The sequence below is a fragment of the Aedes aegypti genome, chromosome 3 (assembly GCF_002204515.2).
Source record: "Aedes aegypti strain LVP_AGWG chromosome 3, AaegL5.0 Primary Assembly, whole genome shotgun sequence".
NCBI classification, from domain to species: domain Eukaryota; kingdom Metazoa; phylum Arthropoda; class Insecta; order Diptera; family Culicidae; genus Aedes; species Aedes aegypti.
The window spans coordinates 25,413,047-25,485,135 of record NC_035109.1 but is presented as its reverse complement, the minus strand read 5'-3'; the positions used below and the strand labels follow the sequence as shown (position 1 = coordinate 25,485,135).

The following is a 72,089-nucleotide window of genomic DNA, read 5'->3' as shown; positions in this document are numbered from 1 at the left end:
TGTATGGAAATCCATAAATTGGCACAGAATTCTTGTAAGTCGAAAATTAATGCTTTTCCCCTATGAAAAATGGAAAGTCAACATTTAAACTCCTCCATGAGTTTGCTCCGTATCATGCAAACGCTTGTTCGTTAAAAACAACATCAGAATAGCTTACAGCTTAGATAAAAAAAAACTCAAAATTGTTGAATTTTACTGAGAAATTAAGGAAAATCTTCGAGTTTATCTTCAAAGCTTGTAGCGGTAACTCTAGGGTAAACATATTTCGGCATAGTTTGGCGAAATTACAAATTAAATCCATCTAGGAATGATTTAATGAGTCGGACCATTTCATCCCATCGGACCATGTACCCCTTCTCAGTACATTCGAACGCAAGGGAACAGAACGGAGTGAAAATAAATCAGTTTTGTATCTCATCATCCATCCACCCCACCATTGAATACGCGGATTTCCCCTCCGAGCTCTGCCCTGCCCCTCCTGGATGCTGTCACACGTGGATGAATGAAAAAGGCGAAGGGGCAATAGGAAACCCGATGGGAGAGCATTTGGTCGTTGGCCTTTCCTCGATAACTTCCGTGGGATAAGTTTGTGCTCTTTTTTTTCGCTACAAGATTGTTCCGCTCGACTTTCGGGGGATGGCAGGCTATTTTTGGGTGGAATCTGATTTTTGGATCTAGGTTAACCTCGGACACCGTAGCGATGCTTATGCTTCCCGTAGAAAATTGATGCTTAACGGTTGGTATTTAGAAGGGAAATAGTTAGTTAGATGCTGAGTAGTTCGATCTTAATGCGGAAAGGTGAAGGAAATGGTCCGTTAAAACAACAAGATTTCTTAAAAAATCATAATTTGTATGCAAGAATGGTAATTCAAAACGTTGGATTTATTACAAACTTCACAATAACTTCTTCGATAGGTCAGACACCCTTAGCGTAAGATGAACCTTCAGAAATCATGCATTTAACATCTATGTGGCAATGTTTGGTACCATAGATCCACTGTTGGCACCAAACCGGCACTGAAAATAACCTCGAGCCTTTTCGGAAATTTTTCCATGACACATGGAAATAAAACATTAGTCTTGCTTTTCCAAACAAAACTGTTGAGAAAGATCTTCCCGTCGATTACAAAAAATAAGTTCTCATTTTAATTTTGATTATTTGGAATGGACAAAATACTAGTAAAAGATAAATTTCCCCAATTTCCCTTTTGATCTTTTCAGGTGATCTATAGTAACTAATCGTCCGGTCGTCGCGTGGTTGGCCGCCGCCATACGAAATACAACAGCGGGGATACTAAAGTGTTGAGAGACTTTTCATGACAACCTTGAACATACAGTCGACTCTCCACATCTCGATGTTCTACATATCGATATCTCTCTCTATGTCGATAATTTGTTCATGATTCTCCATATCTCGATATCCTCCTTATCTCGATGTGATTTTCATTCCCGATTTTCTCTCCGTATGCCGATATGAGCCTCTGTTCGTGCCATAAATCCTTTTGTTCTTTTGACTTTTACTGTGCGCCGTGTGTTGGTGCTGTCTCGCTCTCTCTCACGGGCAATTTGAAAACAGGGCGCACAGTAAAAGTCAAACGTTTTATAGCATGCATAGGCTCATGCCCTTTATCAAAGGTTACTAGACTAGATTTAAGAGATTGGAAACAATTTCCAAAGACGAAATGACGTTTGTCTGTTTTCAATTTTCCTAGTGGCGGAGTGATTTTCAATACACAATTTTCATACTATGACGATTTTCTGAAAGATTTTTTTGCAGAATTGTTGTAGAAATTGCAGCAAAATATTTGATGGAGTTTCTGCGCGCTGATTTTTTTTTTTTTTTCAAGTATCTTCAGTTTCGCCTTAAAACCTATGCGATTAATCATCTTCGGGGCACTTCGGAGCAAAAATAAACAAATTCACAGATTTTTTGCTGTTGTCAAGAAAGCGTTGAGGAGCTCAGGCCAACCTACCCACTTGGTTGTAAAAGCAAGCAGTTTGCTCTATTTTTGTCAATAAACTGATTTTAAAAAGATGTAAATATAAGCGTTTTTTATATTTTGTGTGTTTTTTATATAAGTGTCTATTTCAAATAAATAAAAATTGAATGGTGTTTGTATGTCACGAAATGGCTTACGAACGGGTTAACGGATTTGAATGATTATTTCTCCGTTTTGTTCTTCAAGGGTTCCAACGTATTTGTGTGTATATAAATCCTAGGATATTCACCGGGAAAGTCGGAAAAACGAGAGTGAACGGAACTGTCATATTTTGTATGGGACGGTCTATAGCGTATTCATCAGTCTACTTGATGGCAAGACGAAGTTTACCGGGACTACTAGTTTCAAATAAAAATGGTCTTTAAAGTCCCTTTTTCCTTATTCTGCTGCAATGAATCCTGATGCTAAATAGCACCGGCTCCAAAGAAACCTTCAGAGGCCATAACAGGTTCAACAGGCTTTTCAAGAATTGCGTCTCAGACTCCTCCAGAAAAAGCTTCAGGAATTATCATGGTAATTTTATTTGGAATACCTTCAGGGTCGCCTACAGGGATTTCTCCAGAAATTCGTCTAGAATTTGCTCCAAAAAACACTTGAGAATTTCAAAGCTACTACATTCTGTGATTTCTCAGGTATTACTTTTTTTCAAAACTCTCCTAGAATTTGTTCCAGATATTTTTTTTTCACTGATCCTTCAATTGAATTCTCCAGTTGTTGCTCAAGGAGATCTTTCCAATATTACTACAGAATGTCTTTCGAAGAAAGAAATTCCAGACTTTTTGCGGAATACTATCTCGAAATTCGATTTTATTTTTCGATTATCTTAGCAAATTATCTAGGAAATATTTTTAAACTTTCTTAAGAGTTCAGGAGATTTTTTTACAGATCCTTGTTCATAAAGGCTGATTTTAAAACCAGCAGAAGTTTTATCAGAGGTTACTTTTGGATTTCCTGTAGAAATACCTTGGAATTTCCCTGGAGACATTCCTGGAAAAATTCATGAAAAAACTTTCAAGACTTACTTGAGAAAATATCAAAGAATTAATAGAGGAATTTCTATAGAAATCTTAAACGGAATCTCTGGAGCGATTGCTGAAGGAAGTTACATAAATCCTGAGAGACAATTTTATAGGAAATTTTTAGCAATTTCTGGAGAAATTACTGATTGAATTTAAAAAGACGTTTTGACGGGGAATCTTGGAGGATGTCCAAAGGACATCGATGGATTAATCACTGGATGAAATTTGGGAGAAGTAAGGACTATCTTGAAAAATTCTCAAAGAATATTTGGATCATGATTGGAGAAATTCGGTTTCATTGGTTATACTTGGGAAAATCAAAGTTGAATTCTTTTGTGTACCCTAAATAAAATTTTTGGAGTAATTTCCTAGTGAAATTCGAGAAGAAATTCCTTGGGAAATAATCACTAAACGAACACCTTTAGAAATTTCTGGAGGAATATCTGATCATTTGGACAAATACTTTAATAAGTTTCTGATGAGATTTCTCGAGAAAAGCGTGTAAAAATACATTCAGAAATACTTGTCGGGGAAAAAATGCTTAGTTTTTGGAGAAATGTCCCCTCTGTTTCTATAAAAAAAAAACTCCTAACTCCTATCTCCTCTAATTTCCTATTATGGAAGCAAATCGTTACTAGCCCTGGAAAGACGAAAAACTTCCTTTATCTTGTGGTAACGACTGGCGTGGAAATTATGAGAGTAGAGGCATCAGTGACGAAAATCTTGTTTGAGAAAATCTACGTTGAAGTTTTTTCAGCAATTTTTCTTTCTACACAAATTGTATGGGAGTCAAAAAACAATATTCATTCTATAGATATTCTCCGTTTAAGCCAACTCTGATCCATGTCTGTGTGCTATCCATAACTGTGGAGTGACTGTATTTTAAGAATTATGTTATTTTTCCTGTTGAGTGCAAAAATTGTCTAAAATTTCAACTCAAGTTCATTCAAAACCCATAAAAATGTCACTTAAACCCCTCTACGTTTTAGCCCCTTAAATATAGTAACTTTCAATTTCCAGCCTATGATTCCATAGGGATAAAGTTTTTCATAGTTTCACTGTGCACAAAATATTTGTCAGTGTTTGTCCTACCCTTGGTTTCGAACGTGGACGCGCCTCTGATTATGGCCAATCCCAGCCGAACTTCTAGTTGATTCTTTGTGCATTTTCAATTGATATGTGTAGTCAGTCTAAGCTGCGCTAAGCTAAGCTCTATTACTCAAGTTAGGCATCATGCACAAATTATGAAAGGAGAAAATAATTTTCCTAGAGCAACATTTTTTGCTATATTTTTTTTAATAAGGATAGGTTCTTGTGTGCGAGCTACGTAATGAGAGGGGAGGAAGTTCGGAGAAATGCTACTTATACAGTCGCCTCTCCACATCTCGATATCGAAGGGACCATCGAGATACGGAGAGATCGAGACATAGAACAAATTTTTAATGAACACTAGATTGAAAATCACTCCGTTACCAGGAAAATAATAAACAAGCAGACGTCATCTCGCGTTATGAAATTATTTTGAACCACTAACATCTAGTCTAGTCACCTATGATTATGAGTCATATCGACATACGGAGAGAAAATTTAGAACATAAAATCAACAGGAGCACATCGAGATATGGACATATCGAGAAAAGGAGGATATCGAGTTATGGAGAAAGGAAATGTATGCAGACTGAAGGGACCGAAGAAATCATCGACATAGGGAGAGATATCGAGATATAGAACATCGAGAAGTGGAGAGTCGACTGTAGTTACATAAGGGGAGGGGGTCAAAAATCTCGTTTTTTAGCGTTACGTATTTTGTGTACCATGCCTTATCAATCGAAGTCTACCCTAACGGCACCCGCACTCGCTATACTTCCATATTCTGTATACGGGTGGCTACAAGAAGGAAGTTAATTCCTCTTCATTTTGCACAGTTACTTCCAACATAACGGTAGGAGTGGTTCCCTATTGCTTTTGTGCCTTCCGACTCTCATGACGTCGTCATTCATCGAGCATCGCACCTAGGCTAACTGCTCACGGGATGAGATGGGATAACCTTGCGAGATTTAGATCAAAATTGCGCTTCGCCCAAACACGGGAAGAAAGCTTACCAAACTGATGTCCCAGTTCTGCGCATCGTCTTCCTTTCGATGCTGAGCTCACGCCCACCAAGGGGGCTTTGTGTCAGGGGAAAAGGCTAGGTTATGAAATAAAATCGAAACAGGGAGAACGCAGGGAAGAGCGGTGATTGACCACCAGTGCGCGCCGGTACTTGGCTTTCTGGAAATTACACTAGATCCATTTTTTCCTGCATCCGTCCGTTTGTTCGTTAGCGCTTGGTCAGCCCGGTCAATCTCATAGCAGCAGAGTCTAGGCACAGACAAACAGACGTAACACTTGGTATGAATTTCTATAAAATCCATCGTCCAGTTCACATCACCATTATCACCATTAGTTTGCAAGAAATACTGTTTGTGTAAAAAGACCTGTAGATGGCGGTCAATGAAAATGTCATCAGTGTTACGTCTGTTTGTCTGTGGTCTAGGTCTATCCATTTCCTTTGCTCCTCGCTTAATTTCACGTGGTGAATGCGGTTAGGTGTAATTTGGTACACCAAGAAGCCCTGGTTCCCATCGGACATGTAGCCCCACAGTCATAGTCGATAGACTAGACCCCGGTCGGTCCCCCTTGTTTTCCCTTGCTCCACATTGGCTGTCGTCGTCGTCGTTTCCGAAAGGAGGAAAGGCACAACACCGCTCGCCGGACGACACGAATACGACTCTGAAGATGTTGTGAGCGCTCTGGACGGATCTAATTTGTCAGTTAGTTCGCCTTTTCCCGCGTGCATTTGATTTTTTGAAGCTTTGCAATGTTCCTTTTCTTGCTCTGTGGGTCTGTGGAGTCTCTAGTGATCTCGGCGGTGGAATTAATGACGATCATGATGGGAGTTTGATTCCGAATTGTGGTTAAATAAGCGCGGGAAGAGTTGGTCCAGGGGAGGTAGGGGATGAAGAATGTACCGGATGGCCGCGGTCATTGATCAATGATCAGTGTTCTCCGTGCGATGGAATACCGATGATCTATTTTTGATCGATAAGATATTGATGCTTTGATCAATAGGTTTTAACCCTTTCTACTCCAACATATTTGTTTTGCTTAACAAATTACTTGATTCGTGATAACTGGCTGACTGACTGACTCACTGAATGATTTAAAGAATTGTCAAAACAATTTTACGCAGGTATATGATCTTTCATAATGATGGTCACACACTTGCTCTAAATAACGCTACTATTAAGTAGCATTCGGCGATAATGATTTTACAACAACAATTATACATGCCTACAATTTGTTCAAAGTGTTACGTCTATTCATTTGAAAAAAAAAATGAAATATATATCCTACATGTACTGTTCATCCTGAAATCAAACTCTTCATCATCAGAACCATCCAAAACCCAGGCACTGTCTTACCCTTACTGATCCATCTACCGTATATTCCCCTCGTCGTCTTATAGCGTTGAACTCTTAATTAAATTAACATGCCCCCTTCACTCACAAATTGTAAACGCGGCCCTCCATCGTGGCCACTTTCTGCCGCCGTCCACTCAGCGAAGGAAGGAAACCCATCCGCGCAGTTGTTTATGTCTTTTGAACATTTGATCATTCAGGCTCCTCAACCCGGGGACCCCGAACCTGATTTGCCTTTCATCGACCGAGTGATGGTCGAGTATCGCGTCCTGTGATTATGACCACTTCCTTTCCAATCGTGCGAGGACTAGAGCTATAAAAATATACAACTTCAACCCAAACTGTCGTTCTCCATCGATGGGGGTATTTCCGGAGAGGATCGGACTTCTTATGTTTTTTTTATCGATGAACTGCGCCTTTATAATTTGATTTCACTTCTTCCCTGATATCCCAATCCCACAGCATCCGATGAAGAAGGCAGCGAAATCATCTCGAGAGGAGACCCGTTCTTACGCTCTTTTTTGCTTCTAATTGATGATCACAACAAGGTTGCTATAAGCCAGTGGTTTTCAACCGGGCGAATTCCCACCTAAGGAAGAATGTGACCAGTCACCATAAACTTGTTTTGTTGTCAATTATTCAAGTACTCCACAATTTTACATTTTTTTGCCAACTGAGGTATACATACAAATAAATATCACGGGTTTTGTTCTCTCTCTTCAAGATGATAAATGTGTAGACGGGGTTGGTGGTCTAAAGGCTACCGCTTCTGCTTCATAAGCAGAAGGTCATGGGTTCATTCCCAGGCCCGTCCCTTACCCTCGTTGTTGTATCTTTCACTTGCTTCTATCTACCACTCTTAATATATCACAGTTGATCTATTACAGTTCATAGCATTTGCTAGAACCCGAGACGGACTGAAATAAAACGTTTCCCTACGCTTCCATTCTTCCATCATTATAACACGCCTTTCCTTACGCCTGATACATAGGCAGTCTGCTAACCAAACCAGCAAGCCTCTCTGCCATAAAAATTACCCCACCCCTTTCAACCTTCACGCATGAACTGGCGTAGACGCGTCTACCGTGGGAGCCAGTTGAATGCATCGTCAACTCCTTCCCCTTCCCCTCATTGGTCTGTCTTGGAGTTAAATGAAAGTATAACCGACTTGGTTGATGGTCTAACGATAACTGAGAGTTTATTTCGAATTAACTTATAAATATCGCACTTGCACATGGGCCTACTTCAACACTCCTCCTTAAAATGTCCGCTCACTACTGTTTAAGAAGGGTGACTGATTACGGGGGTATTCTTCCGGAGGGTAGCTTGAAAAAGAACAACTTGTGTTCAGATTAACTTCACGATCAGAACTGATCTTACGATCTCTTTATTGACATCAGAACAGCTAGCAAGTAGCTGGCAGTGTTGCGCGTAACGCTTTCTTTTCTTAACATGATTGCTGAATATGCATATGCACGTATAAATGTTTTCAGTAAAATGGTATTTCAATATACAATAGTCCTTTCCCCTTTGGAAAGTTTGAAGGAAATACAATTCTAGTGATATAATCTTGGATTTAATAATATTCGAATTCACTGTCTAATCTCGATCTCTTAATTCTACTTGAACGTCTCGGTAGGCCAGTAAGCTCTGCCGGTTCGATATGTTTTCTTTTCCTGGTTCTTCTTGTTGTACTAACTTCTGTTGCATCGTCACTCAGATCAGGTAACTGCCTGAAAGTAATCTCGTCGTTCTCGATGGGCATTCTGGGATTCTGGGATTCTGGGACATCAGTCGGAAGTTGCCGACCAGTCTGGACCACAGGCATCGACGTCCTGTTCTGGTCAGATGCTCCACGTCCATTCTTAACGACTCGAATCTGCGTTGGATGGGCGGTTGTTGTTGCCCCGCTTCCAACCATGATCTGTAAAAGATTTTTCAAAAGTCTTTTTAGGAATGATGCTTTTATCCATTTTTCATGCATGTGTGGAACGTTGTGCTTGTACCACAGTATATTATATTATTATTGTATATTAGTATGATTTGAAACAGTTACAGACTCAACATCGGGGGTTTTTGGTACCAGCATCTGCCTATAGTGTTTCTTTGGGTTAACCAAATCGATCAACATCTTTGGAGTATAAGCAAAAACCTTTTCAGAAGGAAAACTGCCTTCCATCGTCAAATTGTTATTTCTATAGTTAAATAAAAAAAGATTTATCTGGTCTTCCAAACTCAATTTTAGCATTTCTGGTTCTAGTAGGAATTTCTTAAGCACGTCCTTCACCGTTCTTACGAGTCTTTCCGCCTGGCCATTACTAGCAGGAAGGAAACTTTTAAACGAAAACGAGTTAAAAGGAGGACCATTGTCCGACACTACAACGTCTGGCAATCCAAAACGAGCGAAATATTCAATAAGTTTCGTTAAAACTTCTGAACATTTAGTACCTTTGTTCATCACTTCTACCTCCACCCATTTAGAGAAACTATCTACCAATAACAAGAAAGTGTGATGCTCAAAATAAAAAAATCTATATGAATCCTACTAAAAAGTCTTGAAGTGGGTGTCCATTTCGTAGTAATATTTTGATTCGGGACGCTTGCCATACTTGAACAGACATCACAAGCAGCAGCAAATTCTTCAATATGTGCGTTTATTCCAAACCAGTATACCGATCTTCTAGCCAATCTATTCATTTTGACGACGCCTGCATGGTTACTGTGTAAAAGTTTCAAAATCCTGTTTTGTAGCACCTGTGGTATGACAACCCTATCTTGAAACAACAAGCACTCATTGATAATCTCTAAATCATGCTGACTTGCAAAAATAATTGCAAAACGTTTAGGTATCGTTTTTGGCCAACCCTGGCACATGAAATTCATAATTTCTTGTAGAAACGAATCTTGTTTTGTCTCTTTCGCAATAAGCAGAAAATCAATGGGCAAGGTATCTCCAAAATCAACACTTTTTACAAACTCTTGGTCATATTCAATTGGCACCGCCTCTTCTAATGGAAACCGCGAACAAAAATCCGCATTCCCCGTTTTTGTAGACGGTCTGTTCTGTATTTCAAAATCATATATGGATAATTCTAATATATATCGTTGAATTCTTGTTACAAATATTGAATGTTTGCCCTCTTTACCAAAAATCCCCACCAACGGTTTGTGGTCGGTAGAGACAGTAAATTTTTGTCCATATAAATATTTATGAAATTTTTTTATAGTGCATACGAGCGCAAGGGCCTCTAAATGTAAAATAGGGTATTTTTTCTGTGCTGCATTCAACGAAATGGATGTGAACCATATCGGTTTCTCAATTTCATCAACAACATGAGCAATCACCCCACCTAAACCATAGCCAGAAGCATCTGTGACTACAATGATTAGTTTTTCTGGATCATAAAACTCCAAAAAGTCAGTTTCTAGCAACAAGTTTTTAGAATTTTTAAAAGCTTCATCACAATTACTATCCCACTCCCATTTAACGTTGTTCTTCAACAAATTATACAGATAATATAATTTAGAAGATAAATTGGGGATAAATTTGTTATAGTAATTGATAAGGCCCAAATATGACTTGAGATCTGTGACATTTGTAGGAATCTTAGCTTCCCTTATTGTTGCAATTTTGCTAGAACATGGTGTTAGGCCCTTTCCACTGATTATATGACCAAGATATTCCAATTCAGTCACAAAGAATTTGCATTTGTCCCAATTTATTTTGATATTTACTTTAGACAACCTATTCAAAACGATAAAAAGTTTTTCTTTACAGTTCTCAACATCTTTTCCTGCAATCAATACATCGTCCAAATAGACGCAAACGTTTTCAATACCATGTAATACTTGATCCATAATTTGCTGGAAAATAGATGCACTAGAGGAAGCCCCCTGTGGCAATCTATTATAGGTAAACAGTCCTTTAATTGTGTTAATTATCATTAACTTTCTTGATCGTTTGGATAATGAGAGCTGGGTATAAGCGCCCTCTAAATCCAATGCACAAAAACAGTACATCCAGCCAAGTTAGCGAAAAGATCTTAAGGAACAGGTAATGGGTAAGTGTTTGGAATAATGAACTTATTAATAGAAACCTTGCAGTCAATTACAAGCCTTATATCATTATTTTTCTTCGTGACTACAATTATAGGCGAAGCCCACTCACTGGTTTGAATAGGGATTATAACTTTTTCCGCTTCAAACTTGTCCAAATATCCTAAAACTTTTTTCCTCAAACGGTAGGGAACGTCATACGCTTTTTTAAAAATTGGAACGTCACTTTTCAAAACCAAATCTGCCTCATAATGTTTTATGGGTGTAGACAAATTCTTAACAAAAGCGTCAGAAAATTTTCTTTTAACTTCGTCAATTAGTGCGTCGGATTGATTTTCTAAAATATTGTTAACTTGATCAGAATTTCCAAAAAAATGTCTCCAGTTGGGAAAGAATTCATCCAACCACGGTCTACCAAGCAATGGGATGAACTGGTAATCGCAATCCAGCACCAAAATATTTAATTTTGTCTTTCTACCATTGTACTCAACATTAACTTCGACTTTACCTGACACTTTCAATTTAGACCCATTTATCACAATTAGCTGTTTGGAGCTGTTAGATAGAGCAAGGTTGAATTTTGAAGCAAACATATGTTTTCCCATTACAGATACAGAAGAACCACTGTCTATCTCCATCTGTATGGGAATTTCCTCAATGAGAACATTTAACAAACAGGGATCACTAATCTTATTGATAGAACCAACATGCATACATTGTAATTCACCTGAATCATCGTCGTCCGAATCCCAATTCCCGGTTCTCAGCATGGTCAGTCGCTCCGTCAAACTATCTGTTTCGTTGGCAACTGCCTGAGCGTTGATGTGGTTGACACCTTCGTTCCGATCATTTTTCAATTTGTAACACTTCCTTCGCACGTGTCCATAGCGCCGACAGAAATCGCAATAACGTTGATCTAATGGCCATTGTCCTTCGTCCTTCCGAAATCGGTTATAAGATGGACCAGCGGATGAATCACGATATCTGGAATGCTGCGACTTGAAGTGTACACGTGAACTATGCGGGCGATCTTCTGCCGGTCGAACACCTAGCCGGCTTTTTACAGGACCACGGAAACCTTGGGATACTTCCCTCATCCTTTGGATAACTGCTCCTCTACCACCAGTCAGTGGGTTCCTAGTATTCAACGAAGCCACCAAGCCAACATGTCAAAGCCTTTGTATGAGCCGCCGCCATTTCCCAAGTCGCGATAATCTTTTCGGCTTGATCCAGGGTCAATTTTGTGCTATCTTCCGTGAAAATACGATGTTTGAGTGACCCATCAGCCAGACCAACGAGAATACGGTCAAGTATAAGGCGGTTCTTTTGGTCACCGAATTCACAGTGTTCCGCAAGAAGCTTTAAAGAAAAAATAAAGTCACTCGCTGACTCGCCAGCTTGCTGAACTTTGGTACTAAAATTGTATCTCTGGAGCAAGACAGAATCCGTCGTGTCCAGGATTTCTTTGAGCTTCTGGGTAAGTACCTCATAGGTCACTTCCTCTAACAGCGCTTCCGTAGGATAAATTTTCTCGGCTACGCTGAATAAATAGTCGCCTCCCAAGAGGAACATCTGGTCCTTCCTTTGACCATCGTCGACCTTATTAACTTGGAAGTGAAAAGCAAGTTGCCGTATCCACGTAGCGAAAGACTGTCCCTTATGGTAGGGTTCAATGTTGGGTGTCACCACATAAGATGACATATTAGCCAATATCTACACGAAACACAGATAATAAATTTATGAATGGATGCACAACAATAATTGGCAATTGTTCGTTGAACAGTGCAATTTTTTTTCTAGTCGAAAATTTAATCTAATATTTTTTTATCCCTATTTTTTGAGCAAAAAAAAACTCAAAATGGAAGAGGCACAATTTATGCAACTCCGTTGCAACCACAAGGTTAAAATGTCAAATGTTTCAAAACTCACCTGAACAGATTATCCCCCAAACCAAGATGCTAAGAAGGCACCAGAAATCCACCGGATGAAACGTAGTAGATCCTTAACGGCAAGGGCAAGGTCCGCCGCAAGATGTTACGATGTATAACCTCTCAAAAATAAAGGAAAAAGACACTCTTAATAACTGATATTTAACTCTTCAATATATTTAAAAGAATTCATAGTAAGCAGAAACGTAGTCCTACTCCAAATTCTCAGTTCTAATAAACTATTCTTTTTTTCACAATGAAACGACGCCACGCCACCAACGAACGCAAATGGCGTTCCAATTAACAAAGGCGCTTTATTTCCTTTTGTTACCACCGAAAAACCACGCCAACTGTTCACCTTCAAACAATAGCTGCGGTTTCACCACTTTTTCCGTTATTACCTTCTACCTTGAACCGGATTGTCACCAGCTAATTTTCGCTGCCTACTCTAGCTCGTTCTTCGGAAAGGGAAAATCCGTTCTTCGAAATGGTCGTGCCAGACTCCACCGCTTCCAAATTCTCTCGTCGCCACTAAAATGTCCGCTCACTACTGTTTAAGAAGGGTGACTGATTACGGGGGTATTCTTCCGGAGGGTAACTTGAAAAAGAACAACTTGTGTTCAGATTAACTTCACGATCAGAACTGATCTTTCGATCTCTTTATTGACATCAGAACAGCTAGCAAGTAGCTGGCAGTGTTGCGCGTAACGCTTTTTTTTAACATGATTGCTGAATATGCATATGCACGTATAAATGTTTTCAGTCAAATGTTATTTCAATGTACAATACTCCTCAATGACGATATTCTGCAGGCCGATCTCCTCCCGCATCTTCCTCAGTTTGATCCGGCTCAAGGATTTTGTTAGCACGTCCGCCAACATATCCTCAGTCGGACAAAACTTCACTTCAACGAATCCAGACGTAGCCACATCCCGGACGAAGTTGTACCTGGTATCGATGTGCTTTGTCCGTCTGGTCCCACCTTCGTCGCTCAGCATACTGATGCAACTTTGGTTGTCCTCGTGGATGGTCACGGGGTTTGGATGTCCAAGCCAAATCCTCGCATCAGCTTTAGTTACCATAACAACTCCTTGCTGGCTTCGGCAAGTGCGACATATTCCGCTTCGGTGGAAGACAAAGTCACACACTCCTGTCCAACTAATGGTTCCTTCTCCAAGTTTGAATAAAAATCCGGAATTGGACTTCCGGTCGGTCCAATCGCTTTCCGTCGGTTTGCTGACTTTACGCCCAAGAATGAACGCTGTTATTGCCAGATCAGGCCGCGTGCAAACGGCAACGTAGAGTAAACATCCCACCAGGCTCTTGTACTTTTCGGTGGTGGTCATTTTCTTCTCTTCCTTTTGCTCTGCGGTGACGTATCCTGGATCCATCGGAATTGGTGATGGTTTCGCTTGCTCCATTTCGAATTTGAAAAGCATTCTTTCGATGTAGCTTTCTTGACTGAGAAGAAAACTTCCATCCTCTTGCCGCTCGATGTGAATGCCAAGGTAATTTTTCACATTACCCAGACAACTAATTTTGAAATTTCTTTCCAGGTGCTTTCGTACTCGCTCATACTCCCTGTCCTCCTTGGTGACGATCAGCATGTCATCCACGTAGAGTAGGATGAACGATGGTCCATCTGTCTTCGTGGAAAGGCAGTTGTCGGCTTCCGTGGCTTCATATCCCAACTCCTTCAAAACATCGGTGATAGTCCGGTTCCAGACCCTTCCAGTTTGGCATCCTGAGTAATAATGAAAAATAATTTTTAATTCTTACTGAATAGAGTACCCGAGAAAAAAACATCTTCTTCTTTCTGGCGTTACGTCCCAACTGGGACAAAGCCTGCTTCTCAGATTAGTGTTCTTATGAGCACTTCCACAGTTATTAACTGAGAGCTTTCTTTGCCGATTGACCATTTTTGCATGTGTATATCGTGTGGCAGGTACGAAGATACTTCTATGCCCGAGAAAATTTACCTAGAACCTTTACGAAAAGATCCTCGACCAGTGGGATTCGAACCCACGACCCTCAGCATGGTCATGCTGAATTGCTGCGCGTTTACCGCTACGGCTATCTGGGCCCGAGAAAAAAACATCTTTTGGAAAAAAAAATTTAGGGCGATCATTACTTCATCAAAGTTTTAGATCTTTTTGTTTTCAACAACTTTGCTGAACATACTTGATATTTTTGACATTGTTTTCACGGTGATATTTTTTAATTTTATCAATTTTACCATAAATATCAGTTTTTTGACCAATTTTATGATTAATGTGCAATTTAAGAACATAACATGTTCTACAACATTTTATATATTACAAAAATACACAACTTTGCCGAATATACCAAAGCTGTGAAATAATCACATGAGATGATATTGAAATTATGGTTAAATTTATATAATTTTTGATCAGTTTTTCTAGGCAAGTATCTCTTGATTCGGCACTTTTCTTCAGCCATATTTGGTATGCTTTGATGCCTTATTAATTAATTAAATTGCATTGCATATTGTTTATCATATAAAATATGTACGTATATCGCCTCCCTTTTTTGTATGTACAAGGCCTTTTCGCGACATCTTATACATGAAAATTTGCACATTAAAGCATCGCGTAACGAAAAAAGTAATTTCTTTTGGTAGTGTCATTCTCAAAACACACCAAGCCGTTCCCATAGGGGACGTTAGCCACAAAGAAGGACGTTTCAAGTACAGTCAACTCTCCCTTACTCGATATTGAAGGGACCATCGAGTTAGGGAGGTATCGAGTTACAGAACACAAAACCAATGCAACTGCGATCCAAGGGACCATCGAGTTAGCCATGAAAACCAACTTTTACTATGGTTCTCTTACTCGATATCGAGATACGAAATATCGAGTAAGGGAGAGTTAACTGTAATATTGTTTCATATGGTATGCTCCCTTCAACATCTAATCCAATTTCTCTCGCCGTTCCCTTACAGCACCTATCCATCTAGTATTCATTGCTCTCTTCTAGACCTGTGCACCACCGCGCCACGCCGCCGCCGCCGATCATTTTCACGTCACGCCGACGCCGAATGAGGCATCGGCGGCGCGCCATACGCCGATCAGCACTTCGCCGCCGATTTTGTATTTTCACGCCGATAAATAATTCGGCTCGTAGAATTTGGTAATTTTATTTAAAAAAAAAAGCTTAACAAAATAATTCAATGTTGGTTACGGAATTCCTATAGAGATTCTTACAGAAATTCATCAAGGAATTAATCAATGAATTCCTCTATGTATTTCTTTGGAAACTTCAGGAATTTAACTATCAACTCCATCTTGAAACCTTCCAGAGATTCTTCAGGGATTTATCCTGGAATACATACACGGATTTCTCCTTGAACCCCTTCAGAGTTTCCTGTACGAATTCCTTCAGATTTTACATTAGCATTCTTATAAGACCAGCAATTATTCTAAGAATGCTTACACAGATTCCATCAGCAAGCTTTCAACGAATCTCAAAAATATCCTCGATATAATTCAATTGACTTTTTTTTACAGGAGTTACTCCAAGACACTACTCAAGAATCTCTAAAGGAGGATTATCAAATATTTCTCAAATAATTGAAGCAAATATATGCCCAGGAATTATTGCCAAAGAAGTTTTTTCAATGTTTTCTCTCATATGCTTGTTTTAGGGAATCCTCCTAAATAATTTCACAGATATTTCTAAGATTCCTCTGGCGTTTCTTATAGAACTGATTTAAAATTTCTTACTGAATGAATTTTTCTAAATATTCTCTCAGAAATTACTTCAGAGATTTACCCTACAATCTTTTTTTGAAAACAATAGTGTTATAAGGGGCGATCCATTAATTACGTAAGACAATTTTGGCGGTTTTTAGACCCCCCCTCCCCCCATGGTAAGATTTTTTGTATGAAAATTGAAAATAATTTGCATGGCGCGTAAGAAATCTCATACCCCCCCCCCCCCCCTCCCCCCATAAACCCTTACCTAATTAATGGATGACCCCTAACAAATAATGCAGGGGTTTCTTAAAAAAAAAATTGTAGGAATTCTTCTATAAACCCACAAAAAAAGGACCCTTACGGGATTTTTTTTATATATTTCTGTACTAATTCCTCCAATTATATGATTAAGAAGCACTTCAGAAATTCCGTTGGTAATAACTTCGAACGTTGTTATACGGATTTATTGAGAAATTATTACAAAGATGTCTTCAAGATTTCTGCCAGCAGTCTGGAATTTCTTAAAGGATTACATGGATATAGGATACCTACATTTCTCAATCGCATTTGTGAGTAGGTAATCCATTGAGAATCACTCTGAACATTCTCAATCAAATTTCCTAGAGTTTCAACCAGTAATTTTCACATGGATTTTCTTCATCGACTTCTGCCGAAATACCACCGAAGATACTTCTTCGATTTTATCCATCAAATGTTCATTCAAAAATTTTTTCAAGGAAAATAATTTAGAGCTTGTTCTAGGATTCTAGGACTATCTAGTAAATTTTACTAGCTTTTCCTTTGCTAATTTCAACAAGAATTCTTTCAAAAAATTTCATAACGGTTTAAAAAAAAAATTGATTTTTGTATGGTGGCTATGTAAATTTCTATGAGCGCACCTGTATTTTCAATGTAATTTTTTAATGGATTAACAAAATAAATCAGTAAAAATTGCTGAAGAAAGTAATTCTACAAACACAGCGCTTGTTTTCCATCAGAAAAATGTAACAATAGTGGTTTCACAAGTTAAAAATACCACTTTTTTAATAAACCCAAACATATTATTTTATGCACATTTTTATCGTTCTATCCGAGCGGTTGAATGATAGATATCTATACTTGTTATTGACTTGACTTCTTACATTGAACTAGGAATTCTGTTAATATAGAAAATAATAACAATTTTCTTATGAAATAACATGATAACCAAGTCAATAACTGGTTAAATTTTTCATTATAGTTAGAGTTTCGGTTATTTTTCATAGTATGTATACTGTAATAATATAGTATTATGAGTGCTTTGAGAAGGCTCAAACTGTCCGATTAGTTTTTCTCGCGCTCGGAGTGTTTTTTCGGTTGGCTTCGTTTGCTTGAGTAGGGCTTTGCGAAGGCCCAAGCTGTCCGATTCAGGTTTCGCGCGCTTTGAGTGTTTTTTTTTCAGTTAGCACTTCATTCGCACGCCATCGGAGTGATTATGTATCCCTGCTTATGCGTGTTGACGCTGAGATTGTGACTGGTCAGTCAAGGATGGATTACCAACTGGTGAGCTCATTTCATGCTTGTTATAACACATTTGTACCATGACATGTATTTTTATGTATTTGTTGAACGACCTATGGATGGTTCGACACTTAAAGTGTTGATGTAATCGCTTATTCATGTTTTATAAAATTTCGAGATTCAAAGCTGTGAATAGTTCGATGTTCAAGATGTCGACGCATTGATAGATAGCTTTTTAAACAGAGGTTACATGAATCGCATCACTTACCAAGGTGAATCCTGATCATGTAGCTTTTGAGATGTCACACTAACGTTCCTTCTCTTCCCCGATGACCGTAAGGACGTGGCCGGCGCCGTTTTTGACATTACTGATTCCAGAGTCCTCGAAAATCGACATTGAAGATGGTATGCTACTCCCAAGCTACATCTCCTGTTTCCCTATACAATTTCGATTATTCTGGTCAATCACGGAGTAGCAACTACGAATTGTACGGTCATCAATGCCTATGCTTATGTATTAATATAGTATTATTTTAATCGGCGAAAATGTATTGTGTTTGATGGAAAAGTTGTGTGCTAATTGGAGTTCCACGCACTACAGATATTCCTCTTAGAGCTCCTGTTCAAGAGCTACACCAAGAACTACTTAAACCATTTTCTAGGGATTCTTCACTATAATTTTTTAGGTAATAAGGTACCGTGGGGTAAGTGGATACAGAAAAATTAATAGTTAACTTCATTGTTATGTACAGCAAACGTGAATAATGTAATTCAAACTTTTTTTCTGTGGATAACAAATGAGGGACTATTATTCTTCAAATCGTCATTTATTTCGATTTTGCTTATTGTTATGTATTGCGTATGAGGGGTCTACCCCGTTTGGCATAATGCCATTTGGCATAATGCCGTTTGGCATACAGTCGTTTGGCATAAAGTCATTTGGCATAATAGTCGTTTGGCATAACAGTCGTTTGGCATAATAGTCGTTTGGCATAATGGTCGTTAGGCATAATTTGAAAAAGGAAGATACTGCAGTGGTACAGTAATATGCCGTACCATAAGATACGTCATAAAATTCCATGTTCCTTTTTTTTCAAATGACATGGAATAACTTAGGCGTTGGATATATTTTTGTTTAAAATGCGCCATAATATCCCGGACTTAATGACCCCGGAAGTCATGTATGATGCAATTCTAAAAGAGCTTTATTGGATATTGGTTTTCTTGAAAAATGATGATTAGAAGTATGTCCTATCACTAACTGACAACGGAATGTACGATCGTGAGCAGTTTATGCACACCCCTTGGCTTAATGGAAGGAATTTGATCAAATTCAATGTTTTTCACAATTATGCCAAACGGCTATTATGCCAAATGGCGATTATGCCAAACGATCGTTATGCCAAATGGCATTATGCCAAACAGCTATTATGCCAAACGACTGTATGCCAAACGGCATTATGCCATACGGCATTATGCCATACGGCATTATGCCAAACGGGGTAGACCCAGTATGAGGGACATAAAAATTTGCGCCAAATTATCCACTTGCCCCTCCATGGTATGGTACACAGTTTTTTGATAAATCACACACATTTTTTTACCAAATATTCTTGTGATTTCCTTTCTGGCTCGTCGAGTATTTTTGTTGGTTTCCAATTATTTTCTCAAGGATTCGTCCAGGAACTTTCACCCTCATTCTTGTTTACGGCGGATCTAACTTTCGATCGAATCCTATTCGTATGAATCCATTGCCCATCTGATTTTGATGGCGTAAACGAGAATGCGAAAGGGCTTTCGATCGAAAGCGCATTCGTACGTAAACAAGAATAGGGGTGTTTATTCAGATTTTGTCCGAAAACTAATGATAATGAATAATTATTTCAAATATATTCGGTTAGTATCCTACCAGGGGATATACCGTTTTGACTCATATTCCGAACACTTAAGGCCAACAGTGACTTCAAATGCATCTGATTGGCATGAATTGGCTGAAATTTGTGTAAATTTTAATTTCTTCGCAAAGTCTAACTGTTAGCTGTTGGGTGTACCAAAAATTATGTTGATTTAACTAGTTTTAGTATTGTTTTTACGTGAAAGTATGGAACAACACTTTGATTCAAATGCCGAACACTATGTTTATTCTGTCTCATATTCCGAACACCTTGATTCAAATTCCGAACAGCACGAATAAATGGGAACCAAATGACTAATTACTTTGAGCAAAATAGACCGATATGCCGATAAACAAATTCAAAAAATCAAAATAAAACAGCCAAAGGGTTAACCAGAAACACGGTTTTAAGGCAAATAGACGTTCAAATTAACACTTCAGTCGTCGCGCTGTTGTATTTTGTACAACACTAGTGAAAAAGCTCGCTTTTAGTTCACGACAGCAGCGTGGTGGTTCTGACGGTGGCAAACCGCGCGACGACTGGAAGGTTAAAAACTGAACACCAATGGTTTGCCTGAGGCACCGTTCAAATTTGCGGGGGTAAACGGTATATAAATAATTGATCATTTTCAGGGTAGTAGAACATATATAGTATGATGTAACGAGTTTTACGATATGATTTTTTTTTCAGGAAATCATTTAGGGGAGATCCAAATATGACGTCCATCATTTTTCGGGATTTCTCTTCCCCCCTTCCCCTCTGTCGCGCTTTTTCCAATACCTAATACATGCACTGTCACACTTTCGTAGACCCCCTCCCGTACCCTAACTGATGGACGTCATTTTTGGATGCCCCCTTATTGGAACGTTCAGTTGAAATGTAGATATTAGGATATTAGTGTATTTTTTTAGAAGAAAGAGTTTAATTTACCAGAAGTTCTACCACAAGTTTGCTAGGGTTTCTATATTTTGCTTGTTTTGAGTAATATCACTTATATATTCGGCCAGAATTATTAAGTAAAAAGTTGAATCTCCAATCCATTATCTTTTTTATCATTTTTTGTAATCAAGTCTTATTCTGGACATATGACTGTTACAATAAACATTTCCAATAATTACAGCTGTTCTCTACTTTCGAAATTTAATATGTACATGGGATATATCCATATAGAACATATTCTCATTTCTAGTATATTTTATGACCAATATTTGTAGTTTTGAAGTCAGTTTTAGAACACTTTTTGGTCACTATGTTGATCATTTTGGTAACTAAAGTCACTACTATAACTACTATTCCAGGGGATAATTTTTAATGAGAATTCCAGGATAAACACAGTGCAAACTGGTAAAGGGAGTTCTCAGAGGAAACTCATAAAAATACAATGTTGAATCTTTGAAAAGTTCGTGGAAGAATCATAAGGGATACTTCCCGTTCCTTGGAAGAATTCTTGAAAAAGTTTTTACTAGATTAGACAAAAAATAAATATTTTCCGTAGGAAAAATTGAAATTGCCAAACATCACTGATGTTCAACGATATGATGCAAAGTCACAAACAAAAAAAATAATACAAATCAATACAAACTACGGAATTTGTGAAAATCGTGATTATTGAGGCCGACATTACTTCTGCAAAACAATAATTTGTTAGGGTCCGAAAAAAAATCCTTGATATTAAATTTTAGAAAAATATAACTGATTTGAAGAGAAGAGAATGAGGGTTATAAAAATTTCAAAAGGGGACACGAGAAAAGGAAATAGTAGTTTACGGAACAAGTTGCAGAAAGATGATTTTTACAGCACGAGTCGTAAATTTATCCTACGAGGCTTGCCGAGTAGGATAATTACGACTCGTGCTGTAAAAATCATCTTTCTGCAACGAGTTACGTACAACATTTTTTGCAATTTCGTAAAAGACCACTTGAGGGTATCAACAATTATATCAGAATGCATTCACCATTATTTTACAATTTCAGAAAAAAATGTTGTGTTATGATTCATTACGCAACTCAAAACAGTTACGTAATGAGAAAGCGTTACGTAATGAATCATTACAGCACTGGTTTCAGTTGGGTAATGGCTATTCCCGCACTGCATACTTCAGTGCAGGAAAGTAGGCCGTTTCATGACAGATTGGCGTGATGAAAAACAGCCTATTACCATGCCCATACAGTTACGGATCACCCACAGTGACGGATCACTTTGGCGTTCAACATCGGATAACTCGCTCAAAACATAAACGTTGACGTAAAACATATTTTTCCCATGTTATACTATTTGTCTTCTACCATTTGTAATGTTGAGCACAACATTCAACCGCTAAATAACGGTGTTTTTGGCAAATGTTTAGTTGGTACCACACAGCTATCATTATATGGTCGTTTTCTGTAAGAAGTGCCGTCAGCATTCATAAGCTCCCACAGGTGGTAAAATTCAAATGTTATAGCATGTTTTATGCTCGTTCGCTTCGATTTAGTATGAATTCATCTTTGGAAAACCTTTTTTTTCTTGAATTTTTATTCAAAATACCGAATATTAGCACTTCTAACTAGTGATCCATAATATGGACCAGGAAAAGATTGTTTACCACGGTTATGGATCACTTCCAAAGAATGTAGATTTCTGCTATTTTATGCATTGGATTCGACATTTTTAGACAACAGCACTAAGGATAAAACTAATAAAACATCAAGGCTTGTAAATTTCAAATTTTAGCAGACAAAAATGGGTGGAAAACTTGGTGTGGAGCGGAAACAGTTCATGTCTCAGTTACTACAATGCAGTAGCACAAAAAAAGGGCATTTTACCCTTGTTTCCAGCTCTAACACTGCTATTTTTTGCAGTAATATATGACACATTGTTAACTTTCGCCATACCATGCAATACAGATGCATTGAGTTGAAAATATCTTGATTTTGCGCACTGATCCGTAATATGTCACAATTTGATCCATAATATGAAAATTGATCCATAATATGGTTTTCAGGAACCGACACAATTTTTATTTTTTTTTGCAATCCTATGTAAATATTACACTCAAAACAGTTTACTAACCGAAGTTCCAATTTGAAACGATTCGATTCGTGCTTTTAAATTACAATTTTACGTTTTCCATGTCGTTTTATTGAATTTTACAGGTTGGACTCCACACTATTTGATCCATAACTGTGGGGTCATGGTACGATGAGATATTGCAAAAATATTGAAAACCACTGCTATAAGCGCATGAACCGTTCGTCGTTGACCGTTTGGATGCTGCGCTCAGTGGTGGCTTCCTGTCCCACTCGACAGGATGCCCTCTTGACACTGTCATTTCCTTCGACGCCACTGCGGGCAGATCACCCGCTAGTTGATGTCATTGGTTTTTTGGTCTTTTCCTACACTGAAAGGAACATCACTCGCCAACATCGCGTCCGTTCGGTGTCGGTATTGGGAGAAATGCCATCACTTCACCATCCTAAGAAGGAAGCCGGCCGAATGTGAAATTGAATTTGCATTCACACGCGGTGTGATTTTGTCTTTTGTTTCGGCCGAGGGACGTCAGAAGCCGTTGGACCGGATCATTAATTACAAATTTATTGCGACGATCAGTTTGGCGGTTACTGGACTCGCATCGCAGCAGTTACTTTTCCGAGCAGGGTACCCTTGTAAGTCGTTAAAGGCTCCTCCGTTCTCCGATTCCTTTCGAAGCCGAAAGAGAAAAAGAAACTTTCGAACAGGAATAAGGCAATAATAAAAATGATGTGTAAATTGGATTTTAACACGAATTCAACGGTTCACCGATGTTGTTAAGATTTTTGATACAAATCGATTCCATTTCATGGATCACTAGTTCAATTCATACAGGCCATAGTTACAATAAAGGTAATTACATTAAAACCTCGTTCTACGAACCCTTTCCAAATTACATAATGAATAGATACTGCCTTAGTTGAATACCTTAACTTGCATACATTTTAAGCTGATCTGGATCCACAAAAATTAATAATGCTTAGAACACTGTTTCATTCCAAGACAGACTCCAAAATGCAAAATCTTTATTTTAGAAATTAAATTCCTTTGTTTTGAAATTGAGGTTTCAGTGTATTTAGTTCACGGTATACTACAGTTAACTCTCCCTCACTCGATATTCCGTATCTCGATATCGAGTTAGAGAACCATAGTAAAAGTTGGTTTTCATGGCTAACTCGATGGTCCCTTGGATCGCAGTTGCATTGGATTTGTGTTCTGTAACTCTATACCTCCCTAACTCGATGGTCCCTTCAATATCGAGTAAGGGAGAGATGACTGTATATTAAAAAGGTGATATATTCCGAAAACTGACAGCTATTTGACGACGTCATTCCTATCCACCTCGAATAAATGTGTGAAAAATGATCTAGTTGTCCGGAAGATATATGGTACGATAGGAGTGACGTCACATGTTTACAATCAAACTTGATATTTACATCAGCAGAGCCTGCCTTGTTAATTTTTATGCCGTGAGTTCATAGTATAAAGTGTTGTTTAGTTCAAGCAGGTCCGTCCGACTCGGGCTCAGATTGGGTACCACTTCTAGTACTGCATTTGGTCCCTCGGTAGTGCAAAGAGTACCCAAGTTTGACAGATCGCAGTACACTTTTCACGGCACTCTAGATTACCTTATGAGCCATAATTTTTTGGGCAATTGCAAGGGACATGGAGGTCTTCAATGTGTCTTTGGTTCAAGCATGCTTTGCTGCTGGAAAGGAATCGCTGAAGAAATTTCTCGTCGATTCCTCGCAGAAATTTTCTACAGCGATTCCCGTTTAAACTGACATTTCTTTTCAACTGCGTACTGCGATCAGAAAAAAAAAACGCTTACTTGATCGATTCCTTGCAGGAATGGATCTTTGAAAGTAGTTTTTATCAGTGCTCACCGCATCAAAACAAAGGCGCCACCGTATATGGAATTTAACATTGTGACAGCATTGCTGTTCTGTCAAACACACAAGGCTACGGTGGCGCTATCTATGCTTCCCATAGCGGCCGTTTTGGTTATTTCAATGATCCATTTCCCATGCATCAAGATAGGCCAAGAAATTACTTGGCAGCAGCGAATCAGGCTTCATAGTATAAAGTGTAGTGTGCTTCATGACCGTGCGGTTAGTGTTACAAAGCATTTAGCCGCATCGAGTCGAGGAGTGTGGGTTCGATTCCCGCTTCAGTCCGGAAAACTTTTCGTCTTGAACGTATTCCAACTAGCGATGGGCGATTTTGAATCGATGTTCCGAACATCAATTTTTCCGTTTCGATTAATCAATTTTTTGAATCGATGTTAGGATCACTCAAAATCGAGTGAATCGATTCTTCATAAGATTTTTTGTTTCGATTCAAAAGTATGAAATTGATTAGAATTTTTCAATGAGTTGATGAATCTTAAACCTAGTTTTGAAGTATTGAATGTTTAATTTTCAATTTCAAACGTTATTTGATTGATGGTTTTAAATGATCGAATACAAGTTTTATTTTTAAAGCTTTTATTGTAAATTTTCATATGAGCTTGAAAATCGAATCGATTAAAATGTTTCGATTGAATCGGTGAATCGATTCGACATATCGAATTTGAATCGATTCAGCAACATCGATGTTCTGGTTGAATTTGCCCAACGCTAATTTCGACTGGGCGATGCAAGCTAGTCCGTTGTCTAGTGTGGTGCTTCACAGTTAAAAATATGTTGTAAATTCAAGTTTATTTTCATGCACATATTTGGAGCATAAAGAAAAACCTAAATTTCAACGACCAATCCATTATTTTTCAATCGAATTCACTTTAAATTTACACGATCATGTAATATTCAACCATTATTAGTTGAAAATTAAATGTTTATTCATTTAAATTTACATGATGCTGTAACAACACACGAATTTGATTTATTTTTACAGTAGACTTCAGCTTACATCACATTGAAAATTAAATATTTTTTTCTGTGTTCCTTCAAAGGACATAATCGTCCACTGGAAGCATTAACGTGTCGGTGTCTTTAAGTGTACTTGACTGTATTTGATAAAATAAGGGGATCAAGTGTTTCCAAACTAAGGAATAGATTTTTTTTTTTGAAAAACCTGTAAAGCTCGCCCTTTTTCTTAGAAGACTCAAAGACAATCCCTTCATTCATTTTGCAACGTCATCCTGTTCCCCATATTAAATTAGCCACCAACCAGTTGAGCAGGCGAACCCGCAAACGGACCGTCGTCGGTAAAAGCAAATAAATAAATGAATACAATTCTCGTAATAGCCCACAATTAAAGTCCCGGTCGAGAGCGAAAGGAACTCCTCGCGGTACGGATCAAGATGACCTCGACCGATTAGCGGCACTTCAACAGCTCGGGGAGGTCGCTGCGTGAGATCACATTACCTACTGGCTGGCTGTGGAGTGTGCGGTCTTCATTCGACGACGAACTCAACTCATCGTCATAAGACTCGAAGACAACAACGACCGACCTGTGAAAGTAAAGAACCGTCGAAGAAATGGAGGAACCCATATGAGCGCAATTATGAATCGTGATTTTAATGAGCTCACCATCAGTTTCGCTGCTAATGCGCACAAGCAGATGATAAGCAATTTGCATCCTCTTCTGATAGTTACGTTCTACTGCGGGATTAAGCCAAGCGATTGCTATCTTTATGTCCTCCATGCTCAATGTAGATCTCTAGCTCCTTCGAGAGTGGTTAGTAGGCACTCGATATGTGATTTGATTGAGCCGTGATTTTGTTGTTTATTATAAATGTTTTCTGCTTATTCACTTACTTACTTACTTTTTTGGTAACCGTAAAACGGAACAACTTTCATAGTTTTCTATTGAACAATTATGCATGCTGTTTCAAAGAATTATAATTTATATTTTTAAAACAAGTACTGGCATCCTAGCTATTGATTGCAGTTGATATATTTCCAAAAGATTTGTTTAAGCTAAGTATGCTGTTCAGCTCAAGAAAAGTAAAAATTTCTGCGAAAAGAAATGGTCAAGAAATTTGCTACAGTGAGTCCCATTTGAATTGACATTTCTTTTCAACTGCGTATTGCGATCAAAGAAAAATGCTTTTCTTGAGCATTTATTGCAAGAAATTTCCCACGCATCGAGATAGGCGATTACTTTTCTGTTAAAGTGCATACTTCCCATTAGAATGGATGTATATTATTTCAAATAATGGAAAATCGGTTTTCTGTTTTGGGACTACTTTGATAAAGAAGTATAAATCGAACAAAATTGAATGAATTACCGTAATCCGGGGTAATATTGATCATTTTTTTGAATATTCCTTAAATATTTCGTTTAAAAATGCAAATGTTGCAAATTTTATATTTTTAAAACAAGTACTGCCACCCATAGCTCATGACTATATACTGTGTTTTGTTTTTGAAAAGATTTAAGTATGTTTAAAAAAATGTTTTAAGCGATTTTTTTAATTAGCTGATATGGGGTAACATTGATCACCTATGTAAACAACGTTCGGTAATATTGAAAATGTCGTCACTTACTTAAATCATGGCCCCTGAAGCCGAATATGAAGGCCGAACGCTTACAAGTCATTTACTTTTTGAGTTATCTGAAATTTAAAATTACCTCGAACCACGGAATACGCCTAAAGGTAGGCAATTTCCTAAGGGAATTCTATATTCTTAACAGTAATTTGTTAATGTTGTCTAATTGAGCATACTTATGAAAGATTATTTATTTTGATTTCGGAATCGTTTTTAGCGATGAGATTTTTAATAGGAACCGCATTTTCCTTGCTCATATCGTTTGCAGAACTTATGTAAAACATGAATCTTTGGTAGGGTCATCCTTACCCATTGAAATCATTGTTTCGAAAAGTTGACAAATTTACTCATAAGGTAAACGCAATTTCCGAAAAAATCTTCACTTTCTTTAGCTTATGGATATAAGAAAAAGAAGCACCATTCATGATTTGGAAATGTTCCATCAATAAATGATGATACGAACTTTTTACGAGATGAGTCATTCCGATCAATGTTACCCCGCTGATCAATGATACCCCGGATTACGGTACGTAGAATTTATAGGGCATTGCATATCTCTAGGCGTTTAACGTTATATGGAAATTTCTGACTTAGATTACAAAAATGGTCCCAGTTTGTGAAAATGCTTTTCGCTAAGAGATTTGAGACTATATTGAAGTTCTATGATAACTAGGCTGTCAAAGATAAGTGACCAACTATTCAAAAATACATCAAATAGTGATCGTAGAACAGATTGCACTATGGGCCAGGGACGTAATCTGGCGGGACAAAATTAATAACTCGGTAACGGAGCGTTTCCGGTATTTGGTGTCTTCGGCAAATTTTTTGTAACAACGAGGACCATCTACTGACATAAACGGCGCCACAAGCTAACTTTTTACTGTGACGTTCTAGGGACTTGACATGTTCGACGAAGTTGTTTATTTTGATAAAATAAACAACTCTCTCAAAGACGTCAAATTTCAACAGCCTTCTTTTATTGGCAAAATTAAAGAAAATTAGTGAAAAAACGATTTTTTCACCGAATTTGACATTTTTTCTAAGAACCATATCATATAATATTTTTAGCTGATAAATATATAACAAACGCAAGCTCTGGTGGAAATATTTTAATAATACGACGCATAAAAAATTAGAAATTACTAAAAAACTTGAAAAATAGAGCAATTTTTGAACCTTAATATCTCCAAAAGCGCAAAATTTCGAAGGGTCGAATTTTCAGGCATCATAGAACAATACTTGATGAAACGGATGTCAAAAGTCCAGAGAGGTATATTTTGGTGTTTTTGAGATATTGTATTTTTTACAATGATCATATTGCTCCAATACAGTTAATTCCCATGAGGAATCTGAAGGGACGATCGACTTCAAGAAATAACGAGTCGTGGAACAAAAACTTTCAGAAAACTGTTTAAAAAAGCCATCATAGTAGCCATGAAATTCAGTTTAAGAGCAGTTCCTTGAGTTGATATCGAGTAATGTAGATGAAAGTGTAGATTAAAACTGGGTACCGTTTTCACTTATATTCCGAACACTTAAGGCCATCAGTGACTTCAAATGCATCTGATAGGCATAAATTAGCTGATTTTCGTTAAAACTTCAATTGCTTTACAAAGCCCTACTGTTAGCTGTTAGAATTGCTGATAAAATTGTTTATTTAAACTTGTTTAGTATTGTTTTTACGTAAAAGTTTGGATCAAAATTTTGATTCAAATGCCGAACACTGGGTTCATTCTGTCTCATATTCCGAACACCTTGATTCAAATTCCGAACAGCACGAATAAATCATTTTCAAATGATTTATTTCGCAAATAAATTGATCTGAGCTTGTTCTACTGGTCTCAAACTAGAGAATCATCACTACTCCCGCGGTATAAATTATATTGGATACGTTAAAATTGAATTGCAATTGACTGCCATTTCCTTGTTATTTGGTGACATATTTCAGCGAAACATTTCAACCAAATCGCCATATAAAAACCGAGTGTTCGGAATATGAGTCTGTTCGGAATTTGAGACAAAACGGTACATAATTGTTTTTCTTCAATTATTCAAATGATATAGTATGCCCTTGAAAATTTTGATCATGTGTCAGTCAATTGTTGTCATCATGGTTTGAGATGAGCAATTTATTTTGTGAATTAAAAGTAACAAAAAAGTAACATGGGAAAATCAAATTTTATAGCATATTCATGTCGATATCTCTAAATTCTAAAATTTCAGAGCGCACGATCTCTTGTCCGGAGCTTGTAGATTTGTTTTAAAGCGGAAAGAGCGTTGATCCTTGGATGTTTCGAAACAGAGGATACAGGTTGAAGGTATCAATATGGAGATTCCTTCGATTTTGAGAACTGTTCGGTTGTTTAACCTTAAATATGTGTTTAGTCACCGGACTTGCTTAAATTTTGAGCTTCCAGAAAACTGTAACAACGAATTGGAGATGAAATCCAAAGCCAGCTTGTACTGTGAGAAGATAGGGTAAATGATGGCTTCGGCACCCTGAGGATATTTTCGGCAACACTAACTTATCGTCCTTGTTCGAATTTATCTACGGAACAAGGGTTACCTTCAATGTACTCAACATGTTCCTTGAACTATAATCTTCCATATAAATCACATTCTTGACGAAAATATTATATTACATGGGTTTTATTATTAAATGAAATAAATGCTTTCGAAATCATCGTCATTCGTGAGCTGCCGAACAGAACAACACAAGAACAGCTTAGGAAAAACTCACCACTTCGAAAGGTCCAATTCTCCGCTCCAATGCCAATTTTTTCACAAAATCTACGCACCGATCACTTATGCACAATTAAACTTTTGATTGGTCTATAAAGCACTCGAAAATACTTAATTTTTATGCTTCAAATCACAAGTAAAAAATAATGAACTTTGTTTTCCTCGGCAATCACTTTTTATTACTGCACCAGGTTGCCAGAAAACCATATTCAATTGCGGTGTAATTATTATTCAGGATTTAAATTCACAGAAAAGATCGAACACAACTAATTAATTTATTGGAATTATGCAACAAAGCACGCATGGGTAATAATTGAGTCTTTCAATGTCTTCCTGAAGAATTGTAGCGCATAAACCTCAAAATACTGAGAAACATAAAAAATACGTCTTTTAATAGGTTAACTATTTTGGCAACACTCCTGTTGTTCTACAGGCAATCAGTAGATGATGTGATTGTGTCAAATCAAAAGTGAGTAGATTTGAAAAGGGTCTATTCTGATTTTCTCATACACTGAGAAGAATATGAACCTTAAAAATTACTGGCAAGGTTTGGATATTGATCCGAATTAGCTGATCTAACCATATTCGGAGAGTGATATTCAAAAACAAAAAAAAAATTAAATCCTGGGACATCGCAATCGGATTTTTTTTAATACACCCCAACCTCTTTTTACGACCGTTATCGGGGGGTCGTAAAAAAATCTGGGTAATAATTATGTTTTTGAAAAATGCAACGTCTATATGCGGAAATACTGATTCGGGATATTCGGCAAAGTTGAAGTATGGGTTGAGAACTTTCCAAAATGGCCGTTCAAGTTTTCATATTTTGGTAATAGATGGCAACACTGCTCGATTGTTATCACAAGAGCCAACTTTATGGGGGTGCGATTATCAAATACCAAAAATTTTTAAAGATAACGATACCGAATGTTCACCAAAGTTGAAGGAAGTGTTGCGTGCTATACAGTCGGCCGAATCACAAATGTTCATGTGGCTGGCAGCACTGTTCAAGAAGAATAAAGAAAAGATCAAAACCATAAAACTTGAGCGGAACCGAAAAATAGAATGCTTAGCAACATAGCAATACTCTTCAACTGTAATCCAGTTTTTCATGAAGGGTTCAAAATTTTGTCTTAGCTGGCAACACTGCTTAAGTGAAATTGCGTCACTGGCAGTACAAGTGTGCATGCAACTTTTGTTTTGCGGATATCTCAGGATCCTGACCACTTAGAAAGATGGCGTCTTCGGCAAAGTTATTCAAGAGCTCAAGGACTATCATTATTCTGGCCAAGAGGTTCGAGATTTGGCCACCAGGCGGCGCTAGTGAGCGTAGAATTTTTGTTTTGCGGATATCTCAGGATCCTGACCACTTAGAAAATTAACGCCTTCGGCGAAGTTTTTCAGAAGCTCAAGCGCTATCATTATAAAAGCTATGCGATTCAAAATTTTGCCAAGGGCTATCATTATTTTTGTCAAAAGATATAAGGTTTTTCCCACCAGGCAGCGCTAGTAAGCACGATATTTTTTGTTTTGCGGATGTCTCAGGATCCTGGCCACTTAGAAAGATGGCGCCTTCGGCAAAGTTATTCAGAAGCTCAAGCGCTATCATTATAAAAGCTATGCGATTCAAAATTTTGCCTCCTGGTCTAGCGCCACCAGCATGAAACTTTTGTTTTGCGGGATCCTGACTACATAGACATGGCGTCTTGGGCAAAGTTGAGCTTCTCAGCAAGTTTATCGAAGACGCCATCTCTCTAGGTAGTCAGGATCCTGATGTATCCGCAAAACAAAAGTTTCATGCTCACTTGTGCCGCTTGGTGGCAAAATTTTGAATCTCATAGCTTTTATAATGATAGTCCTTGAGCTACTGAACAACTTTGCAGAAGGCGCCATATTTCTAAGTGGTCAGGATCCTAAGATAACCGCAAAACAAATGTTTCATGCTCACTAGCATCACCTAGTGGTAGAATTCCGCAATTCAGTGATGGTGGTGCTAGCCCTTGAACTACTGAACAATTTTGCTGAACAACATGATCCTCTATTTTGAATACTTTGTAAGATATTGGTCATTTATAAAAACGGTCGTTAATCTGAATTTCGGTCGTTAAAAAGTGGTCGTAAAACGAACCGTCGGTAAAAAAACGGTCGTAAAAAGAGGTTGGACTGTAATACCATTCATTCTCTCGGTACTAACTTGGTGAAAGAGCGTTCAAGAGCAACAACCTTTACATACCAAAACCATATCGAGTCATTCAGCTTGTCAGTGAATAGTTCAATTCACGGTGAAATTCTTGACATTAAAAAATGAAAACAACTATGCAAGTTCCATCGTTGGGGGTGAGATTTGGCCAAAAATGCGTAATTTCTCATTTATTTTTAAATAACTTTCACAATTTGATTTGATATGTTCGGTTAAATATGAGAATACGTTGCAAATGCAATTGAAATCTGATTATTTTCCTTTAAAAAGGAATCATTTGCAAATTGGCCCAAACTCACCCCTTCGAGAAGGTGACATTGGGCCAAACAAACTACACTCAGGAAAACGAACTATCGATAAACATAGGAACCCCATGTGAAAATTCGCCACAAGAAATTGGATTGAAATTCATAAATTTACGTCATGGAACCGAAATTTGAAAACAAAAATAGTTTTCGCGGCAACCTGTAATCGAAAGACCTTGCTTAGTTTTGTAACAAAAACTACCCACAAAAATAATTTTTATGAAAAAATCGAATTTCTTTGGATTATTTAAGTTTTTTTGCCGAATATTACATGTTTCATATAAAACTTATGTTTCTAAAGCATTTTGTTTGAATAAAAAGTTGAATAGTGTATTTTTTTAACATGTGCAAATATATCATTGTTTCAACATTATTTAAAAAATGTTGCCAAGTCCTTTTCAAAGGTTTAACAAATAAGGAAAACCAGTTTCAGCTTTAAGAATATTGTTTAACTGATAAAAATTAAAATGTTGAATAACTTGGTCAAAACAGTAAAATGCGGTGTATGCAAAGTTTGAACACAATTAAATAAGCTTCAAAACCATGCAAAAAGATTTGGAATCGGTTGAGTATTCATGAAATTATGGTCAAACAAAGATATTTTTTCAGTAAAATAAAAAAAAATTGGAGTAAACTACTTTTTATTGAAACTAGTTTTGATTTTACACAAATTTGATGTTCTACAAAGTTTTCAAAAAAAATAATTTTTAAGGTAATGGTGCTGAAATTACCGAAGTTATGGTGACTTCACTGAAGGCCATTTTTTATAACTTGAAAATTCACCTCCAAGACGCTTACACCTCTAAATTTTAATATTTTTGGCTCAAACTTCGAGCAGATTCCTACATTAACATCTTGCTGGAAAATCTGGAGGTTTCGCTGATCCAGACGGGCCTTGAAGAGAAATTCATATTTCTCTAGAACAACGACCCGAAGCATACTGGAAAGAAGACCAAGTCTTTTTTCCGGTCTTGTCGGATTAAACCGCTGGAATGGCCTCCACAAAGCCCAGACCTCAACCCCATCGAGAATTTGTGGGCGATTCTCGATGCCAGGGTTGAAAAAACTGGTGTTACCAACAAAAATAATTATTTTGAAGCCTTGGAGCGCGCCTGGGAAGAACTAGATCCACAACACCTACAAAACCTGGTGAAAAGCATGCCGAAGAGCCTCCAGCAAGTCCTTAAGGCCAAAGGAGGACACATTAACTATTAAATTGCTTTTTATTTTTCTTAAATCATCTTTTCTGGGGCCAAGAAGGAAGTGGGCACTTATTTTTGTCACTACTTTTTTTTCAATACAAATTGATTTTCTTTTTCTTTAAGTAAAATTCTTTTTTTTATCAAAATTTCGTAAGTGCAACTTTAAAAGAACATCAAAAATAAAATATCACAAAAGATTTAGGTGTGTTAACTTTAATTTGAACCAAATCAATGAGAGAAATTCGAAAACTGGTAAGGTGGGCACTTTATTTTGCCTCTCACTGTAACTCATTCAAACGCAACTCTGAAATTCAAGTAATCCGATAATCGCGTTCCGTAGATTTTTCTTGCAGAGCACAATATTATGAATCAATTAACCATGACGTCACGCTGCAACTTCTAGGTTGGATTCGCACCTGCTGTAAGTTTATTACCATGACATGGCCATTTTTAAAGCCGAAATGCTGCCATAGTGAGATTGAATACAAAATTTATTCGATAAAATAAATGAAAATGAAATTAGGCAGTGTCTATTTATGACATAACGTTAAAATGTACAATTTTCGACCATTCCCCCTCCGCAACGGTCTTTGCATGAAAAAAAAATTGTGTTTGAGCCGCAACGTTTGAGCCTACTCCCCCTCCCCCTAGAGTGTTACGTAATATGTGGACGGCGCCTTAGTCCGCATAAATTTAGTGGCGTTGTGTATTCAGTTTGAATCTCCGCTATTTTATTTCTAACTGCAATTATTTTCTCAGTGTAGTCTGTATTTTTCTGCATTGGCCCTTTCAACGTGTAGAACATAATGAGTGACGTTTAATTTCAGGAATTGTCAACAAATACGAAATGTTACCAATACATAAACTAGTTTTTGCGCAGTTTTGGATTGCCGAAGTGAACATTTTTGTTGCCGATAATAGTAATTGCATTGCCGATAAAAGAACAAGTGCCTCGTGACTTTGGTGAGGAAAAATAGAAGATTAAGAGAGCAAAATAGTGTTTCAAGTATAACAATCAATAAACGAAGAGTGCTCAAGTGTAGTTCAGGTGTCTCCTGCTAATTGTTGTGCTCCATTGTTGCGTAAAATTGCCTTCTTAAAAGTTCAGCTGCTTAGGCTGCCGACAATACGTAAGTTCCCCTATAATAATTTCATGAAACAATAAAATATATTTTTCCGCTTATTTTAGAATACACTTAAATATTTGCCACAAATATCTTCTTCTTCTTCTTTCTTTCTGACATTACGTCCCCACTGAGACAGAGCCTGCTTCTCAGCTCAGTGTTCTTATGAGCACTTCCACAGTTATTAACTGAGAGCTTACAGTGCCAATGACCATTTTTGCATGTGTATATCGTGTGGCAGGTACGAAGATACTCTATGCCCTGGGAAGTCGAGAAAATTTCTTACCCGAAAAGATCCTCGACCGGTGGGATTCGAACCCACGAACCTCAGCTTGGTCTTGCTGAATAGCTGCGCGTTTACCGCTACGGCTATCTGGGCCCCTAACCACAAACTACGGCTATCTGGTGCCACAAACATATTAATCGCGTAATTAAATGAAAACCCCATACAAATTAAAAAATCTCGAAAACACCAAAATATACCTCTCTGGAATTTTGACATCCATTTCATCAAGTATTGCTCTATGTTACCTGAAAATTTGAGCTTGCGATTTTTTGCGCTTTTGGAGATATTAATATTTTTGCACCATTTTTTCACAAGATCTCAAAAAACTCTTCTATTATATACAGACTCTATCAATATTGATCATTGGTCATATATATATATATATATATATATATATATATATATATATATATATATATATATATTTTTTTTTTTAATTTCTTTATTAGTATCATTCTAAACAATACATTCATTTTTTATATCTAGGTGTTCTGTGTTATTAGACAACACTATCATCCTAATTTGGTAAAACAAATTTAAGATTTTATTAACATTTTGTTAACAACATATAACATTTCATTTGCCGTAGCAGTTTAGATTTTTTACAAGTGAGTTGATTTCACCTGCTTATAAGAGAAAAAAACGCTTCAAATATACTTAACCTAACTTAACCTAAACATATAACGCATTTATCGTGGCAATAGAAGATTGTAACGATTTTTGCCTTAAATTATTTATTATTTTATTCGACATTTGTTCCAATGTTTCAACATTGGATATTCTATGTAACTCATTGGTACTATACCAGGGAGGAAGCTTGAGAATCATTTTCAAAATTTTATTTTGAATTCTCTGCAGAGCTTTCTTCCTGGTATTACAACAGCTAGTCCATATTGGTACAGCATACAACATGGCTGGCCTGAAAATTTGTTTGAATATCAAAAGCTTGTTCTTAAGACAAAGTTTTGATTTTCTATTAATAAGGGGATAAAGACATTTTACATATTTATTACATTTGGCTTGAATGCCCTCAATGTGATTTTTGAAAGTTAAATTCTTATCAAGCATGAGCCCTAGATACTTAACTTCATCTGACCAATTTATTGGAATCCCTCTCATCGTGACAACATGTCTACTTGAAGGTTTCAAATAAAGAGCTTTTGGTTTATGTGGGAATAATATTAGTTGAGTTTTGGAAGCATTAGGAGAAATCTTTCATTTTTGCAAGTATGAAGAAAAAATATCCAAACTTTTTTGCAATCGACTACAGATGACACGCAGGCTTCGACCTTTGGCGGAGAGGCCTGTGTCATCCGCAAACAAAGATTTTTGACATCCCTGAGGTAACTCAGGTAAGTCAGATGTGAAAATATTGTATAATATTAGTCCCAAAATGCTGCCTTGAGGAACACCAGCTCTTACAGGAAGTCTTTCAGATCTGGAGTTCTGATAATTAACCTGCAGTGTACGATTTGACAGATAACTTTGAATTATTCTAACAATGTATGTTGGAAAATTAAAGTTTTTTAATGGATCATTGAATGTAGTTTTTGCAAGTGCTCACCGCATCAAAACAAAGGCGCCACTGTATATGGGATTTAACATTGTGACAGCATTGCTGTTTTGTCAAACACACAAGGCTACGGTGGCGCTATCTATGCTTTCCATAGCGGCCGTTTTGGTTATTTTAATGATCCATTTTACAATCAAACCTTCATGCCAAACACTATCGAATGCTTTTTCTATGTCTAGAAGAGCAAGACCAGTAGAGTAGCCTTCAGATTTGTTGGAACGGATCAAATTTGTTACACGTAAAAGTTGATGAGTGGTCGAATGTCCATGGCGGAATCCGAACTGTTCATTGGCAAAAATTAAATTTTCGTTGATGTGGGCCATCATTCTGTTCAAAATAACCTTTTCAAGAAGTTTACTGATGGAGGAAAGCAAACTGATTGGACGATAGCTAGAAGCTTTAGGGGGGTCCGTAGCCTTGAGGTTACGCTTTCGCTTCATAAGCGGAAGGTCATGGATTCAATTCCCAGCCCCTCCAAAAAATAACCCGTCCAGCCACCAGAAGACGCCGCACGGAGGACCGTGCTTAGGAGGGGAGCACATCCATCCTCCGTCAGTTTCAGATGGTGACTGAGACAAACTGACCCACTTCGCAGGCAGCTAGCCTCAAACGACTCAGGAACACGGCAAAACGAACCACCGCGAGAGCAATGGACTATGGCTTATGGCAATCGATTGGACCAACAGCAGAGCACTTTCCTACCTGCTCGGTGTGAGAGCAAAAGAGCAGAAGAGAGTGAAAGCAGATGTAAATATAGATTAGTTAAAAATAGAACTGTATCGGTAAGGAAGATACAGATAAACTGATTCCGGCGCAGTAGTGGCCACGAGCACGGAGTGCCTTAAAAAAAAAAAAAAAAATAGCTAGAAGCTTCTGCAGGATTTTTGTCTGGTTTTAAAATTGGAACAACCTTAGCATTTTTCCATTTGTCAGGAAAATATGCTAATTGAAAACATTTGTTAAATATATCAACTAAAAATGATAAGCTACTTTCTGGAAGTTTCTTGATGAGGATGTAGTAAATTCCATCATCGCCAGGAGCTTTCATGTTTTTGAATTTTTTAATAATAGTTCTCACTTCTTCCAAATCAGTCTCCCAGGCATTTTCGAAAACGTTCTCTTGATTGAGAATATTTTCGAACTCCTGAGTAACTTCATTTTCAATTGGACTAGTAAGTCCTAAATTAAAATTGTGCGCACTTTCAAACTGCATAGCAAGTTTTTGAGCTTTTTCGCAATTAGTTAGTAATAATTTGTTTTCCTCTTCCAATGCCGGTATAGGCTTCTGAGGTTTTTTCAAAATTTTAGATAATTTCCAAAAGGGCTTAGAGCCAGGGTCCAATTGAGAAATTTTATTTTCAAAATTTTTGTTTCTTAATTGAGCAAAACGCTTTTTGATTTCTTTCTGCAAATCCTGCCATATAATTTTCATAGCAGGATCGCGAGTGCGTTGAAATTGCCTTCTCCTCACGTTTTTAAGACGGATCAAGAGTTTAAGGTCATCGTCTATAATCACGGATTCAAATTTTACTTCACATTTTGGAATTGCAATGCTTCTGGCTTCAACAATGGAATTTGTTAAAGTTCCAAGAGCATTGTCAATATCAAGTTTAGTTTCTAAAGAAATGTTAACATCAAGATTAGAGTCAACATACGTTTTATATATATTCCAGTCGGCTCGTAAATAATTGAAAGTGGAGCTGATAAGATTTAGAATCGCTTCTTGGGATATTTGAAATGTAACAGGGACATGATCAGAATCAAAATCAGCATGAGTAACTAATTGGCTACAAAGATGACTAGAGTCGGTTAAGACCAAGTCAATCGTAGATGGATTTCTAGAAGAGGAAAAACATGTAGGGCTATCAGGGTATTGAATTGAGAAATATCCTGAAGAGCACTCATCAAATAGAATTCTGCCGTTGGAATTACTTTGAGAATTATTCCATGACCGATGTTTGGTATTAAAGTCACCAATGACAAAAAATTTTGACTTATTGCGAGTCAATTTACGCAAGTCAGTTTGGAGCAAATTAACTTGCTGTCCAGAGCATTGAAAAGGCAAATAGGCAGCTATGAAAGTATATTTACCAAACTGTGTTTCAACAGAAACACCTAAAGTTTCAAGAACTTTAGTTTCAAATGATGAAAACAGTTGATATTGTATACGCCTATGAATGATGATTGCAACTCCCCCACATGCCCCATCAAGTCGATCATTACGATAAACAAAAAAGTTAGGATCTCTTTTGAGTTTAGATCCAGGTTTTAAATACGTTTCGGTAATAACTGCTATATGCACGTTATTAACCGTAAGAAAATTAAACAGCTCGTCCTCTTTACCATTCAGAGAACGAGCATTCCAATTTAAAATATTTAAATTAGTATTTGGATCCATTAGAAAAACGTAATCCAATAACAATTTGATTTGTAAATTTTACACCTACTTGGACTGCTTCAGTCATAGTGGTGGCTTTGAACATTGCATCAATCATTAGATTCAATTGTTCAGTTAGAAAATTAAAATCAGAGGCAGACATATCATCTGATGATTTCCCATTGGAATTTTCGGTAGATGACGAAGCGGAATAGGAGTTACCTGTAGCGGTAGGGTTTTTTCCATTTGATTTGAAACAAGTAGAATGGGTACCCATGGATCGAACAGGGGAGGAGTTCAAATTACTTGCTACGATATCGGCAAAGAATTTACCGTGGGTAGATACATTCGAAATTGAAAGATTCGAACGGCTACCCGACGGATTAAAATTAGTTTGTGAATGAGCATGATTATGATTTTCCTGATGGGTATGATTCATGATCAAGCGATCGTTAACTGAAAAATTATTATTGTTCGATACTCTACCAGGCAAATTGCGGAAACGACCGTTATCGTAACGGATATTATCTTTCATCTGCCAGGCACGAGCCTCAATGACCCTTTTGCGTGAAGGGCATTCCCAAAAGTTAGCTTTATGAGGGCCCTTGCAATTGGCGCATTCAAACTTTCTGGTATCTTCTTTCACAGGACAGACGTCCTTAGCGTGAGAAGAACCTCCGCAAATCATGCATTTAGCATCCATGCGACATTTTTTTGTCATGACCCTACTTTTGGCATCGACGGCACTGAGTGGGGTTCTGGTAATTTCCTCCAGGTTTCTGGAAATGTTCCCACGTCACACGGACATCGAACATAAGTTTAGCTTTTTCTAAAGCTTTAATATTATTTAGTTCTTTTTTGTTAAAGTGAACTAAATAATATTCTTGAGAAAGCCCTTTCCGAATAATGCCAGATTGGGTTCTCTTTTTCATAATGATTACTTGGACTGGGGAAAATCCAAGTAAATCATTTATTCCATTTTTGATCTCTTCAGGTGACTTATAGTCACTTGAGAGACCTTTCAAGACAACTTTGAACAAACGTTCAGTTTTGTCGTCATAAGTAAAACAAATGTGCTTCTTCTCTTCAAGATGTCTGAGAAAAAGTTCACGATCTTTAAGAGTTTCCGGCAAAACGCGACAGTCTCCTTTCTTTACGATTTGGAAGGAAACCTTGATTCCCCTAATGGAGTTCAAGATCTCCTGCTTAAATCCCCCAAATTCGGAACAACTGACCACCACTGCTTCGATTTGGTGTTCGGAAAATTTGTCTAGAGCATCGAACTGATTGCTCATTTCGATACAATTATTCATTTCACCCTTGGAAGAAAGTTCGCATTCCGGGGAAGCGTCCTTTCTTCCATTCTTGCCACGTGTATTGACAGTTTTAAATCCCACTTTTTTGGAAGGAAGTAGTGAATTCAAAGATTCACCCTTCCTTTTGTTAGTTGTTGATACCATGTTTAGTTAATAAACGAAAGAAGACGTGACCTTCGAGAGGTTTTTTCCCAAGACGGTGTCCAAGAAGGATTACCACCGCTAGCTTTCGCCAACGGGTCCACGAAAAATCGAAGGCACGGGTCCAAACAAGGATCGTAAAGGGATCAATAGTAGAAAAAGTAGTACTGAAAAGTACTGTTTTAGTAGCACTGAAAACTACCGTTTTTAATTTTAGCACTGAAAAGTACTGTTTATGTAGCACTGAAAAGTACTGATTTATTGCTTTAGGTAGTTTTTAAGAAAACTTCCAAGAGCAGAGAGAATTCGTGTACGCACAGCACGAAGGTACGATGCGCACTGATCATTGGTCATATGGTTTTGAAGATATTCAGATGGTCCTTGGGGGACCGACATTCCCCATACAAAAATTCTTTGGGCGCCATTTTGTTTCTAGTCAATTTATCAAAAAACTAAAATTTGTGCTATACAATGTCAGGTTATAAGGAAATCTGAAAATTACAAAAAGACGTTTTTTGAAGTTTTTAAGATCTTCATACGGCCAGATTGGTACCAGACACATAAATGCTCGTTACTCTAAAACGGTTGCACCAATTTACTTCATTTTTTCACAACAAACTCTCATTGAAGTATTGTTTCGAACAGCGAATGACCGAACATGAGAAAAAAATCTGTAGCCTGATATATTTACGTAGATTGTAAAAAAAAGTTGGTCCCCCAAGAAATTTCGGAAAATCTTTGGATCTACACAACTTATGATCAATATCGACACAGACTCTCAAAATAGAAGAGTTGTTTGAGGGATTGTGAAAAAAATGGTGCAAAAACATATTGCGATTTTTTTACCACTTAGACTTTAGTGATCTTAATTTTGTCTTTCTCAGATTTCGCACTCGATTTCGCTGCCCCTTTTCGATCACCGCCGCCCCTGCAATTATCCTGATGTTCATGACAGTTTTCTCCGGCCGGCTCAGTGTTTACCTTTTTTTCTTTGTTCTCGACTCACCAGCTGGTTTTGTGGACACAACAGAACCAGCTGGTCCTCTGATGTTTACAGTCATCGTCATTGTTCTCATGCTCCAGCTGATCGTGTTCTTGTGTCAAAACCAGCTGGTAAAAACTGAAATCAAGGATGAAAGGTGGATGGTGTTTGAAAATGTACCATCAGTACATTATTGGCAGCTTCTCAATTTCGTCATGGAAGTCTAATCATTTGTGAAAATTACAATAGAAAAACGAAAAAGTTATCGCAGTTTGAATATTTTTTGTGGTGAAAAAATGAAGCTGCCGGTAGAGGAGTTAATAACACAACATTCACGATAAAAATTCAATCATGTGCTTATGACATTGATTAGCATCACTTGTGATCCCTTGACGACCACAATGTGAACAATATTTTTATTGTCAATACTTTTCCTCAGCATTTTTACCGCGTTAAAGTCAGGTCAACCATGTTGGGTTTCTATGAACAAAAATCGAATAAATTTCATGGTGCCGAAATAAATCATTTGACAAGCACGAAACATGGTTCACTTCGGCTGCTATTGATCGAGATCAAAATGAGAGGGGAAAATAGGGGAACATTTGAACACAGATCAAACTTTCCTGGTGTCAGCTCAACATTCCCATCAAAATATATATTGATGTCACACTCAGACGACATCAATACATTAATAAGTTACATAATTGCAGCAATATATTGATGTCGTATAGAGGCCGCTTGATATATGTTGAAATCACTAGCGTCATAATATAACGTGTTAAGGCAACGACCGTTAATGGATCATTGAAGGTAGTTTTTGTCAGTGCTCACCGCATCAAAACAAAGGCGCCACTGTATATGGGATTTAACATTGTGACAGCATTGCTGTTCTGTCAAACACACAAGGCTACGGTGGCGCTATCTATGCTTTCCATAGCGGCCGTTTTGGTTATGTTAATGGTCCATTGTCTCACACAGTATTGTAATCAGACTTCAACGTCTGTTATCTATGCATTTATGTACAATATAAAAATAGAGCTAGAAGAATGGCAATGGTGTTTCCTTTGTTCTCGCTCGGAAACATGTCAGGTACATAACTGTCAAACTGCAAACTGCATACATTTTCGCGTTGACAAATCCTTAGCCAAACTTATCCTTAGCCTGTCCAAAATGCATGATTTACCCTATCAGATACAATACAGCGTATTGTAAATTGAATTAAAACTTAATACAATCTTAAGAAACAATGGATCATTAAAATAACCAAAACGGCCGCTATGGAAAGCATAGATAGCGCCACCGTAGCCTTGTCTGTTTGACAGAACAGCAATGCTGTCACAATGTTAAATCCCATATACAGTAGCGTCTTTGTTTTGATGCGGTGAGCACTGACAAAAACTACCTTCAATGATCCATTATGATTTGGCGCCACAACGATTATTGTTGAAATAAGCAAATTTTTCCTCTTCGCTAGTCTCTCACAGATTTTCTCCACTTTCTCCCACTATCCACTGACCTTTCAAAAGCTATCACACGGGGCCCGCCACCAGAGTGCGCCACCGCAGCAGTAAATTGCGCTTGAAAATGTTTCCACGTCGACTATTTGCTTGCCACTGGCCCGCACCGGAAGCTGTCAAACAGACAGCCGAGCAGCCCCCGTTTGACAGTTCTTGTTTCCTGCGCTCTCTTTTCGTTTGTGACTGAATCGACGAGAACATCAAAATGGTACGTGGTGGTGCGAATTTTCGCTGTTTTCACGCTCGGAACCGGTGAATTGTGTGACAAAATGTAAAGGAACGGAGAGAAGATTATCGCCGCCAGGCGATTGAGTGAAATTCCGAACTAAATCGGCACCTTTTCCAGCGAAAACAGTGAAATGTTTTGTGTCTGTTTCTGGCACCCTTGAGGTTAAGGGTGTTTGTGATTTGAACCCGGCGCTCGGAACTAATCCCGGTCTCTCAATCTGCTGTTTTTAGGTCAACGTACCCAAGCAGCGTCGTACCTACTGCAAGAAGTGCAAGGTGCACCGCGTCCACAAGGTCACGCAGTACAAGAAGTCCAAGGAACGTCAAGCTTCGCAGGGTCGTCGCCGTTACGATCGTAAACAGAAGGGTTTCGGAGGGCAAACCAAGCCCATCTTCAGAAAGAAGGTAAGATTCGTTCCCCCGGGATTAAGTGTGGGTGTTGGACTAGATTAGTGACCAAATTGGAGAGAATTTTGGGGATTATTTTTGTGCAAGAAACGATTTTTAGGAAAACCATATGTGGGTACAGTGATTGCCCGATTTTGTGAACAGCAGGGCTGGTAGCAAATCTCGCACTGAAGACCAAAAAAGATTTCTCGCATTGCTTATGATTTCGCCCTAAAAGCCATTGGTAACCAAGTGTGTAGCGCGTTGTTACTGAACAAACGAATGGATTTACACGTTATTTAACAATACTACGATATGAAGAGAAGATCTTCCTCTATCTCCCAGTGGTGTTAGTTTTTATCTCGATCCATTCATTTGCTTGATCCTCTCTTTCCCACGACTTTGATCGACTATTAAATAGAAATTTAAAAAAAATTAAAGAAATTTTCTTTACCAAAAAAGCGTTCAAAAGTGCTTGAACATACACTGTTACAAATGGTCGTCTTTGGTTTTATTTATTAAGTAAACGGAGTGTTTATTGATAGTTTTACTATTATAACAATTATTAGTTGATTTGGAAATATGGATTTGGAATAATCTGATGAGTATACAATCCTTTTTTAGTAACTATTGAATAGTATTCATCTTATTAAGTTTGTCTCAAGTTCATTGAAAATCAATAGAGCTCTGGAGCTACCATGGGAAAGAGAGGGAAAACAACGAATTACAAACTTGGTTAGCAATCCCAGGTTACCAATAGCTTTAAGGATGAGAGCAAAACTTATACGAGATATTTTTGATAAGTTTTAAAATGATCTCATTGATAATGGGATACACTTAAAGGCCTCAATGAAATCGACCAAAAGCATAAAGCATTAGTCTTTTTTTACATTTCTCGCGTTCAGTATCATAAGGACTTAACTGCAATCTTCGGGGTGCAAGTCTTATACCTTACCTCGACACCCACTTGCATCTGTTAGAAGTGGTTGAATAGAGCGATATTCAAAATTGAAAAGGTAATAGATGGCTCTTTTCAGTGGTAGTAAAATCGAAATCCTGAAGCGAAGAAAGCACCCATAGCAGATGAACTAAACACAAAATGTTATCTATTCACATTACGCTCGATCCTCTGATGATCCTCTACTATACGTTGAGATGCAATCTCTGCCCCAGTGGAGATGTAATGTCGGAAACATCTCCACTGGGGCAGAAATTGCATCTCAACGTATATATAAATGATAGGTAATGAAGTTTACAGTTCAATTATTATTTATCAATTTTTGAAAATCTATCTATAGGTAGCAGAAATAGAGCAAGTCCTAAACGGGAGCTTTGCCATTAGAAAATTAGTTCTTCTGGTGCATGTAAATATTAAGTTTGCTTTGACAACCACAATCAATAGCAAAATTCCATGCATACCTGATAATATTTTTAATGTCTGTTATAATATCGTTAATATATTTTAATATTTTGATACCAGATCTAGTGTCCTACCCTTTGGTCCAGAAGCTTCCTCAAAGTTATTTCTAGGAGTTTTCTCCAGCAAGAGTTTAACATTATCAGTGATTACTTTAGGATTCTCTTAAACAATCTTCTCGGAGCGGATCCCAGACTTCCAATAATTTCTGATAAATTCGCTGGAGAAATTCTTGGAAGAAGTCCTAAACTGTAATCTTGAGGAAAATCCCAGGATGATTTCCGAGAGAACTGAGCGTTCTTTAAAACATTTTTGGATAAAATCTGAACATAAGAAATCTCCAGAACAATATATGTATTTTTAGAGGTGTTCTTGGAAAAGTCTTTGGATGAATCTCGATAGAAAATTTTGGTGGAAATCCTTGAAAGAATCATTTGGTCAATTCCTAATGAAATTTTTGGAGTAATGCCTGAAGCAATCCTTAACCCTATCCCGCCCATGACTTTTTTACATGATTAAAAATAGAAATGTACATTTTAGTGCAAAATCATAGAATAAAACCTTGTTTTTTAGTTATGAATTAGTGTCCTAGATAACTTAAAATCAAATATGAGGTGGTGCTCTGAGGCACCACCAGGAACATGGAGTACTTTATGACTTGATCGTATATTTTCATATGTGTTTTCTTAAAACGCTTTTGTTGAACAAAAAATGTATTGTATATATTTAAGCCTTTCCAAACAAGAATATCGATGATTACAGAACATATTTAGCAGATATCTATAAATCGTAGCTCACTTCAAAAAGACTTTCTTCAAGCAAAAAAATGTTTGCATATGCATACAGGTAGCATTTTCATCGTTTCACTGCGCTCTGAAGGAGCGTCAAAGTTGTTCACGTTGGAAATTGATGGTATGCCGAAAAGGAGTTTCTTTCTTTTGTCAGGCGAAGCGGGAGTTTACATTTTGAAATACGTAAAATGATTACGTTGATTGCATTGACGGCATCGTTGCCTATTGGCAGTTTCAGGCCAATGAGATAATCCATCATAACGGACATCAGTCGATGGTGTTGCCTGCACAACCTTAGGTTTCTTCGTCTCAGCGGCTAGTGCTGCTTTCGATGGCCTTTCCCGCCGTTTGGCAATATGCTTCCCGTATTTGATAAGGGAACTGGCGACATCCATTCGAAAGTTTAATAACGTCATATGTGCTTCATCCACTCTTTGGGAGCAATGACGACGATACACAGGAGCCATGCATTCACTACACAAACGTCCAAGAGGTGTTGAAAACAGGGTGGCCACCGAACCGGAAAAGCGGGAAAAAGACGGGAAGAACCGGGAATTTGAGAAGATCACCGGGAAAATAGTTTTGAACGAACATCTTCAAGCTGTAATCTGCAAACCAACCTCCAAAATAATTTATAGAAAGTAGTTATGTTTAATGACATTTCCATGAGACAGCAGCAATTTTGAGCAAGTATCTTTCAAACACCAATGAATTAATTTCTACTATGCTACACCATATTTCTTAAAAATGTTTCACTATTTTCTTGGCAATGTTTCGAAATATTTTTTTGAATTTTTGTTCTCGAACTACAAGGGCTCAAATTTTTTGAACTTTTCTCCAACTTGTTTTACTAGACGTTTTAAACCAAGGTTTAATTACTTATTGCGGATTGGCTTAGCACTCTTCTGTAATTATTGAATACCACAACTAATCTTGAAAACAAATCTCTATGAAAGCTTTCAATATGTTATTAGTTATCTAATCGACGAAGTTTTAAATATTGGCTCATTTACGATCTTAATAACGATCAAACCATTACAGCTCATATACAATTTGTAAAGTATCCATACAAAAAGCATTACGAGAGAGTGGGTGGATGTCAAAAATGATAATTTTCGGTGTTATTAAAGTTGTGAGCACTTACTTAGCTTCTAGGTGTGTGGCCTTGTTTCATTCATATCTTGAACTTATTTGCGTTATGGAATAAAGTTCAAAGGATTAATAGGGTGATCAAAGTATTTTGGACAGACCGTTACGCGTATATAATTTGGCCATTTACGGCAAAATCAAAAGGAGGTGGCCAAATTATATACGCGTAACGCTCTGTCCAAAATACATAAAACACCCTAATTCAAATAATTTCAATTACGGCAAAGAACTACTTGGGCATCTTGATGATTTACTTAGGAACCTAGGGCTTTTGTTGGTCAAATTATCTCAAATTCAGCATTAAGATGCATTATAAGATGATTATAAACCAAAGCCAAAACTCGAAATTTCAAAAGGCAAACAGAGCTTTGAGCTAAAAATTTTGATCGTTTTATCATCACCAGAATGCAACCAACCCATCAATTTTTTAACGCGAACGATTGTCAGGTTCTCTAGATCTTAAAACTTGAACTTGAAATTTCGAAGTTTGGCTTAAAGGGCATATTGTTGGTAAATATGGTTCAGATAGCATTCAAATTAAACTCCTGTCGTGTCAAGAGTAGGATCTGTTTTATTAGCACAATTAACTATATCTTTCCCATGATAGATAGCTCCAGAGCTCCATTGATTCTCGATGAACGCGAGACAAATCGATTCAGCTAGTATACTAAGCCATAGTTTTCAAAATAAGATTCTATGTAGATTAGAATACCAAAACCGGGAAAATTATGTAAAATATACCGGGAAAAGCGGGAATTTCAAAACCGAAATTTGGTGGCCACAACTGGTCGTTTAAATCGGTACCTCCCATAGCTTGATTAAAATCTTTGACGACTGCTGGTCTAGATATGTCCACAAATTGTTTTTCGCTTGTAGGCCATCGTTTCACCTACGATAAAATAAATAAAAATAAAAAATAAGTGAACAAATAAATAAAATTCATTTGAATTACCGTATCTGTATTCAGCCTACAGCTACACCGTATGTAGATATAAATTGTATAACTTTGTTATCCATCCACTTGACAACCTTGATTCCATCATCAGATGTCCTAGAATCATGAGAGTCACGGCCATTTTTCTTCAGTTGTTCATCTGACTTCATAACGACTTTTGGTATGCGATTCTTTCTGATTGTACCAGTATATTCGAACGCACGTTGTTGTAATTCCTTAACAACAGCATATGAAGAAAACCAATTATCGGCGAATACCCGGAAGTGCTTATGTTGTTCCAGCGTAGAAACTAACTTAAGAACAATATCACCGCTGACTCCACATGTACTTGCAGAACCATGGCAGGTTATCCCTTCATAAACTTCAAAATCATGTAAGAATCCACTTTTGCCTGCCCGTCCGGTTATTTTGATCCCAAACTTATGAGGTTTGTTGGGTTTGTACTGTCGAATATTGCATCTGGCTTTTGTTGGAACCATTATTTCATCAATACTCTGTTCCGGTTCCGGTTCAATTTTTAGAAAATTAACTTTTACTGCATCAATGAAAGGACGTATTTTGAAAAGCTTATCATATCCAGATTCCCCTCTTTGCTTCATCGAGGCATTATCGTTAAAGTGGATTAACCGTTTTATTTCTTCAAAACGGTTCCAGCTCATAACATCTGCTATTGTCACGTATCTTGTTTCACCAGACCAGTACATACGGAAGATGGCATTTTTACAATGTCGGTTAGCAACAAGGTCCCCAAGTAGTGCTCGAATTCATCACAAGTTATGAATGCATCCTCACCGGTTTCTTGTTCAGCATATTTGTTGGTCTCAGAGGTTATGTCGGTTGTAATGTTTGTGTCCATAAATAGCGAGAAATATTGGTAAGGCGTCATCGGTTTTCTAGGAGGTGCAGGATACGTACTATCACAGTTCGGAGGCGTCACAGATACATGTTCGTTTTTACTCCACTTTGGGACAGACTGACCAGTTTTCCGGGAAGAACGTTTTTTCTTGGATCGAGTTAAGACTGATGACTGTATATCTTTCTTAGAAGAACTGGGTCGTTCCTTATTTTCTTCTTTACCTAACTCGGTACCTGATTCATCCACTTCAGATGTATAATCAAATACTTCAATGTTTTCCGGCAGTGGAAGCACCGTCAACTGGTTTACTTCATCTTCATTATCGCTCATATGAAAATTCTCCACTTCCGATTCATCTCCTTCGGGGACAATGATGAAGTGCACGGTATCAGAATCTGTAATATAGTTGTAAAGATAAACCGCTTACGATACGATTCTAATTTTAAACTTACTACTGGATCTAATCGATTTCCGAACACGCCTGGAGATTTTCGACACTTCATCTGTAGCTTCGTCAAAGCCACACAGAGCATCTGAGTCTTCATCGGCAAATCCGATAAAATCACTCTCTGCATCACTTTCGTAAAGATATGCCATATTTTTGGAAGATTTTTCAATAAAATTCACGAACTAATCAGTGTAAACACTGATAACATTTCGATACTAAACTTATTTTGTGCGCCGTGCGCCCAGTGGTGCATATGTGCACCATACAAATTTCATCAAACTCAATGATTGCGAAACAGAAATGTGCTCTTCTGAACATATATTAGAACAAATAAAGATTAAATCTATTGGAAAATAATTTTAGTGTAACTTTCGGGATTAATCCTCTTTGTTGTATCAATCTTAGAAATCATGCAATATTTTTCGGGCGGTAAAACCCATTACTTCATACATTTTTTTCGTAAAAGAATATGTTAAATGTGTTTACATCCATAAAATAAGGTATTGAAGTGAATAATTGCATTATTTTGAAATTTCTGAAGAAAATCATGAGAATGTATAGAGAGCAGGGATTGAATCCTAAAAAAAATTGAGAGTATCTCTCACTTATCGCTCTCTGTAACAATCATGATCAGCAACACATCAAGAGAGCTTGCTTATCATCTTCTGCTACAGCTCTGATTAAATCGGGACGATAACAGTGCATGATGAAACCCCTCTAAATAAGCTCCAAATCTGGGGCCACTATTGCTATCGGAAGTTCGGGGATTGCTAAGCATGCCCCAGTCGAATAAAAAACCTACACCTAATGGCAAATATAAGCGAGAGACATGGGATTTATTATGTAATTTTCAAGCTTTTCTCAAAGTTACGAAACATTGCCGATACAGATGGGATGTTTTTTTTCGCTTTCTTTTACCGTGCTTCGAAATCATATGAGTAATATTTGGCTCAACGTAACGAGGAATCCCTAAAGACATTCTTAGAAATAACCAATAACAGATGTTTGTTCGGATTCACTGAAGAATCCTTATTTAAACTGAGTATTTCATGGGCTCTATTTCGCTCTTGTCCAGTATTTTTCTAGACATCAGGTCTCAGTAGTTTCCATTTTTAAGACACTCAAGCACACTGCCAACCACGAAACTGTAACATTTGACCACCTTTTATTAACAAAATGCAACTCTCTTTCTCTTTTCTCTCCTCTTTCAGGCCAAGACCACGAAGAAAATCGTGCTGCGTATGGAATGCGTCGACTGCAAGTACCGCAAGCAGACCCCGCTGAAGCGCTGTAAGCACTTCGAACTGGGAGGCGACAAGAAGCGAAAGGGACAGATGATTCAGTTCTAAGCTGCTCGTGTATTTCCAATCTTTAAGGAACTCATGTAAAATAAACCCGCTGAATACAAAAGTGGGCTGAAAAGCCAACTGAAGGAACCCGGATTCCAGGTTTCGGAAGTGACCAAAAAAAAAAAACTCTCTCTCGTTAGTTGTAACACGTTTATTAGCCTAGAGATATCACAATCCAGTTACTCTTCGTACGATTCGGCGTCTTCCTCGTCCTCGTTGGGATCGTCGTGACGACTGCTGGTACTCGTGGTTCCATTTGCAGCCAGCATCGACTGCCGGATTACGGCGGCCATCTTCGCACATCGCACCGGCCGATCGTTTTGGCAGCAGAACTCCCGCCCAGCCGAAAGGTTACTGTTGACCCATCGGGGCGCACAGTTCTGATAGAAGAGATAGGCCCTCTCCCGGAAGCAGTCCCGGTCGATGGTTCCGCAGATCAGGGCCGGAGAATTGGGCAGATGCTTGAGGATGGCCTCCAGACAGCGATTCGAGCATTGCTTGTTGCCCGTTGCAGAGCAGGGATAGTGCTGCAGCAGTTCCATTTGGATTCCGGGATTCCCTCGCGGAGGTTCCGATCGGTTCTGCTTGTTGAACTGTCCCGTTAGGAAGATGGCACAGGAACAAGGTACGTTGTCGGACTGAACCACGCTGTTAGTTTCTAGATCGGCATGTTTTGCCTTTCGGGGTCTCACCCTTAGAATTCGAGTACTCTCGACAGGACTTAAAATGCCCACAATCAGAACAATCTTGATGATGACGATCACGGCGCGAATTCGGTGAACCATCCTGAAGCGTTGTTGGAACGGAACTGACCAGTCTCCCGCGGCGCGGAGATTTTACGTGAATGAAGAAGCTATGCAGTCGACAATGCGCTGATGAAGCATTTCTCGGTGCATACCGGGGAGATTGACCTTAAACTTTTCACGGCTTTTGCTGAGTTAGCATCGAAGAAGCAGTGTTTCTCAACATGTGACATATGTCCCGCAATGAAATAGCCACGGAGCTCGTTTCATTAAAACAAATTTGAAGCTATTAGTTAGTCACTTTTTTAGTGACTGGATCACTATTTTGAAGCCAATCCTTAGAAAGTTTCATGTTTTAACCGCATTACTAATCATCAACTGAAGTTTCTATTTTCAAATGTTTTGAACAAACATTTATTCAAGTCAAGTTGTAGTATTGGTTGTCCTTTCATTTCATCTATTTAGTTCACATCTAAACAGATAACACTCAATCAACAATTTCACGCCACAATACTCGGTTCGTGGCCGCATTTTTCCATCCTCGGTTCTGCCCCACGCTCGCCAAATCGATCCGCCCACTTAGCTCGCTGCGCTCTACGCCTACTTGTACTAACCGGATCCGAAATGAATATCATCTTTGCAGGGTTTCTGTCCGGCATTCTTGGAATATGCCCTGCCCATCGTATCCTTCTAGCTTTGAGCACCTTCTGGATACTGGGGTCGCACTAGCGAATTAGTCGTAATAAATTTCGCTAGGGAGGTCATCCTCTTTTTTAGTTTTCACAAATAACCAAACTATTTTGGATTCCTGTGAAGCTTATCCTGCATGCGTTTAGTGTAGCCATTGAACAGTAAACGATTGTAACTGCGGTAATCATTGCTTGCAAGGACAAAAGATTGCTTGTTAACCGGGTTTTTATTTTCAATGTACTTTCATAGTGCTTTGGACCTTAAATGCTTCAAATATCGAATGTATGCGTTCAAAGGATTCCTTACAGAAGCTCTGGAGATCTTCTTGAAGAAACACCTGGAAGGTTTTCTGTTGGACTATATGGCTTTATAAAGGTATTGCTATGAAGCATGCTGAAGGAATCTCTGGAGGACTTTTCGAAATCATGAATGAATTTCGGGAAGCTTTTTCTGAAGAACCTTTAAATAGATTTCTGAAGGTGCTCCTGGAGGTCCCTAAGAAGCATTTCTGGTAAGCCTTCTTGAAAAAGTGAATACCAGAAGAAACCCCTGAAGTATATTACAGGGCTGGTACCAAGTCACTTTTTAGTGACTTGGTCACTTTTTTCGACCTGGTCACTAAAAAGTCACTATTTCCAACAAAAAGTCACTTTTCAGAAAAATGGTCACTATTTTCATGATCTGATGATAAATCAACCAGATTATCGCCAATTTCTTAAACCTTAATGCCAATTTCTTAAACCTTAATGCCAGTCCAGCAATGTCTTACTGGTTTTTATTAGAAATCCTTTATAAGAGAGATTCGCGGAAGCTGACATTTCTGTCAAAGTGTGAGCCAATCGAGCAGCGAGAGCTATCAAAGTGTGAGCCAAACGAACATGCGTTATCTTTGATTTGAACTTTTCTTGAGGAGTAATGTAATCCGCTTGAAATTATTTCGGTAAAAGTAATTTTGCATGAAGCAAAAAAATGAAATGTTTTACTTTTTTGAATTTTTGTCAATGCGATTTTTAGTTTTTGTTTTTTTTTGCTGTTTATTAGTTTTGATATGTAGCTCAAAGATCTATAACGAAACAAAATACACTTTATAGCAATGAGGAAGTCATGTCCGTGTTACAATATTATTCTCGACGCCGAGCAAAACCCGCACTGCTGGCTTGTTGCCAAATCAATCCATTTTACTTCGGCTTATTTCTCTATAAAGGATTACTAGTTTTTATTATTCTAATTCCCTGGCCACGATCACAGGGTTTGACGGTGCCAAAGTAGAAGGTGCACCATAATAATACCCGTCTGTGAAACATATCACCTTACCAATACTTTGGCACACCTCCAACGGTTCATGATTTATCATGAAACGGCTGCATTCAGGCAGAGGATCTGTTAATATGTTTCGGCATATTATCAGGTCCTCTTCGAACCGAGGGACCGCCAGGGCTCATTAGTTACTTATAAACCAGTGCTGGTTGTTGATGTTTCAGTTCGTTTACACAAGCTGTAGCATCCTTTGTACTAATCAGCAATGGTGGTTAAGTTTCGAAGCCAACGTGTGATCAATCGTTTTATAATGCAACATAAGGGGTGGGTGTTTGGTGGAACTGTGCGTTACACTCGTCGTTATTAAATTTTGTGATTATGAAGGTGCTAATAGTGATTTTATAATAAAATCTATGGTGATGAAAATTTGAAAATGAAAGTGAAAGTGATTCTGATAGTTTTGATAAAAATATAATAATAATGATGTGAACTCTACTAATTTAACAATGGCCATAATACATTGTGCATTTGTGCAATCATTTCTCTGAATATAAACTTTATTGCCTAGCTCTTCAAACGTGCATGATAAAAGTGTTAATAACGACAGCGAGTGCAGAAGAATGGATCGAAGTGATTTTTTTACGGTAAATTTCTTGATCATAGTGCTAAATCGTAGTTTGAATAGTAATGACTCTACAGCAACAATATAATTATACATTTAAATTGAATATCTTTTAATTACTTAGTAATGGTAACAGATGGTAAATGGTAATAACAGTGAATTTATATGAAAATGGTGTGATGTGAAAAGTGATATAATGGAAAGTATATCAGAAGTGTATTACCAAAGTTGATGAGTGATAATCGGTGATATATGTGATAGTGTCGAAAATAAAAGTGACGATAGTAAGTGATGAAATGAAATGGGGAATGAGGACCTTTTAATAAAACTATTTCGTTCTTCACTTTAACCACTCTAGTAGCATTTCAGGCCTTATCATAGTTTGATAGTAGTCTGAACTAGTAGACTGCAAAACTACGGCAAGGGCTGATTGCTGCTAGCGTACACAGTGACCATTTGAGCAACATTGCTTAGGAACGTCTGTGTGATGAACGCAATAGAGGCTTATAAAAGCAAATGCTGGGAAGGAGCTTAGGGCAGATTAAGAGTGCCAGTACTACCCCTATCGCTACCTACAAAAAAAAAAACTAGTTTTTATTATTCTAATTCAAACATTTTTTAAGATCAATGAAGTGTCTTAAGAGGAGAGGATTCTGTGCTAACTTTCTGGAAGAATTCAGGTGTATACTGCAGACATTTTTTTACAGAATATCTGGAATTTATTTGGTGGGTATTGTGAAAAAAAAAGTTCTGATTTTATTTTTTTAAATGTGAATGACGGCTCAATTTCTGACAGACCTGCTGAGTATATTTAGACGAATTTCTGGAGAAACCAACGGAAAGACTGAAGAGATCTATAGCCTACCTTTGAATAAAATTCAACAAAAGTGGTTCAATATAGAAGCCTGAAACTTCTCTGAAATTTTAACTAAACATAATTTAACAAATTTGTCGAAAACTTGTTCAGGAATCAGATTCAGTTTTTCTCCAGTTATAGATAAAGCTTCGAAGCTACCTTTGGAAAGTGAGGGTTAAATTTTAAATGATTTCTACTGGGATGCTTTTCTCTTCTATTTTAAATTCTCGATTCTGCCAAAAATTCCACAAGATTTCACTAAACAATCTTCCTTTATCATCGTAAATTTACTCTCGAACTCTTCCTGAAACTTCCCAAGAAACAACTTTCAAGAATTTTGGCGATTGAATTCGCCATTAATGACAAAGAATTTTGCCATAATTTCTTTCTTCAGACTTGATGAATTTTGAATTTCCAGGAGATTTTCTGTACGGACCTGAATCCGAGTTTAAGGTGAAACAGTTTGGAATCAACTTCTGAGATTGCACCAAAACTTCGAAGGCACAAATCTCGCGAAGAAAACATCCCACAACAGTGAACTTTTTATTTTGGCTTTGTGCACTAGCAGAAAGCTTAAAATAAGAAGATCAGGTACGTGTGCCAACTATTTCTTCAGTTTTGTGCCTTTAAAAACGTGAGTAGGGGAAGAAGTCGGCCATTGTGACGGCCATCTTTGGATTCCGAGATGTTTCGCCTTAAAGTTATAGCATATGCCTAACTCTGCGGCCTAGCGTTTATGCGCCCCGTACAAGATTTACCAGGATTTTTGATAGGCACGTTCTGTCCCTTGATGATGTTTCATATCTATTGTAATTCAGTGAAGTGATTTGTATAAGTTTCAAACATTCAACTGTTGAGACATACTTGGTAATATTCTTAATTATAGAGTCCATGTTTTCGCTTTTGAACTTAAATTTTGCACTTATATTTGTAGTTATGAAGTCATCATTTTAGAAATAACATTTGTGTGTACTGCAGTTTCCTACATTCTACATTCGCGTACGTATTTTTATTTCTGGTCATTTTTATGACTAAAACTTGTTGTTTGCAAGTCACTTTTTGGTCACTTTTTTATCATTTTGGTTACTTAAGTCACTATTATTTTGCTGTCTGACTGCTACCAGCCCTGATATTATGAAGGGATTCCTGAAGAACTTATTGATCAAATCCCTATATATAATTCCAGATAAAACTCCTGAAAACTTTTCTGCAGAACTTTACTGAAGAGCCCTGAAGGACTTCCCTAGGTAATATCTAAGGGACTTTCCAAAGAAATTCCTAAAGGCTCCCCGATAGAATCCTTGAAAAGCTTTCCGAAGGAATCTTTGAAAGACTTTTTTACGGAGCTTTAGAGGAAAGCTTCCCGAAACTCCGAGAAGATACAGCTAGTGAAAATGGATACACCCTGACCAAAAATGGCAAACATGATTACCACTTGCGTGAGGAAAGGAAAAACTGTTACAAGAAAATTCAATGCGAATTTGTATGAAATGAAATGGTTATGCGGATCCGAAAATTTAGATCGGTTGTTCTGCTGGCTTTGTTTATTATTCAAAAAAAACAGGACAAAGGGGAATGTGGAACGGAACCGGGTGTAACGGTTGTCCGACATTTCGCGGTAAACCATTTCGCGGTTTACCGTTTTGCGGTTAGTACCATTTCGCGGTGTGGTTTTTCCTACGAGTTGCACTGAAAATTGTTGGCATTTTCACTAATAATATTTTTATCAGTGATTTACCCTTTTTTTGAACACCGGATGTCCTTCAATTTGCACTGTTGAGATAAATGAAACATCTCAGTACAAACCGCGAAATGACATGCCGCCAAATGGTACTAACCGCGAAATGTCGTACCGCGAACTGGTACACTGCGAAGTGGATTACCGCAAAATGTTATACAATCGATATAACGATTGGAACCATCTTGGCACCACCGCTATCAAAGTTCACGTTGTGATCACATCGACAGTGCGATGGCATACCATACATTTGGAAAGGTACGGATCGACGAAGCGATTGATCATGGCCGGGAAGTTCAAAGGAACAATCATAATATGTAAATGAAGCGAAATCGCGAAGGATTGACCAATTCAATTGAAATCGTGTGCTACTTAGCGACACATATGGGTTTATTCTACGAGTGGCGTGAGATGACAATTGTCGGTGTCGTATAGCGAGGTGACAATTCTCGACTCGAGTGAAGTGACTCTCCATTTGATTTACACGGCGAGTCACTTCACTCGAGCCGAGAATTGTCACCTCGCTATACGACACCGACAATTGTCATCTCACGCCACTCGTAGAATAAACCCAATAGTTTAAGTTTTCGTGGTTTTGACGAGAGTGAACAATCTTCAAACCGTGAGAATTGCCGAGATCTCTGTGTTTTCCTCGCGCACCACAGCAAGAGTAATGTATTCTCGGGAGCTTCCGCTACTACACAAAACGAGCTGATTATGATCATAGGCGAAACGATGATCGACGAAATGATTGGAGAAGTACAGGAAGCGAAATAGGGTGTTTTATGTATTTTGGACAGAGCGTTACGCGTATATAATTTGGCCACCTTCATTTGATTTTGCCGTAAATGGCCAAATTATATACGCGTAAAGGTCTGTCCAAATTACTTTGATCACCCTATGCAGCAGTGATGGTGGATGACACGACTGACAATTCCAGAAAATCCCAGCTTGGCATGACACTTCGGTATTGTTTGAAAATGGTAAGGAATCTAAACAAATGTAGGTTTCTTAAGTGACAACAAGTTAACCTTTTCAGGGAAAGCCTTTGAACGTTTGGTACAGATCGAAGACGTGAGTGACGATAAATTAGCAGCATCTATAGCTGAGCATGTCATGCAAACCCTGAACATGTTTAAGATTGGTGCAGAGAATTTTGGTAAGGTGTAGTGGAAAACGACGGTTCAAATAGGAAGCAGAACCGACCTATGACTCCAGTAGTCAAGGAAAATCACAATATTTTCTACGATATTTTGTTTTACCGGGCTTTGGATTATATTTTCCAGGGAGCGATGAGTTTTGATGATTGATCGCTGTCGTTAGTAGTTTTGATTTAGATGTTGGGTGAATTTTAAAGCAATGGCAGCCTTTTTATTACAAAATTTAGATTTTATCTTCTGACCTTAAGATTCTGGTTAAACTACTGTACTATGCAGTTGGGCTGCACTAGGCTATCACTCATCAAAATTACTTTCACTTCGGGAAAATATAATTTCAAGCTGGCGAGAAGATTACGAACTGAGGGTGGATTAGGAGCACAATCAGACCCTTGAATGTGCAATGTGGGGTTGTAATTGGGAATGCCATTGACGGTTTGTAATCTTCTACGAGGTTTTAGAAAACCAACAGAGCGCGTGCACCGGGTTGCGGATAGGAGCAAAGGGAGATCAATAGCATCTACCTAAAATAATAGAGCAAAAAGCCGTTCCATGATTAGGTAATGGTTAGCGATCTTCAATGGTGTTCTAGTACTATAAAATTCTTCACTCACTGGGAATTCTGGCCTTGATAATATCAGTAGCAGTGTCGTAAAAATTCAGCCGAATGATACCCGATCAGTGCGAAAACGAACAAAAACAAACTCCGCTAGCAAGAAGCCAATCTGACTTCGAGTGCGAATGCGACGAGAAAGAGAGTGGGTGCAACACACGCACACATTCAGTTTCACCCACTGTTGGTGTCATTTCAAAATTCAGTTTCACCTAGAGGCACTGAAATTGAAAATTGAACATAAAAAATTACAAATGAATTTTATATTACTGGTGTAAGAAAACGGCAATGTGATGCCTCCAGTTGATGAATCAGGATTGTCTTTTAATAAAAAAAATACAACTTTTGCAATTTGCGGATGTTTTGTGGGGTATTCTGACGGAAATGATTTTTTTCACTAGTGAAATTGAATTTGAATGTCAGTAGTGGATGAGAATTAGTGTAGCAAAAGTAATTGAAAAACTGAATGCACGTTCTACCAGATTCGTGCATGTATTGTCAAACAAACATTCACACAAAGAAGAATTCAACGATGACGGAGCCTACTGAGGATCGGCGTTGTTGACTGTATCTTGAAATATGCAGACACTGATCAGTAGTGATAAAAACCTAAAATAATACCTAATACTTAATAAGTACAATGTAGCTTCAATGTAGTAATAAATGAAATAAAATCATTTTTCTATACTAGTTTTGAAGACAATCAATGAGTGAAAGAACTACCTATTAGAAAAGCCACATCAGCTAAGGCTATACATATACAAATGTTGGTCATAGGGTCATGGCGAGCATTCGGTGTGTATGTCTATGGCTGATTCTTATCTAATAGGGGCACTAGAAGACCACGCGGACAATTTCGAAACAAATTATTTTTATACATCAGTCTTTCGATCCGAAAGGCTCAGCTATGCTGCAAATTCATTTTACAAGCAATTCATTACTGCTGCTTAATTGTTTATAATTTTAACAAAACTACATAATTAACTCATTACTAATCACTGTTCCTATATTCTCTTTTTCTCTACTTCTTATCTGTTGCATGATTATGAGCATCACTAATATAATGCATGAGCATGCACAATAAGAATAATTTCAGGATTGAAAGCAGTACATGGATACCCGGGTAGAATAGCTTCGAAAAGGGTGCTCAAAATATAATATTTCTGTTCAGGGAAGTATTATCATCAAGGGTATGTAAAATTTTTCCATTATTAACACCTGGATCACACAAACAAATGAACTAATAATATCAAATAGTTTTATATAAATCAGCATCGTCAATCAGTGCAAAAACAGATAAAGTTTGTAAAGTTAACACCATCGATTGAATAGGGTCCTAAAGCCCTGTCCCAATTTTAGTGCCAAACGCTTAAATTTAGGCCAAAAACACATGTTTACTCAATTTTCTAATGTTTTCCGTTGGTTTAAGCCCAAAAAAAACATTTTTTTAGATTTTGTCACATCCTTTGGCTTAAACTCAAATTTTGGGTGTATTTTGTTTTCCGTGTCCCTTACAAAATGTCAGATAGGAACAACCCCAGTGGTCGAACTAAAACCCCTGTGGTGTTTTTGTCGACTAAGCGAACGTCAAACATGATCAAAAGTGTCAAGGTTCATTTATGGACCAAATTTTTAAATTAAAGTTTAATCATGATATAGCCATTATTTGAGCGGGAAAAATTGCTAAAGTAGTTATTGCGCATTTCTTTCACCACTGGACTATCGCAGAAGTTTTTACAAGTGCGGGAACGCTAATAAAAGTGCGCGATTGCATCAAATCAGTCCATAGAATAAGTGCTCTGAAGACACCAACATGATTCGATGCATTCTCGCACTTTTATTAGCATTTTCGCACTTATCAAGTCGCACTTCGCAGTCCAGTAGTCAAAGAAATACACAATACAGTAAGATGCTTTTTCGTGTTATAAAATAAAAACAAGATTTCATTAAAAATTTTAGGACCCAGGACACATTTTAGGATTTTAGGATACAGTGAATGAAAGCTTCCAATTCATGTTTAGAAGGAAAACTGAAACATATAAGCACTGGTCAGATTTTTTTTCTTTTGAATTCGCCATTTACGTAGATTTCTTGATGGTTGGAGATTGATGGTGGTGAATTCAGGTACACTATGGTGTAAAGATGCAAATATTTTGAAATTTTTTTCCTATAATTTTCTGAGAAAAGTTTGAGATTTCTAAGAATATTGCCGAATAATTGTAAAACGATTTGACTAACACGCTACGGTTTTTGCCTATATGTTTCGTACAACGGTATACAATTCGAGGCGGCGAATACTGGTACATCTTCCCTACATAAATCAAAAACCTGATAGGCTCCGATAGCCAAACATGAACGATTATCCGCTGATTATTGACTTTAGCATCCTTTTTGGTTTAAATTGTCTTTGAAAATGTGTTAAAAATGGTGTGGTAAGTGGTAACATCCTTTATGGGCGACCGGAGTTTTCGACCTGAACCAACCATTATCAAGTTCCCCCGTCCCCTTGCTTCACGGGGAATGAATTTGTTATTTAACTTAGAAAAAAATCGCTAATTTCAATTTTCTTCCATCCTGTAAAGAAAAAGATGTCGAAAATAAGTTTCCCTTCATGCAAACACTGTTTTTGATTAACGAGTTTGATTTTTCTGTTCAAACACAAACTCGTGCCCCCAAACCTCTTCCAACACATTGTTTGTTTTGTTTATTATTTTCACCAAAGGTTTGCTATGATGTGAGAGAAGCAGGAAAAACAGCTGTCAGTTTGATGTGGAAATTTTTAGACGAGTGCAAGGTTGATTAATTTGACGTGGTTTAATGCTCTTTCTTTTCGTTGAAATAAATTAATACAAATCTACTTTGCTATAGCACCACTAGTTTGGAATGCATGAACAAGATTTTTCTCCAAATCCTCAAACTAAGCACTCGATATGGCGCATCAGATCCACTATCCAGAGTAAATGACTGACGTCTGGTTCATAGCCAGGGAAGAGAAATTATTAGAAATTCCGGTATTCAACCAGTGTCGAGTTCTACAAAATCGAAAAAACGTATGAATTTCTAAGTTGTTGTTTGTTTTACCAATGGGATTTATACTAATTTTTGTCATTTATCTCCCCGATCTTAAATAGTGTGGATCGTAGTACGGGATGTCGAATCAAAGTGTGGGAATAAGTCGGTTCGCTTAAACCGTAAGCCACGTTTAATAAACGGGGGTGAAGAAATCGGCCACTTGTAGCGTGAAACGACGAATAAGCGCGGTGTAGACCAAGGGTGGTATTAGCGGCTCTTTAAAAAGACACGGACTTCGTCTTCAGCCATTTAGCTACACAGACTGTAACTTAACACTAGACAACGGACAAGCATGCTCCAGTGGCACAGCCGAGAAACATTTCTGACGAAAAGTTTTGACGGCTGAAGCGGAAATCGAACCCACACCTCATGACACGAAGCGATTACTGCCTGGCGACACCAACCACTCGGCCACGAAGCCCACAACGTTTCGCTGGTTCTAAAAAGTAACCAACCATACAAAATTACGACCAAACAATGATTAAGGCGTAATCAATTTTCTCAAAATTATCCATTATGGGAATTTTTCAGAATTTGCTGATTAAATTGCCAACAGCACACTGCAGTAGAACGTAGCAAATAACTGCTTGCAAACAATATCTTCCAAGCGCATAGATTACCTGTAATTTTACGAATAATTATTTTTACTTATCCGCGTTAAGCCATAAAACTGGTTCTGGACTTAGGTTGGCGGCTTTTCAATTTTACTTCCAGTTGACAGCCGCCCTCCACCCTTTGTGTAGACAGCAACCTGATCCGACGTAATCACGATACTTGACTTCATAAGTGCACATTGTCAGAAATGCAATTATTGGTCAACTAAATTTATATTGCTTCATTAGTTAAAATAATACTAACGTGACTTAAGATGATGCTAAATGACTCTATCAAGGTTTTTTTTTACTGAAATATGATCTGCGATTGATCATAATGGTCGCAAACTCTAAAAAAACTCCTTTTGACTTTTTTTTTATTATTTACTAGTGGTCCCGTCAAACTTCGTCTTGCCATCAAGTAGGCCATACAAAATTGGCAGCTCCGATCACTCCCGTTGAACATCCTGAGTTTTTTATACACACAAACACGTCGGAACACTTCAGGATCATATCATAATGTAAAATTTCAAAATCCGATAGCCCGTTCTCAAGCCATTTCGTGACATACAAACATCATTCAATTTTTATTTATATAGATAGATAGATAAAATCATTATTGTTTGTATGGCATCAAAATTTTAAATCTAATTCCATAATTTTTCACCAAAAGTACAATATTTTTTTACCTAAAGCTGAGAGAGAGAGCAGACAGCTCATTGATATTTGGTTAGTTTTTCTTGCCTTCTTTTTTTAAATCTTGGGTTGTGCACAACGGTCATATGAACTTGTTTAGGTCAAAAACATATTCACTTCCTGTTGTTCACTATGAAAAAGGATATGAATATAAAAAAAATCAATAGCAGTTCGCCAACACACAACTATATATTTAGATAGGATGGGCATCTAATTCATCCGAAAGAGGTGCACTTTGCAAAGAAGGACCACGTGAATATTGAGCTGAAATGGAATTCAGGTTAACTTCTGCGTTCATGAGTCCTCTCATGGCGTAGGGGTAACGCACCCTAACTAGAGATCAGGGAGTCGTGAGTTCGATTCTTACTGAGAAGACGTGTAACTTTTTCGCAAATCTTCACATCAATTTGTCCATCTATTCCAATTGCACGATTCATAAAAACAAGTATATTTAGATATTCAACTTTTTAAAATGTGAAATCATTGAAAAACATCTAAAAATTTTAATCACGTTGACTTTTTATGGAATTTTTACGGTATTTCACGCTCCGCCCTTCAAATGTGCGGTTTTTCGGTAACAATAGGTGACAGGTACCCTTGACTTTTGGGGGCTCGCAATCTAGGCCAGCAATCTCCTCTCTCTCTGACCCAAGTAACTGAATTTATCATGGATGACCATGAACCTAGTGCAAAAAACCAGCAAGCTGATGAAACTTCAAAATGTGTCCGGGGCAAAGTATCATTTTCTTACATACAGTACTGCAAAGAATAAAGTACGCGTTATCATCGCAGCCACCGAAAAACGGTCAATGCGTGCTTAATTCTGCTCCGGTCATTAGTTATATTCTGCTTAAATTTCCAATCATTAGTTATATTCCGGTCATTAAAGTCATTAGAAATTAAGAATAATTGATTTCTATATTTTTCTCTTTTAAGCAGCTGAAATCAACTCACCTGTAAAAAATCTGAACTGCTACGGAAAATGAAATGTAATATGTTGTTAACAAAATGTTAACAAAATCGTAAATTTGTTTTACCAAATTAGGATGATAATGTTGTCTAATAACACAGAACACCTAGATATAAGAAATGAATGTAATGTTTGGAATGATACTAATAAAGAAATTTAAAAAAAAGATATCTAAAATATTTGAACACAAAGGGCGTGGGTTCATTCTTACTCTTTCTCTATGAGGATATAAAAAATAATACAAAACAACTAAAAAACTATTTTTAATGAACATTTACCATTCATATTCGAATTCAATTAAAAAAAACTATTGTACAATCTGATTAATAAAACAGAGAGATAGTGCAAAACCATTTTTCGTTACCCTCAAAATAAATGAATATATTCCACTCCCTCTGGAGATTACCTTCGTTTTGCAACAACCTTGGAGTAGAAATCCTAAAAAAGATTTAGACGAGTTTTCTTGTCTAATTCTGTACATTTTTCGAAAAATTTACTGTGTAAAAAGCTTGCCCGCCGCCACCAGGTGCGCTAGTGTTCGTGTTTATTTTGGCAGCTGTCATCTTTCCTATCTGTTCTGTGCTATTACGGCCATTACCTTTCCCTTCCCCCGGCTTTGGACTGACTTGCGCTCTCATTGCCCCACCAAACGCTGCAAAATGAAAATGATATTTCGTTTTACCGATATGTTGTACCTTACATTGCAGTTGAAAGATTTAGATTTTGTTGCATGTATGAAAAGCGTAAACGAGACGAAAGAGAATGTTGCTAGATTGCAATGTGAATCAAGGTTTAATGCGATACTCTCATCGTGCTTTGAGACAGCGGGTGTCTCAAATGATCGTCGACATGCATATGAGCCTATGCATGCTATAAAACGTTTGACTTTTACTGTGCGCCCTGTTTTCAAGTTGCCCGTGAGAGAGAGCGAGACAGCACCAATACAGTAAAAGTCATGAGAACAAAAGAATTTATGGCACGTACAGAGGCTCATTCAAAATATTACAAAGTTTATTGTACTTTGATTTATCGCATATGAGCCTATGCATGCCATAAAACGTTTGACTTTTACTGTGCGCCCTGTTTTCAAGTTGCCCGTGAGAAAGAGCGAGACAGCACCAACACACGGCGCACAGTAAAAGTCAAGAGAACAAAAGAATTTATGGCACGTACAGAGGCTCATTGCATCGAATCGACGTTCGTTTCAAAGATCTCCATAATTTTCAGTACTCTGCTTTGCTAGATAATTCAAAGTTTGATGAAGCATTTCCCAAAGATTTGGTTGACAACTTCTGTGATCGATTTAAATCGCATGACAGAATGAAGCTTACAAATGAACTGAAAGTTTTGTATGACAAAAACGAATTTAAAGGTCAAAGTGTTATGGAAATCGTTTCGTACATTCATGAGACAGAACTAGATGTGTTTTCAGAAGTATTTGATCTTGGAAAGCAAATTTTGTGTCTTCCAAGCACTACTGTGTCCGTGGAAAGAAGCTTTTCGGTCTTGAGGAGAGTCAAATCATATTTGAGAAGCACAATGAATGAGGCGCAACTAAAATGACTAATGATAATGTGCGTTGAACGAAAGCTATTGCAAGATTTGTAAAAACGAGTAGGCTTTTACGATAAGATTATTGAAAAATTTGCTAAACGAAGTGACAGGAGAATTGCTCTAATGTATAAATAAGTCTAGATAAGTACCCTAACGTGAAATGTATACGAATTGTTCAAATAAAGTAAAATAAATCAATTAAGTGGTTTTTAGATTTTTTTGATAAAAAAAATCTCTACCAAAATTGTGTTTTTACTTGTTATTTTCGCCTTCGAGTGGCTGGTGCACATGTGGCTTGAAGAGCCCCGCGACGCCTCTGTCAAAATCCAAACACTAGTTCATTCAATACAATGAGATTCACTTTATTTAGGGGACGGACCTGGTGTAGGGGTTAGAACACACGCCGAGGACCTGGGATCGAATCTCATCCCCGAGATTAGTCACTTATGACAAAAAGGTTATAGTGACGACTTCCTTCGGAAGGGAAGTAAAGCCGTTGGTCCCGAGATGAACTAGCCCAGGGCTAAAAATCTCGTTAATAAAGACAGAAAAAAACTTTCTTCATTTGAAGCGTTCCAAAGTGTTGGTTAACCCCTGCCTTATAAGGTTATCGGACTCGCCAGCAGCGAAAAAAAGGTTTAGTCTTGCACTTGACTCATCTTATGACCGCGAAAGCGAAAGTTTATTAAAACACTCTCGGTCCAAACATCAACTACCCCCCTTCACTGCAAACAATTTGGCCGTTCCCTCGAATACCGTCTGCTCCCCTTGGCTGCATTCATATGAGACGGTCACAATCTTCCTGAGCCCCTCCACCTGCACACGAAATTGAACCTCCTCGTCCACCCGGCACCGATTGGGAAATCGAAACTCCTGCGAGGTCACCACATAGCCCGGAAAATTACTCCCAATAATCCCCGCCGTCGTTGCATTCAGCAACGCCCCATTTACGAAACTCTGCTGATCCCGTCTGTGTATCGGATTGCTATCCCCCGTAAATTCCGCAAACTTGTCCAAATCTTCGCGCCGAAACACGCGACTTACGGTGAACACCTGTCCTGTGGAAAAGCTACTGCTGAACCACCTTCTCAGCTGAAGCACTCGCATTGTTCTCCAGTTGGACCTCTGCCAGATTCGCAACTATCCTGTTCGATCCTTGCTTCAATTTTACTAAAATCCGTCGGAAATCGACATCCAGCGGTTCTCGATCTACGTAAACCAAGGTCGTCAGAAGGTGGCCAACAAGTTCGCTCTTGGTCTGATAACGCTCTATCAACTCGCGAATCCGTTTCAAGGTTCCACCAAGCCTCAGATACTCGGCCACTTGCGTATCGAGGCAAAGGTTGCAAATTCCCGCGGCAGCGTGGACCAGTAAGGCCGGATCAACCGAACCGTTCAGGATTTCGACGAACAGGTCGTGCGCCTTGGCTTGTTTCAGATGGTTCCAGTTAATGGGGTCGTAAGCGAAATTGGCAAGGTTGGCAGTGACCTGCTGTTGGGATTCTGCGAGATCGGAGAATTCATAAATTAATATCGCTATCCAGATCAAGGTATACCTCAGCGTGGGGCATGTTTTTGTCTCGATTCAGTGATTTTTCAAGCAGAGAAGATACTTTGCTTGAAAAATCACAAAATCGAGACGAAAACCGCGTAATTATGTCCGCCAAACTATGCTTTCTGGACCAATGTGCAGTGACTCGTACCAAGATTGGATGTTTCGTAATACTCGTCCACAAGGAGGGTGATGAATTCGCGCCGGTCGATGCCGTCCTTCGGTGTGCGACGCTTGAGCTGATCGTGAGTGCTAAACATCACATTCAGGGCAAACTCTAGCGTTTCTTTTGCCAAGAAGCCTTGGTTTCTCAATTTGAAACAGATCCAACAAAAATTCTTTAAAATTGATAATGTTTACACTTTTTGATTCATTGTTTTGATTTGTGTGCGAGTGCATCAGGCGATGCATTTGGGTGTCGGCATATTTACCGCACGTCATTTATTTTTTATAGCACATTGTTCCGAATCTTATCATTTTTATGGATACAGTTTGGATCCGAATCCTGCCCAATCACTATGGGCCCATTTAGTGATCCTTTATAGAGAGATAAGCGGGAGTAAAATGGAATGATTTGGCAACAGACCAACAGTGCTGATTTTGCTCGGCGTCGAGAATAATATTGTAACTCGGACATGACTTCCTCATTGCTAAAAAGTTTATTTTGTTTCGTTCTTTGAGCTACATATCCAAACTAATAAACAGCCGAAAATATCAACAACTAATAATCGCATTGACAAAAATTTAAAAAATAAAAATATTTCATGTTTTTGCTTCAAGCAAAATTACTTTTACCGAAATAATTTCAAGCGGATTACATTACTATTCAAGAAAAGTTGAAAACAAACATAACGCATGTTCGTTTGGCTCACACTTTGACAGCTCTCGCTGCTCGATTGGCTCACACTTTGACAGAAACGTCAGCTTCCGCGAATCTCTTTTATAAAGGATTACTACTTTCTCGCGTTAACGTTCATAGCAGCAACATCGGGAAGTAGAAGCTGGTCTTGTTTGAGCTTGTTTCGCGGACACGCGGTTTTTGGAAAAACAGAAAGTTTTAATATTATTGATTGAAGTGGTGGAATTGTTCATGATTAAATTGAACTTAACGCGTTTTTTTATATATCCATTAACTTTTACTATCTTTGAATTCAGAAATCTTAGAGAAAAAAAAATTATCAGCTAGAATAGGTTAGGTTTAATTTTAGTGATAAGTGGTGTAAATATAGGTTAAGTTTTACAGCGGGGGTTCGCTGGTTGGAACACGACTGCCTTCCATCTAGCGAATCCGACCCGTTAGTTGGAACGACTGACAGCTGGTAAAAATGCTCCACACTAACGCATCTGGAGAGCAAATCGTCACAAAACGCACATATACATACGTATTTGTTCTATATATGGAGACTTCAATGCGACGGTACTCAAACGTCAAAGTCAGTTTTACATTTTCTGGTGACATTTCAGTGCTTTTTAGTTGGAATATTTTCCAACCAGCGAACATCCAACAATCGAGTCATTCCATGTAGCGGACCCCCAACGAGCGAATCCCCACTGTAGTGGATGAGCTCAAGTGGTAGTGAGTTTTTGGGGTTTGAGGACCAAGATGGCGTAAACCAGGACTCATTCCCAGGTAAGAACGGCATAAAAGACGGATTAATGAAATGTGGAGTTAGACGAAAGTTGGAAGAAATTATCGAAAGTCAAAGAGCAAAAACCTGTAAGGTTGACAAAGGAACGGAAATGGTACAACGAAAAGAAATGACGAACAATCTGACAAACAAAATGAACGTCGATGGGACAGAAGAAAATGAAACAGACAAACTGAATGAAGCAACTGGAATGGAAAACAGAAGGAATATGAAAAAGGACCCGAAAACTAACAAGTACACGACCCGAGAAAACTGGATCAAGAATACGACAGACACAGTTTTCTTCATTGAGAGGGAAAATCCAAATGACAAACCAGTGCACACGATGGAAATGGCCAAAATTCTTCATAATATTGGAATAAAAAACTACAAGGAATTGAAATTCGCAGGACAAGGACGATACAGAATTTCTTTCAATCGACCGAGAGACGCAGAGGATTTGATTAATTCAAAACTACTGACCGAAGAATTCAAATTCAAGACATACGTACCTAACATGCTGAAGGAATCCGTAGGTATCGTTAGGAATGTCCCCCCTTCACTGACCGACGATGAAATATTAAACAACATCCAGACTGGAGGCAAAAAGAAAATTACGAAAGTGGAACGAATCAAAAGGATGAAGGACGAAAAATTGATACCGACGTACACAATCAAAATTTTTGTTGCGGAACAAGAACTACCTGAAAATGTTGCTATTTACGGGGTAGCGGCGATGGTGGAAGCTTACATCTTCCCCATAAAAATGTGTAGTAAGTGCTGGCGCTATGGACACAGACAAAAATCATGTAAGAGTAGGAATGACCGCTGCGAAAACTGCGGTCTTGAACATGACAAGCAGACATGCACGAATCCGACTAATTGCTATCACTGCAAACAGACGCACAGAGTGACGGACAAAAACTGCCCGGAAAGGATTCGTCAAGACAAGATTCGTTACGTTATGGCTAATGAGAGACTGACCTTCATCGAAGCATCAAATAAATTCCCAAAACCACAGCAACTACAAGGCAGACTGGAATCATTGACAGAATTTCCCCCCATGACAGGAAACGACTGTAACAACACCCGACCAACAACCCGATCTCAAAATTCACTGACAGGTACAATTCACAAAACAGGAAACCATTTGAAACAACCACACGAAAAACCGTCCGAAGTATCTACAATCATAAACAAGATAAGCGCAATACAGAAATCCATCCTCAAACACGCGGATAAATCTAAGAACAACAAAGACACTATTGACACCGACATTCTACTGATTAACATAAGCGACCAAATTAAGTCGATAATTGAATCGGAAGTTATGAAAGGTCAAGCCAACCCAGCAAACGCAGCATGGACAGTTACAGGAATTTAAAATTTATGCAACATAACATCACTAGTATTCGTCCTTCTGACACTCGTAAAGTACTGATAAACTTCCTCAATACAAATAGAATTGATATAGCTCTTTTACAAGAAATTTGGATTAAACCTAATGAAGAATATAAATTTGCAGGATTTCAATTTGTTAAATTACTAAGAAATAACGGTGTTTGACCGGGGATGAAATGGGCCGCGAATCCTGGTCACGGCACCAATGTTTCGTCTGCGGACGGGCCCTACGTTGTGTTGGAAGAAGGATGACGGGGACAACGACGAAGAACAACGGCTACGTTTTGAACTTCTAACTTTATTGCCACCGAGAGGCAGCGTGCCTACTCGGTGGGGAACGAGTGAAACTATATAATATGTACAAATCGGGTGCGCCTTTTATAGGCGCACAGAATCTGGAAACAATATTCATTTACGCGCGTTCTGCTTTCTCTAGTTTGGCGCGCTTGCCTGTTGGCGCCAAAGCGAAGAAGCATCACGCTGGATGGTGACGAAATATTCCGTTTGCTGTTCTGAATGGAACAATAGATAGCAGCAACAAGGCGGCATCCACAAATTACGTAACGCTCTAGGGGGAGGGGGGGAGTAGGCTACAGCGTTACGGCTCATACAAAAATTTGAAATTTTTCATACAAAAAGCGTTACGGAGGGGGGGGAGGGGGTCAAGAATTTACAATTTTAGCGTTACGTAATAAATGGATGCCGCCCAAGTGGTGTGGTGTGAGCGCAAACAAACGGTTACGGAGGCGTAGGTATACTAGTCCGTAATGAAATAACATTTAAAAAATTTAATTTGCCAGATTTAAGCCCATTAGAAACAATAGGCATTAAAACATTAAACACAGAAAAACCTCTTTTAATAATTTCAATATATATACCTCCACTCCCTATAAGGAATCAAGACATTAAAGACCCGTTAACAAAATTACTAGAAATAATTGAAAAATCAGATTTACCAACAATATTAGCTGGAGATTTCAATGCTCATAGCCAAACCTGGAATTTAAAACAAAATAATTGCCCAAGAGGAGAGTTACTAGAAAAACTATTAGAAAATACAGCTTTAGTTAATTTGAATGACGGTTCCCCTACATTAATCAAATCACCAAACACAACTCCATCAACCATTGATTTAACATTTGCATCATCAGATATAGCACATAAAATAGAATGGAATATACACTTTGATGAAATTATGAGTAATCACCGAATTATATCTTTTGAAATATTAAACTCCGCTAAAAAATATAACTATCAAATTGAATGTATAAACAAAGCAAAAGCAATCCAAATGATCAATGAAATTGATGTGGAAACAATAACCGATCAACATAAAATTTTACCTATTATAAAAGAAAAAATCGACGAATGTAAGTATTTGAAAAACAACAATAGAACTTCCAAAACATGGTGGAATAAAGAGATTGAAGAACAATTAAAAATGAAAAACTTTCTTCTAACACAATATTTTAGAAATCCAACCTACGAAAATCTAATGAAATTCAAAAATGCAAAGGCTAAATTAAAACAACTCATACGAAAAGCTTCAAGAAATAACTGGAACAAACTGATTGACTCGATTAGACCTGAAATGGACTGTAAAGAACTATGGAATATAATAAAACGAATTGGAGGAGGTTTTCCTACCAAAAACAATAATCACTTATTGAATGATGCAAACTTAGCTTCCAATTTTGTTGATATAAATTTTCCAGAAATAATTCAAGCTATAAACTATAATCAATCTCCAAATACATTCACAACTAACATTTCAATTTCAGAAGTACACAAAATTATACATTCCAAGAAAGATACTTCAGCTCCTGGAACTGATGGTATATCATTTCACATCCTTAAAAATCTAAATTCATCATTAATAATTAAAGTAACAGATATGCTTAACGTAGTTCTAAAATCATACGATATTCCTGAAGACTGGAGAGAAATAAAAATAGTTCCTATTTTAAAACCCAACAAAGACCCACTACTATCATTCCTTGCTGTGCGCTTGAACAAGACAGTTCAGTCTTTGGCAGTCGGTAGTTTTTTTTTTTTTTTTTTGGTTTTTTCTCCCACCGCTCGAGTGGGTTTTTACCAGTGCAGTTTACTTCTGTAGTGCTATAGACCGCGCGCCGTGAAGGAAGCGAACCAGATTGGCAAAGGTCAACTGGTATCGTGCCACCATTTGATTAATATTATCACCATCATCCCCCGGTGATTGGTTCCCCGCATACATCAGTGTAGCAGACCAGCAGCGGTCATCGAACGGGAACGGATAAGTATCAATTTGTATACCTACTCCACATCTATTGAATTGCTTTCGCATCTCCGAACAAACAGTGTTGAGTTCAAGGTTGTTTGTTGTTTCTCCTCTGTCTCTCTCCCGGTGCAATTTCGGCCGTATAGGGGAGTTGGGTACAAAATAGCCCACTGATTGGTTAAGTTTTTTTCTCGATTTTTATTTTTTTTTTTTTTTGTTAATTTATTTTGCCTACTTAGGGGAGGTGTGTACAAAATAGTCCACT

At 37.8% G+C, this 72,089-nt stretch overlaps 3 protein-coding genes and 1 long non-coding RNA gene across 4 annotated transcripts; 2 read left to right on the top strand and 2 right to left on the bottom strand.

Moving 5' to 3' along the window:
- The first annotated feature begins 42,944 nt into the window (after positions 1-42,944).
- Positions 42,945-50,548, top strand: LOC5563786 (60S ribosomal protein L44). The gene is made up of 3 exons (XM_001648014.2): positions 42,945-43,050; positions 43,302-43,475; positions 50,285-50,548. Exons 1-3 carry the CDS (start codon positions 43,048-43,050, stop codon positions 50,420-50,422), a joined length of 315 nt encoding a protein of 104 aa, XP_001648064.1. The 5' UTR covers positions 42,945-43,047; the 3' UTR covers positions 50,423-50,548.
- On the bottom strand, positions 50,442-51,695 carry LOC5563788 (follicle cell protein 3C-1). Its single transcript, XM_001648013.2, has one exon. It carries the CDS (start codon positions 51,205-51,207, stop codon positions 50,602-50,604), a length of 606 nt encoding a protein of 201 aa, XP_001648063.1. The 5' UTR covers positions 51,208-51,695; the 3' UTR covers positions 50,442-50,601.
- Positions 51,696-56,853: 5,158 nt separating this feature from the next.
- On the top strand, positions 56,854-57,546 carry LOC110678411. The gene is made up of 2 exons (XR_002501577.1): positions 56,854-57,311; positions 57,368-57,546. It is a non-coding gene; the product is annotated as an uncharacterized LOC110678411 (long non-coding RNA).
- An 8,087-nt stretch (positions 57,547-65,633) lies between these two features.
- On the bottom strand, positions 65,634-66,942 carry LOC5563790 (armadillo repeat-containing protein 7). Its single transcript, XM_021851896.1, is given in 3 exon segments — positions 65,634-66,065; positions 66,067-66,486; positions 66,687-66,942. Coding segments are annotated over 3 exon segments (903 nt in total). The 5' UTR covers positions 66,796-66,942; the 3' UTR covers positions 65,634-65,691.
- Positions 66,943-72,089: the final 5,147 nt, after the last annotated feature.

Excerpts from the sequence above, each read along its gene's own strand:
- LOC5563786 (XM_001648014.2), top strand. Across the intron at positions 43,476-50,284 it reads AGCCCATCTTCAGAAAGAAG|GCCAAGACCACGAAGAAAAT; the intron begins GTAAGATTCGTT and ends CTCCTCTTTCAG.
- LOC5563788 (XM_001648013.2), bottom strand. The coding sequence starts at position 51,207 with ATGGTTCACCGAATTCGCGCCGTGATCGTCATCATCAAGATTGTTCTG.